Genomic DNA, 72089 nt, shown 5'->3' on the forward strand with positions numbered 1-72089 from the left:
CTCAACTCTGCCATTGTAGCAGGAAAACAGTTATAAACAATACATAAATGAGCATGGCTGTGTTCCAATAAAACTTCATTTACAAAAACAGGGAGGGGGCCAAATATGGCCCTTGGGCTATAGTTTGCCAACTCCTAATTAAAACAACTTATATCAGTGATAAATGATTCAGACTTGCAGCACTTTCTTTTTTTTTTTCCCACAATTTAACAATACTTTTCATTTTCTTAATAGCGCTATTTAAATTTTTTCTGTTCCCTTTTTTTGAGAACTTTGTGACATTCCTTTAGACAGTTGGAGGCATGGCAAAATGCTGCAAAACCAGGGTTATAAATCAGTGGCCTAAGTTTAATAAGCATCTTCCAGAGAGTCATATTGCCCCTAATATTAACCCACTGGATAATTCCAGTGACTTAGATTCAGGATAACAGTTAGTAGTTGACTCATTTTTATTTCACTCTTCAACTGACTTGAAAGATCACAATGGCATCAGGAATCAGAATGATTCTGTCAGTCAACTTAACCCTTCCTTATTTTCTATTCTCCTACGTCCCTCCCTTAAGATACCTACATTCCAGCTCCCTGGACTCCATAGAACTCCAGGTCCCATCCGTATGTGAGGCTGTCAGCATAGTGGTGGAGAAAACGAAGAGCTTGGACCCCAAACAGATAGTCTTGGGAACTGACATCTGTGTCTCGAAACCCATTTCTGGTCCATCACAGACTCACGGAATGTAAGAACAGCAAGGGGTTTAAAAGCGTCCGGTCCAGACTTTTTCTTTAAGTTTAAACACAAAGGAGATTAAATCATTTTAGCTGAGTTTGGTGGCAGAATCTGGGAGCCCATTCTCCTGATGGTCAGTGATCCTACCACCATTTGAAGACACTCAGACACCTCATTGTGCAATTTTGCAGAAGGGGAAACAGAGACCCAAAGAAGTTAAAATAATGAAAGTAATGATGTTACAATACATTACATTTATATACTTATATAAATAAAATAATAAAAAAATGAAAGAAAAAGTTAAGGAGAAAGGATGTCATCCAGTTTTTTCCCAGATGACTCTTTCGATCTGCTCATGGTATAACTTTGTCACCCTACCCTGCATTTTACAGCTTTTTGAAAAATCTTGCTCTGTATCTAATTTGCTCTTAGCCTTTGTGATATAATAATGGCTTCAAAGACGAAATACTAATTCTAAGTTTTAATGCCATCATTTTAAATCTGGAATTCTAGATCAGAACTGTTTCACTTCATCTTCTATTAGAATCAAATATCTTTATAGGGTCTCTTTAGAGAGGCTAAAAAAATATCAGCCAGACTGAGGCAGGCACACGTGCATACTGAGGCATCTCTGCCTCTTTTATACCTATAAAAATTGGTATGTCTTCAAAACCCTCTAGCTCTCTACCTCTGTTTCACTGGTACGACCTGGATTGGATACTATACAGCTTGAAGATACACTAAGAAACCACCAAATGTCACTAGAGGGTGTTACAAAATTAACAAAAATTAATTAATACAATAATTTTAATTCAATTAATTTGCTTTAAAAATACATATAGTATATGAATTATACATATATCTGTGTATCAATATATACACATACATACATGTACACATAAGTGATGTTAAAGAAAGGTATCACTATTTATTATTTCATATAGAACTGAATGAGACTATGGGGCATGATAAATCTCCCAAAGGTGAAAATTTGTCTCAGATTACTCCAAAACTCAGTTAGCCCTTCTGATCCTCTTTCTCCAAGTATGATTAGGCACTTCATTAGGCCAGAGACAGGACAGCTACCATACCATACCATATCAAGTCCTAGTCATGGCTTTATTAGGTCTCTCAAGTATTACATTTATTTGAAACATCAGAAAAAAGAAATTGGACTACTCCTCCTGGTTGACATAAGCAAGGGAAAGAAAAGTGGAACTTTTTCTAAAATAAGTTAGAGAGAGGATGCTACCCAATTCTTTCCCAGATTACCCATCAGCAATATCATCATGGCATTTAAACAAATTTGGTTAAGAGAATAATATTTACAGATAGTTTAGCAATCTAATATTTTTTCTCAAGTAAGATTCATTTATTCATTCAAAAAATATTTGTTGAACACCAACTGTGTGCCATGCATTGTGCCAAGTACCTGAAAACAAAATACAGTAAATCCGTGCCTTCAAAGAGGGATACAAATAAGTAAGCCATTATTGTACGATATATGAAATACTCTAGTAAAAGTTTATATACGTCTGCGACAGCAAACAAGAAGGAACAGGGAAGTCCTCTAGGAGACAGAGAACCCTAAGGGCTGAGACAGAAAAGAGAGCCTTTGAGGGCTGCGCATTTCTGAGTATCTTGGTCTAAAAAATTGAAGGTTTTAACATCTGCCTTATTCGTGTGTCCTCATCATTTTCACAGGCAAACAACAACAAACAGTGGTTACAAATTGATCTGCTCAAAATCAAGAAAATAACTGCGATTGTAACACAGGGTTGCAAGTCTCTGTCCTCTGAAATGTACGTGAAGAGCTATACCATCCACTACAGTGACCAGGGAATGGAATGGAAGCCTTACAGGCAGAAATCCTCCATGGTGGACAAGGTACAGGGTGCTGTCATGGCAACAACAAAGCAACTCACCAACTGTTATGATGAGAGAAATACCTTACATTTGCAAACAGCTCTTTGCATTTGACAAATATGCACTGACATGCACCTCCTCCCTGAGAAGTCTGAACCCTCGCTCAGCAGGTAGCTGCTCTGGGAACAGAGACCATGCAGGTCATCTTTCTGCGGTGGCTGAGCCACCTGTGAAATAGTGAGAACCAAACACCAGGGGGCGGTGTGAGGCTTAATTAGCTCTGATTGAGAAAGATGGTAGCATTGTCTCAGTCGGCTTGCACTGCTCTAACAAATGATCATAGATGGAAGCAACAAACACTTCTTTCTCACAGTTCTGAAGGCTGGAATCCAAGAGCAGGGTGCCAGGATGGTTGGGTTCCTGGTGAGGGCTCTCTTCTTGGTTGTGTCCCCACATGACTTTCCTTGGTGCAGGAAGAGAGAGATTCCATGTCTCCTCTTATTTTTGTAAATGTATTAATCCCATCATGAGGGCCCCACCCTCACAACCTACTCTAATCCTCATTACCTCCCAAAGGCCCCACCTCCTAATACTATCCCACTGGGGGTTAGTGTTTCCATGTATGAATTTGAGGGGGACGCAAACATGTAGTCCATAACAGGGGTCTAGAGAACCTTCCACTGTGAAATAACATCATATTAACATTATCTTGGGTAAACTCGTTATCTTGACTGATCAAATACCCACGGCCATAAAGCTTTTTGTATCATATTATTAAGCAGGAGACAATTGTTATCCTAACTGATGAGGAAATTAATTTCCTGCAAGACGAACTACCCCATTATAGTCCTTAATTCCCAGTCACATGTTTTTAAAATGCTACTAGGGCAAAACTAAGGAGATGAGCCTAATATTCCAGGAAGGGAAATCAGGCTGGAGCCAGTAAGAGGGGCCACACAGGAGAAGGGGATGACCTTTACCGAATGCTCATCATGGGCTCAGCTCTTATCTCGGTGAATGAATTTGAACCTCTCTCTCTTTGTAGTGAACTCCTGGGTTGTTTGTCTGGTTGGTTGGTTGGTTTGGCTGGTTATATCTGTCACTGTACCAGGATGTCTTTATAGTTGGGTATCATTGTCATAAACAGTGACTCAGCTGCTGCTGTGTTTAAATCTTGGGGAAACTGCTGGGGATGCAAAAAGGAAAACAACCAAGTCATAAAACACAGTTCAATTGAGAATAGAAGGCATCTGCCAAAAAGAATAAGTAAAAACACATGGTTGCATTTTATTTCAAATGTTAGTGACAACTAACCATTATCTGTCACTTACAGTGCACTTGTCATATGTTTACATACTTAAAAAAATCTTTATAACGACTTCTGTCAGGTAAACTTTTATTACCCCCATTTTGCCAGTGAGCATATAAGTCAGCTGCCCAGTCACACAGCTACCAAGGGGCTAAGGGCAGAGATGGTTCTGAAGCTGCTTCAGAACACCCTGTCAGCGGTCAGATCCCGGGCGAGCTGGAATCCCTAAAGAGGTCTGCTAGGCATGTGATTTCATAATTGACTGAAGATCATCTCTGATAACATTGTATGTGTTCCTTGATGCCCTCAGCTTGAGCTAAAATTGCAAAAGAAAAAAAAAATCACCTGTAAGATTTTTATACCCATCCTATCTCTATTAAAGATCTTACCATATTTTGCTTTCAGATTTTCAAAGGAAATAATAATATCAAAGGACACGTGAAGAACTTTTTCAACCCACCAATTATCTCCAGGTTTATCCGCATCATTCCTAAAACATGGAACCAAAGTATTGCACTTCGCTTGGAACTCTTTGGCTGTGATATTTACTAGAATTGAATATTCAAAGACATAGGAAGGACTCTTAAATAAGATATCAAGCCATTTGGAGCGGGCAATGTATTTTATAGCTATTTTAAATGTTAATTTTCAGTATTTCCTTTTTTTCTATTAGAGAATAAAATTTTATATATGAAACTTTCATAATGTAAACTCCTTGCCACAATTCAGTGAGATGATAACAATTAATTCTTCATTAATCTGAATATAGATGGGAATGTATCAAGAACCAACAAGCAAATGGCTTCTTTCACAATGATTAAAAATGCTACGTAAAGTAATATTTATGTAGTTAGCATGCTTCATTATAGTTCTTTTAAAACCCTCACACACTAATAAAAGAGATATTACTTTTTAAAAAGCCATTTATAGACCTGGATAGCTTTCACGCCTACCTTTAAAAAAAAACAAACAAACTGTGATTTAAGAGTAAAGGAAACAAGGTTTTAAATGGTTCATTTTTCTTGACATGGAAAAAAAATAATCATACCATATGAAATAATGAGTGCTTAAAATACCCTGTCTTACCTATATGACAATGATTTTTCTGGCCCTCTATGAGTAAAGATACAGTCGTCCCAACTTGTGAATCTGGCCTGGTCTCCCTTGGAACTGATTTACTTATTGATGTTCTGAGTGAAGGGTCTTTAGACATGGAACACAACCAAAATAACCACGGAAGAAATGAACGTGTAACCTTGGCTTCATTCTAGTTGGCACTACAATGGCATACTGTTTCAAAACATAGGTTCACCTAAGAGAAAGCTAAAACCTGCAAAACAGCATTGGAACCATTGGCCCAAAGGCAACTGTTCCTGCTGGGACTGGCAAGCCTCTGAAGCTCACCTTCAGTGCCTTTCTCTGCATGGCTCCAACCTCCTCTTCTCCCTTCCTCAACAACTTCTCCTTTCCGCACTCCCTTCCCTGGGAACTTGGCATTCAATGATCCCATAGACATTGTGAGACTGGGGAGCTTTCTGGCCTCCTTGAAGTCTCGTGGAACAATCACTGGTGAGGCTGTCTTTCTATGGAACAAACCACTCCAAATCTTTAATGCTTAAAACAAGTTAATTCTCTCTCATGATTCTGTGGGTTAACTGGGCTCAGCTGGGTGGTTTTATGGCTGACTTCATTTGGGGTCCCCAGTGAGGTTATAGTCAGACATGGCTCTAACCAGAGTCATCAGAAGGCTCAACGAGATGTTGAAACAGCTGATTCTCTGTCACACTCCATGTGGTTTCAGGTCCTCTCCTCTTTACATGGCTTCCAAGTGGTCTATCCATTGGATGTCTCCAACAGGGGAGCTGGGCTTCTTGTAAGGTGATTCAGGCTCTTCAAAGCAAGTGTTCACAATTTAGGAAGCAGAAAGCTAGGCCCAGAACTGGCACAGCCTCACTTTGGTTAACCCAAGTCACAAGTGCATCCCAAGGAGTATAATTCACTGGGAGCATCTTTAGATACTGTCAGAGTTACCTATTGCATCTGTGGGTGGGCTGAGTCCTGTGAATGTATATAGGAGCTTCAAACATCCACAAAACATTGGCTTTCATTATTCCCACCTTTATTGAAATACATGTGACAAGTAAAATCATAATATATTTAAGTGTACAACTTGTTGATTTGGCATATGTATATGTTGTAAAATGTTTCCCATTATCAAGTTAATTAATATGTCATCACCTCACAGTTACTTTTTTGTTTTGTTTTCATCAGAATGCTTAAGACCTACTATCTTAACAAATTTCAAATACACAATACAGTATTAACAACTATAGTCCCTGTGCTATATATTAAATCCTCAGAACTTATTCATCCTATAACTGAAAGTTTGTACACTTTTACTAGCTTCTCCCCATTTCTTCCCCTGGCAACCACCCTTCTATTCTCTGCTTCTATGACTTTGATTTTTTTTTACTTCCACATACAGTGATACTACACAATATTTGTCTTTCTTTGTCTAGCTTATTTCACTTGGCATATGACCTCCAGGTTCATTCATATTGTCATAAATGGCAAGATTTCCTTCTTTTTTTAAGGCATAATAATATTCCATTGTGTATATACCATATTTTCTTCTCTTTTCAGGATTTATTTATTTATTCCAAAGAGAGAGAGAGAGAGAAGCAGGGGGGGTGGGGCAGAAGGAGAGGGGGAGAGGATCTCCAGCAGACTCCCCGCTGAGTGCAGAGCCCAACTGGGGCTTGATCCCATGACCTTGAGATCATGACCTGAGCCTCTATCAAGAGTCAGATGCTTAACCAACTGAGCCACCCAGACACCCCTGTATACCACATTTTTTTAAAAGATTTTCATTTATTTATTTAACAGAGATAGAGAGCACAAGTAGGCAGAGCAGCAGACAGAGGTAAAGGGAGAAGCAGGCTCTCCGCCAAGCAGGGAGCACGATGCGGGGCTCAATCCCAGGACCCTGGGATCATGACCTGAGCTGAAGGCAGTCACTTAACCAACTGAGCCACCCAGGCGCCCCCCACATTTTCTTCATTCATCGATTGGTGTACACTTAGGTTGCTTCCATAGCTTAACTATCGAGAATAATGCTGCAATGAACATGGTAATAGAGATACCTCTTCAAGCTGGTGATTTGGTTTCCTTTGGATGTATGTCTACAAATGGGATTGCTCAATAATATGATAGTTTTATTTTTAATTTCTTGAGGAAGTACCATACTGTTTTCCATGGAGGCTAGTGCCACTCACAGTGTGTATCCTTGTCATTATTTGTTTTCTCTTGTCATTTTGATAAGTCATTCTAACCAGGTGTGAGGTGATATTTCATGGTTTTGATTTGCTTTTCCTTGATGATTAGTGATGTTGAGTATCTTTTCAAAAATCTGTTGGCCATTTATATGTCTTCTTCAAAAAATGTATATTCAGGGGCGCCTGGGTGGCTCAGTCAGTTAAGTGACTGCTTTGGGCTCAGGTCATGATCTTGGAGTCCCAGGATCGAGTCGTGCATCGGGATCCCTGTTCAGTGGGGAGTCTGCTTCTCCTTCTGACCCTACCCCCTCTCGTGCTCTCTCTCTCTCTCACTCTCTTTCTCAAATAAATAAAATCTTTAAAAAAAGAAAAATGTATATTCAGGTCCTTTGCCCATTTTTTATTTGGGTTATTTTGCTATTGAGTCATATGAGTTCCTTATATATTTTGGATATTAATCCCTTATTGGATATGTGCTTTGCAAATATCTTCTCCCATTCAGTAAGTTGTGTTTTCATTTTGTTGATGGTTTCTTTTTTTGTGGAAACTTTTTAATTTGATGTAGTCCCAATTGTTTATGCTTTTGGTGTCATATCCAGAAAAGTCATTGCCAAGACCAATGTCAAAGAGTTCATTGTTAATGTTCTGGGAGATTTAGAATTTCAGGTCTTATGTTTGGGTCTTTAATCCATTTTGACTTGATTTTTTTTTTATAAAAAAGTATCAAATTTATTTCAATATCTAGATTTATTTTTAAATTAAAGCTGATGGACAATTTTTTGTAATTTAAAATTCATACCGGGGTGAGGAAAACATTAATAAGCTATTATATACTGACAGCGAATAAAATTATTAGACTACTCATTTATAAAAGCCATGTTTAATAGTAAAAAGTTCCAGTTATACTACTTAGCAGAAGGAAATATCTTTTAACTCTTTATTTCTAATTTTAAAATTAAATTAAATTAAATTAAATTTAATTTAATTTAAATTTAAATGTCTCATTTTGACATAATTTACCTTTTCCCCCCAATTACTAGTATGATGAACAAAATTTTTCCAAACGTTAAACTTTTACCACTTATGAAATAGGACTTAACTATTACTTTTTAAGAGTAATAGTTTTATTTTATTTCTTATCTTAAGGATAAGAGAAGTCTGAAATTTTAATTTTCACCATGAACCTGTTTGATCAGAAAGTATAAAACATCACTACTAGATAAATTAAAATGAAGAATGGAATAAAAACACAAAAGAGGCATCTATATAATGAGCAAATTATGTAATAAGATATTTTAACTACTTCACATTTCTACCTAGCACAATAAAGAATAAACTGGTTCCAAGGTACCACAAGGTTTGGCATTTTTACTGCAAGCTTTAAATCATAGTGTTATTCTACTCAACAAGACATCTCTAAGAAAATGGCAGGTTCATAAGTACAAAAATTATTCTATCTGGTAGGTAATATTCTACATAGCCAATAAGAGAATTCTTTATAAAATGAGATTTTAAAAAGTGCAGAATGTCTGATAATTATCTCAAAGGCTAAAATGAGAAAAATGCAGAACACAGCCATTGGTTAATATGTGGCTTTGAGAAAGCCAGAAATGATTCTATTCCAAGAAATAAGCAGTAATGATAAAAGATGTAAATAATATACTATATGCCTTTTTAAGCCAAAGCATACTTTTCACCTCAGGACAGTTTTGTTTTTTACATTCTCAATTCCCTTTATCCAGAACAGGATCCCATTCTAAGCCATTATATGTAATGTAGCTTGAAATCAGTAAGTGTGATGCCTCTGCTTTCTTCTTCTTTCCCAAGATTGCTTGTATATTTGGGTCCTTTTGTGGTTCCATATGAATTTTAGGATTTTTTCCCTATTTCTATGAAAAATATCGTTGGAACTTTGATACAGATTGCACCGAATCTGTAGATCACTTTGGATACTGTGAACATTTTAACAATACAAATTCTTGTAATCCATGAGTAGGGAATGTTTATCCATTTATCTATGTCTTCAGTTTCTTTCATCAGTGTTTTATAGTTTTCAGTGTACAGATATTTAATCTTCTTGGTTAAATTTATTCCTAAGTATTTTATTTTGATACTATTGTAAATGGGATTATTTTCTTAATTTCTCTTTCCAATAGTTCATTGTTAGTATATAGAAATGCAACCGATTTTTGTATATTGATCTTGTACACTACAACTTTACTGAATTTATTAGTTCTAACTATTATATATATATATATATATATATATATATATAACGTTATAAGAATAGTGTTTTGGTGTAGTCTTTAAGGTTTTCTAATATAACATCATGTCATCTGCAAATAGAAACAATTTTACTTCCTCCTTTCTGATTTGGGTTCCTTATTTCTTTTTCTTGCCTAGTTGCCCTGACCAGGACTACCAGTGCTATTTCGAATAAAAGAGGGAAGAATGGGCATGCTTGTCTTGTTCCTGATCTTGTTCCACTGAATATGATGTTTAGCTGTGGGTTTGCCATATATGGTCTTTTTATATTGAGGTATTTTTCTTCTATACCTAACTTGTTGAGAGTTTTTATCATGAAAAGATGATGAATTTTATTAAATGTTTTGACTACATCTATTGAAGTGATATTACAATATAGATTCTTCATTTTGTTAATGTGGCATATCACATTTACTGAATGCATATTGAAATATCTTCGCATCCCAAGGATAAACCCCACTTGATCATGGTGTTTGAGCCTTAATACCGTATTGTCAAATTCAGTTTGCTAATATTTTGTTGAGGATTCTTGCATCTATATTCATCAGGGATATTGGGTTGTAATTTTCTTTTTTGGCATGTCTTTGGCTTTCATATGAAGGCTCATACTCTGGCATTGGTATGGGCTCATAAAATGAGTATGGGAGAGTATCATCCTGTTTAATTTTTTGTAGGAGTTTCAAAAGGATTGGTATTAATTCTTCCTTAACTGTTTGGTAGAATTCACCCATGAAGCCATGTGGTCCTGGGCTTCCTTTTGTTGGGAGGCTTTTGATTACTGCTTCAATTTCCTTACTCATTATTGTTCTGTTCAGATTTTCTATTTCTTCATGATTCATTGGCAGGTTATATGTTCCCAGGAATGTGTTAATTTCTTCTGGGTTATCCTAGAAGGAATTTGCTGGTGTACAATTATTCATAATAGTTTCTTACAATTCTTAGTATATCTGTGATATCAGTTGTAATGTGTATTCTTTCACTTCTTATATTTCAGTCTTTTATTTCTCCTAATTTAGCTAATGTTTTGTCAATTTTGTTTACCTTTTCAAAAAATCAGCTCTTAGTTTCATTGACCTTTTCTATTGTCCTTCTAGCCTATATTTTATTTATTTCCGCTTTTATTCCCTTCCTTACACTAACTTTGGGCTTAGTTCTTCTTTTTCTAGTTCTTTAGATGTAGTGTTAGCTTTATTTGAGATTTTTTTTTTTTAATGTAGGCATTTATCACTATTTTACTGCTGGACAAGTTGCGGGGAGATGGTAGGGGACATGCCCACCAGCTCTTTCAGGCTCCTGAGAGGATCTCAGTCTGCTCCCACATGCAGTCTAACTAGAAGCCAGAACCTCAAACAGCAGGTAGGAAAGTACACAGTCAAATGCCTTCTAGGGAGAAACTGGGAGATGCATGTTCTTGCCTCTCCTTTCTGTGCTGAGCTGGAGAAGGGAGAGCTGCAAAAAGTGCTTGTGTGCCCATTTAGAAACTGTTTTTGTTGTTATTGTTGTTTAATATGGTCCTATAGGACTTGTAGATGTCAAGCCCTGGTGGCTATTGGAGTTAGGTGACTTGGGTACCTGTTCCTTGAGTGGCAACTGCAAAACTTGAAGCACTATGTGTGGACAATTTCCTTCCAGGAAAAAGCTGGCAACTTGGATTTTTGTTGTTGTTGAAGTGAGCCAGGGAGAGAATATGAGACAAGTGCCCTCCAGCTTTTTAGGGCTCCTAAGAGGATCCCAATCAGCACACACATGCAAACTGATTAGAAGCCAGACCCTCAGGCAGCAGCTGGGAAATTCTGAACTCAAACCCCTTCCAGGGAAAGACTGGGAGATGGGCACATTTGCCTGCTCCATCTGCACTGAGCCCTGGGGAATAGGTGGGGGAGTGTTCATGTGCCTGTTTAACAGCTGCTTCTTTGTTTGGTATGTCCTGTGGAACTTATGAATGCCAAACCCTGTTGACTCTCTGAGCTAGGAGATTTGGGGACCCACCCCTCGCACAGTAGCCTTAAAAGTTGAGCACTAGATGTGTGGTCCAAACCCTTCACTCACAGGAGAAGCTGGGAGTTGGGAGTTCCCTCCCAATTGTAAGGCACTGTGCCAGGAGTGGGGTTTATGGTGTGTGTCTCAGCATTTCCTACCCATTTTGATGTGAGCGTTTTCTCAGTAGGCTGATGTGGAGGAGCTACTCAGTTGGTTTTTAGATATCTTTCAGAGGGAAATGATTCATGTGTAGCTGTACATTTGGCAAATCCGTGGGAGGAGGGAAAGTCAGGAGCCTCCTGTTTTGTCATTTTGGTCGATCTAAAACACTGGCTTTCTAATACTGTATTCTCATTATTTCTTTCCTTTAGTGATTCATGTCACTGTTCCACCAAGATTTCTCTGATTTTCGTTCTGTTAAGAGCAAAGGGAGTGTCTGAATGTAAAGAAAAAATTCCTTTGGTCTCTCCAGGGCCAGCCTCATGGATGTGTGATCTGTTCAGTCACAGAGTCCCCACACTCTTAGGGGCCCCATGCTTAGTTTAATGCTCTGTTGTCACCCTCTTGAAATTCTTAGTAATTTTTTAACTAGGAGGCTGATATTTTTATTTTGCAATGGGCCCCACAAATTATGTAGCTAGTCATGGGTCCCTCTACTGAAGAAGTGAGCAGGATCTCTCCTGATCTAGAATCTACCAAGATATAATAGGGACAAGAAAATAATGTGGAGTAATAGGTAAGGGATGAGATGAGGATGGAACATGAGCTCCAACTTTGTTATCCTATGTGAAAAGAATAAGTCCCCAAAGGTTAAACAACTTGCCTGAAATTATTGCTTGTTTGTGTCAGAGCTGAAGCTAGAAGCCAGATGATCAGACTCCCAGCCTCTTTTTTAGTCTGGTTTGTCTTCCACAGAATGGATATCGTAACATTTATAAATCATCCCCCCCCCAAACAGGTAGACATGAATTGTTATTTATTAATATATAAATATTAATTAAGAATGCCTGTCAATTGATCTGAAAACTACTTGTTTGGGGATCAGTGAGATGTTTAGTTACATTTGATGCTATGTGGAAATATTAAAACCCCTCTTTTTTAAATAAAAAAGCATTTCCATATTTTTTATTCCTCTCTTTGAAAACCTTTAGATGAAATTACAACTTTTGTTGCATAATATATCCTCCACTGACATATCATTGTGCACTGTTTGTTCTATCATAAGTAGTTGCTATGCAAAGGAGCTAAATGACTCACAGTAGAATCATGACTTGAAGAAACTAACAGATAAAATCCTAAACATTACTAATAATTCTAGTTGAGAATTAGAAAACAGTCTGTGAGTGTATTGCAAATATGAAAAGTTCAGAGGAAACATAGAATTACTGCTCCAGGATTTTTTCAAGTTGTTAAAAGAAATTACAGACTTCATTATTTTTAGGAATAACTTTGAATAATCACAATTATTTGAGTTCAGAACCACTTTGGCAAATGCAGGAAAGAAGTATTAACCAAATAGCTTAAATCCTCTATAGAGCCATAAATGCTTTACCATTTACTTCTCCAGATAGGCCAAGAAAGAGCAATTCATGGGTCAGTGGATTTGGGTTCTACAACCGGCACATATGCCCTAAGATAGTGAGCCTGACACACACTTAAGAATATCTGAGATTTCCACACTACCATTTTCTTGGCATTTTTTCCTAACAAAAAGTGATTTTATAGAAAACTCTGAATGCCTAATTTTCCTGAGTTTTTATGTTTTCAGAGACTAGAGATGGGGCAAGCAGTAAGACACTGGCAGATAAAATGACTTTGTGTGGAGTGACATTTACATTATCAATGCCCAGGTAATAAGTTTTTCATATCTGGGTAATGTGCTGTAAGCTTTAAGATTTGCTATCTCTTCATTGTATGAAATGTCCCCACCAAAGATATTTATGTATTTTGTATTTGGTATATGAAGAGAAAAAATAATATGAACATCCCAAGTTGTACCGCCATGTTAATTTGTTTTTAAAAAATATTTATTTACCTCATCCTATCTATACAACAAAGCACAATGATAGGCATTGTAAGAGAGTATATATTAAAAATGAAAGACACTGCTCTGGCTCTTTTAACATTTATTATTTAGTTGGATAGAGAAGACAAACATAAGAAGCAAATAAAACACTAAAAGGAAAAGCTTTTGCACAGCAAAGAAAGCTGTCAACAAAACAAAAAGGCAACCTACTGAATGGGAGAAGATATTTGAAAATGATATAGCCAATAAGGAGTTAACATCCAAAATATATAAATAACTTATACAACTCAACAACAAAAAAATCTGATAAAAAAAAAAATGGGCGGAGGACCTGAATAGACATTTTTCTAAAGAAGACATACAGATGGCCAAAAAAACACATGAAAAAATGCTGAACATCATGAATCATCAGGGAAATGCAAATCAAAACCACAATGAGATATCACTTCACACCTGTTAGAATGGCTAGAACAAAAAAGACAACAAATAACAAGTGTTGGCAAGGATATGGAGAAAAGGGAACCCTTGTGCAACTGTTAGTGGGCATATAAATTGGTGCCACCACTGTGGAAAAGTATGGAGGTTCCTTAAAAAATTAAAAATAGAATTACCATATGATCCACTAATTCCATTACTGGATATTTGCACAAAGAAAATGAAAACACTAATTTGAAAAGATATGTGCACCCATGTGTTTGTTGCAGTATCATTTACAATTGCCAAGATACGGAAGCAAACCAAGTGTCCATTCATTCATGAATGGATAAAGATGTGGGATATATATACAATGGAATATTACTCATCCTTAAAAAGGAATGAGATCTTGCCATTTATGACAACACGGATGGACCTAAAGAGTATCATGCTAAGTAAAGCAAGTCACACAGAGGAAAACAAATACCATATGATTTTACTTACATTTGAAATCTAAAAAACAAAACAAAAAGCAAAGCAGAATTAGACCCATAAATACAGAGAACAAACTGGTGGTTGCCAGAGAGGAGAGGGGTAGGGGAGATGAGCAAAATGGGTGAAGAAAAGTGGGAGGTACAGGGTTCCAGTTATGGAATGAATAAGTCACAGGAATGAAAGGTACAGCATGGGGAACAGAGTGAATAGTGTGACACATAGCAGCTATGCTTGTGGTGTGTGCAGTTGTTGAATCACTATGTTGTACGCCTGAAACTAATGTAACATTGTGCGTCAACTGTACTTCAATTAAAAAAAAGAGGCAAACAGAGACTATGGGCAGATTACACTCTGAGTAGTAAAAAGTCAGTCAAAGCAGTACCCATGTAAGATGGAGTTGCACTGTGAAAGCTTTTGAAGAAGGTCATTTGACTCAGATCTTGAAGGCACTAGATGCAAATCAAGGAAATCTATGCAAAATGCCAAAGCAGGGGATTGGGATAAGGTCAATGAAAACCAGGGTAGTATAAGAGCTTTATGTTTAAGTTCAGGGTCCTGTAAGCTTTCCTCAGCCTGCCCACCCATTCCCTACTCCTGATAATGCCTTATGCATCTGTCTCCATCCCCTGCTCCGTGTGCATGAATCCAGTGTGTTTGCAAGGTCAAAAAAAATAAAAACAGCAGCTACCCAGGAGGACCCAACTATCTGAGGGTAGGGTAAGAAACACATACAGATACAAAATATATCCCTAAACTGCAAACTGTGAATGATGGATGGCGGTAACCAGATTAAAAGTAGGTTACCTTTAGAGATGGGACAGAGGATGCCAACCTTGGACAGGATTCTGGCTTGCTGAGTGGATGGGGCACGCTGGTCAGAAGGAATGGTGCTGGAGTAGGGCACCAGGTGGGCATAAGGGTGTCATATGTGGGACACTGACCCACTGAGAGATGAGACAATCACATGGGTCTATTTGGATAATGACAAGAGTTCTGTTTCGTTGTGTTTCAGTACTAGCCCCCAGCAGAGCCTCCCTTGGTTCGTCCGCACATCCATGCTTTACATTCAGGGGCAACTTCTCAATGTTTCAGATAATTTCATATACCCACCTGCCTTTGGGGGCATGAAATTTGGTAATGGGTTTACCATTCTGTTTGTCCCAACTGCCTTCTATCAAAGTTCTTCTTGGGGACTGTAGAGGCTTCCGGAAAGTCGGGAATGTGGCAAGCCTGTTTCCAGATGTGACAGATAAGAATGCAAAACTTTTCTCAGTAGTCTTAGGGAAACAGTGACAAAGACTGTATTTCTATGTAAAGTGCTTAGAATAGTACTTGGCACATATTAAGCCCTATACATGCAATGATTATGTAAATATGATAAACTATATCAATATAGTGGTATTATTATGAACAATTGTTACTGATTACTCTTGTGTCGAACACCTTGTTTTATACCACTCATTACTTTTTTTAAAAATCGTGGTAAAATACACATAACAAAAAATGGTTGGCACGTACATTATAGGAGTACAGCTCAGTGGCATTAAGTACGATCGCCCGGCTAAGCTGCATTGAGGCTCTTTCTCTGTAAGCCCGCATTTTCCCAGTAGGCGGCGTCTGGTTCGACTGCCAGAGTTCAGCAAGTCTCACCCAGAGGTGGAGCATTAATTATCGGGGCTAAAAGACTTGAACAGCTTGCATTGACTTTCTTCAGTGGGTTTAACTGGCTTAATTATGTTTTCTTCAAGGGTAGGGACTATTTAACATTCGTTTATGTCTGGAGTCCACAGGGCTAGTATGGGATTCAGAAATTATTATAAATTATTCAGAGACAAATTGGATAATTTTAAACAGAAGTAAGTAAAAATTTTATGAGTATACAGTTCATTGGTTGCCAACGAAGGAGGCATGAAGCAGGGAGATGTAAATCAGCTGTGCCAGAGACTAAATGAGGAAGAATGCTCACCATGCTACATGGCAGTATGTATTGTGAAGACTATAATTTTCTGCAGTGCGTCATAAGGGTCTTTACAAACCATTGGCTGGTGATGATAGTGTGGTTTGATATTGGTCAGGTATGATAAAGAATCTTCTCTGCCCTCCTAGCAGCTACCCTCCTAAATCAAAAAGTCTCACACTTCTTCCGAGGCAAAGTAATTGAGAGCACCATGCTCTCAGCAAAAAAAAATAAAATGCTCTCGACTTGTTCCCCTAAAAGATGTAAAGTTGCTTATAAGAAAAGAAAAACGACTACTAGATAACTTATGTTAGAAATAGAAGAGAAAGCAAAAATAGAGGTGGGAACATAAACGGGACCCAAGAAAGAGAGGAATATGGAAATGCGGACCAGAAACCCCCACAGCTTGCTTTGAGAGGGCTTGGGTTTAGCAGGAAGTTTTAAAATAGCAGATGTAAAAAGTAAAACCTTATCCGTTGTACAGTAGAGTTTCCCCCAAAAAAATATTCAAAGGAAGCACTTTTCTTGATACTGAAATTAAAAATAAATTTCTCCCAAAGGACCACAGAAAGAGGTCATCATGTAGTGTGTCGAGCATCTACAAGAGCAGATTTTATAAGGCTGTTTCCTGTGCATCCCTCAGGAATGGCTGATGCATCCCCACCAAAGCACAGCTCAGTAAAAGGTCAGTGCTATGTGATCCAAGTGCATGGCTCTCTGATGGTTCAGCTTAAGCCAAAGGTAGATTTCACAGTCTCTAAAGGAAAATAGTTTTCCTTTAGACACAGCTCGTATCATAAATATTGTTTTTTCTAAGTCATGATTCTGATAGTCATTTGTAGCAATGAGCTCAAGATTGTACATGAAAGTTTTGCAGAGTTCTTGCACCAAATTCTATTTTAAGCAAATGGTAGTAGAAGCCGAAAGTTTCCGAACAATTTTTGGGAAAGAAAATGTAAATTGAGGGACGCCTGGGTGGCTCAGTCATTAAGCATCTGTCTTCAGCTCAGGTCATGATCCCAGGGTCCTGGAATCGAGCCCCGCATTCAGGCTCCCTGCTCCATGGGAAGCCTGCTTCTCCCTGTCCCACTCCCCCTGCTTGTGTTCCCTCTCTCGCTATGTTCAAATAAATAAAATCTTTAAAAAAAAGAAAAAAGAAAATGTAAATTGAGAAAAGTATTTCCATTAATCTAATTTTTGCCTGTAATCTTGGAATAGAGCACCATTCTGTTTTGGTAGTAAAACCCCTTAACCCAGCTCACAGAAGGATACCTATGGTAAACACATCAACAATCAAACATTATATGTACAGACATAATCTGATTCTTATTTATAATTTATTTCATTTAATACAGATTAATCATTTCTAATAATCACTTTTCCTGAAAATGAATATAACGTTTTTGGCATCATTCAATTCCATTAAACAAATATTTATTGTTCATCATTTACAGAAAACAAAGTTTTAGTTACTGCAGAGAAATGCCTAGCAGATGAACAGCCCTAAGAAACTAACAGACTTATTTATAAATTTCTAGCTATTAAAGCCTGGTTTGAGTAATCACATATTAATATTTTCTTACTAGCTAACTTCTTAATATTTTATGGTGTGTTGTCATATTAACACTCAGTCCAATGGACTCTAAACAAATTGTTTCCCCCAGAAATGGGAATCTAGGGCCTAGATTTTGACATAGCAATGTTAACGAGCTCCCTAGATAAGGTATTTGCTTTAAGAATGTGCCATTTATCAAGATTAAAGCTTTGCAAATAAAACCAGGTTTATATTTAACTACCTTCCCCCATTCTTTCCCCCCTCCCCAAAGTGCTATTTCCCTAACACTTTACTCACTGTACTTTCAGTACTCAAAAGATGCCAGTTTTTCCTGTTAAGAGAATGTCTTTCAAAGGAACCATTTTTAAGCCTATTTTACCAAGACATTTCTTGTCCTTTTGTGTTTAACTCCTGTAAAGTACTGGCCTACCTAAACCCAAGGCCACACTTCAAAAAAACACCCTTTCTCAGGGCGCCTGGGTGGCTCAGTTGGTTAAGCAACTGCCTTCAGCTCAGGTCATGATCCTGGAGTCCCAGGACCGAGTCTGCCTCGGAGTCTATTTCTCCCTCTGACCCTTCCCCCTCTCATGTGCTCTCTCTCATTCTCTTTCTCCGATAAATAAAATCTTAAAAAAAAAAAAACAAGAAAACACCATTTCTCATACTGGGCTGTAGTTTTTTGCAACCTAAATCTATATGGATGTGGAGGGATGTTAAATTCAATTGCAGGCTTCTCCTAGGATATGTACTTGGAATGCCAGGCTTCTGGCTGATTTCCTAATCCTTATTCCAACCCTTTGTTTTCCGTCTGTGACCTTTGATCTGTCCCAGTCCTTGGACTATTAAGGATCTGTTAGAAAACATTAGTCACTTGTTAATTTTTTCTTTCTTCTGTCTTTTTTCATTTTCTCTTTCCTCTTTCCAGAGAAAATGACCTTTTTTATCATGTCTTTTTCTCCTTTTGTCTGTACTGAAGCTTCTATTCCATTAAAACTTCACCTTAGTCATGAGCAAGTTTCTCTTCAGTCATTTCACTGATTATTTTGTAAGTGCCAGCCACTTTTATAAGTACTGAAGAGAACAAAGCAGACAAAATCCGCCATCTAATGGCATTTACCCTCAAGTCAGAAAAGAAAGACAATACACAATAAGGAAAGCATATAGGATGTCAGACATTATTAGGTCCTAAGACGAAAATAAACCAGAGGGAACAAGGTGTTTGTGAAAGGGAGAAGGTCAATATTAAATAGTATAGGCAGGGGGTAACATTTAAGCAAAGACCAAAGGAGGTGGGGTGAGGAAGTAAACAACACAGATACATGGGAGAAAAAACTGGCCCACAGAAAAACAGTGAGTGCAAACATCCTGCAATAAACTCATGTTCCCAGGGAGCGGGGGTTGATCCGGGAACAACGAGACCAAGAAGGCTGAAGCTGACTGAGCCGGAGCGGGTGCAGGAGAGCAGGTGAGATCAGTCAACGGTAAGATGGGACCGTTAAGTGGGACAGAATTGGGAAGAGGTGGCTTGGGGGGAAGTGGGGGGGGGGGGGGGGGGTTGGCAGTGTAGCTCTAGAAAGCCCTGGGGTTTTTTGCTGAATGAGAATGGGAAGTATACTCAGGAGTTTTGAACAGAAAATTTATGACCTGAGTTATGCTTTAAATGAATCTTTCTGGCTGCTGTGTACTATAGAGGAGCAAGGATATTCGCAGGATGACCAATTTAGAAGCAGTAGCTGATATCCCTGTAAATGGAGAGGAGCAATAAAGGTGGTAAAAGTGGTGGGTCTCTGGACAGATTTTAAGCTGACAGGATTTGCTGATGCACTAGGCAGTGTACAGTGTAACAGCTGTCCTCCCACAGATTATGGGTAAACATCCACCCCAGTGAAACATTAGCAGTGCTTTTCTAAAAGCCTAGCGTTTGTCTAAATGATCCTCTTTGTGTTTTCTATCAATTGTTCACAGATCACTTCGCCTTCCACTCTGCTTCACCAGCCGATTCCTGTGAGCATGGCCTGAACCTCCTCATCTCTCATAACGAGTCCGGGTGGGCAATGGGAAACCCAACCAGCCTGAAACTCCTTGTGGATCTCCTAAACTTTGAGCCCACCCACTCATAGATTTCCCTCCCATTCTCTCAGCCCATATCCTCTCCTGTGGGCTCCCTCCTGGCTTCACTTTCTTCTCCAACATTCCTTACAAACCCTCCCAATGCTCCTGTGGGTGTCCTTCCGTCCTTCATCCCTGTGCCCTAGAAGTCCCCAGCCTTGGATTGGTCCAGCCCCCACATTCTGCCAGCCCACAGCAAGTCTGTATCGTAGGGTCCAGCATGCTTGGCTGGGCAACCACTCCGCACCTCCACTGTAGTCTCTTCCCATGTAAAGCTACTGTCAACGTTCTGTACAGCCTGGCAGAGCCTGTCCCATTCCTGTTTATATATATATATATATATATATATATATATATATATATATATATAGTCCCCAATTTATGATGGTTGGACTTAGGATTTTTTGACTTCATGGTGGTACAAAAGGGACACACATTCAGTGAAACTGTACTTTGAAATTTGAATTAGGATCTTCTCCCCAGCTAGCCATATGTGGGACGATCCTCTCTCATGATGCTGAGCAGAGGAAGCGAGGCACAGCTCCCAGTCAGCCCTGTGATCATGACAGCAAACAATCAACACACAACTGTTCTGTACACAGATGACCATTCTGTTCCTCACTTTCAGTATTCAACAAATTACATGAGATACTCAACACTTTATTATCAAACAGGCTTTGTGTTAGATGATTTTGCCCAACTGTAGGCTAATGTAAGTGTTCTGAGCATGCTTAACATAGGCTAGGCTAAGCGATGATGTCTGATAGCTAAGGTGTATTAAGTATTTTCAACTTACAGTGGGTTTATTGGGACAGAAACCTGTCTTATGTAAAGGAAGATCTGTGTATTAGAAAATAAATTATCTCACCACTTGGCGTGGCTGAATAATCTCGTCTGTTCTGGCCTCAGATGGAATTCATTCTGTGTGACTTGAGGAAGCTCAAGAGCTGAGTCACAGACAGGACTTCGATGGCTACAACCTCCCAAGTGACTGTCTGCTCCCAGTGTACCTCTCCAGAACTTCCCAGGCCCTTCCCAAGGGCACACCCTGAACCCTGGGCCATGTGCATTCTCGTTCCAGTGTGGTAGCTCAGACAATTGACGAAGGTGTTTGTGGTGGGGGAGATAAGACTTCTGAACAGCATCTTGAGGAATTGGTGAGCAGCTTGTAACTAAACATCGTGGGTATACAGGTGAGTAGTGGAGGATGAGACTGGCGGGGGAGGGGGGCTAGCCAAAGTCAGGAATAACAAGTCCCAGCTTTATTCAGGAAGCACCCAAAATTCTTGAACAACCAAAAGGAAGGATAAGGGTAATATTGGACATTAGAAAGATTATTCAGACTGTGGTATAGAGGAAGAGACTAGAGGCAAACAAAACAACAACCCTACAATCAAATAAATGCAAGTCAGAGGATGAAGGTAATGGTTCATTGATACCTGAAATAAGGTTAACAACAATAGGTTTGTTCTCGTAGGGTGTGCTACCTTTTCACACTGGATGGGATATTTTAAGACTGGTGAGTGATGGTGGCATTCTAATTTAGATGTCAAGGATGGCAGCAGGCTGGCAGAGGCAGGAGGGAGGAATGCTTCCACAAAGTGAATGCTGAGCAATCTCCAGGGCACTTTCCCAAAGGGCCCTGTTGGTGTGGCAATCCCTCGCCTGTCTGGAACCACATTCCCAGCCCACACAGGCTGAGCAGGCCCTTTAGATGGGTTGCTCCATGACTTGGCTTAGCTGTGGGGTGATGCTTTGATGACTACATACAAAATTCTGGACCCAGTATTTAAGAAACAGGGAGAAGAATTACTTGTGAACTGAGTTGGCCTTTTACTGGAGACCACAGCACAGTCATTTACTTGCTTGTGACAGAGGTTACCAGTTTTGGGGCCATTCAGGAGCACAGGGTTGTGTAGGATTTGGATGACTGATTCACCACCAATTCACCAGATGAGCAGCCCAAAGTTGGGGACTGTCTTGTCATTGTTTCTTGGTGGCACCAAGTACAATGCCTTGGAAAACAGGCTCTCAATAAACTCTTGTTGAGGGAACAAATGTGACGTTGATGTACTGAGATTTCCTGTCCCACAGTCCCCATCCATAAACTGAGAAAAAAGTCTCTTTGTACCCATCTATTTGTATCTACCATACTTCTGAGAATGAAGTAAAAATATAAGTTCTAGTAAATATATTTGAAAGGCATTTCCATACTCTGCTTTCCAGGATAACTGCTTTGTGGTACATCATATTGAAAAGTAAAAAAAAATATATATGTAATAACTAGAAGAAAACATAAAAGGCTGCATGATATGGAGGATTAGTACTGGACTTCGAGTCTGTACATCCGAATACTATTTTGAGTCTGCTTCTAACTCTCTTGGTGATCTTGGTACGTTGATTTACATTTCTTGGCCTCAGCTTCAATATTATTTTCAAAATTAATAGTGTACGATTATAATTATGTTTTACTAAATTCCATCATTATTTCTACTGTAGAACAAAGCTCAAGCTGGGCCAACAGGCATGTTTCCCATTTCATCATATCATATCACATGTCCGTTAAATTGTCTGTAACTTAGAGTCTTCTTCTGGAAAGTGATGCAATAGACAGGCTGATCTTAATTCTTACCTTTGCTCTAAAATTCTATGTCACACAACAGGTAAGAATCAGTGCTTCTTTCCTAACTGCACTATACCATATGTAAAAAAACCTGTTGGACTCCTTCATACTGTGTAGGTCACTGCTTGCTGGGGCAGCTGTCCTTGAGATTTTGTAATGGGTCATTTAAGGGATTAGAATCAGTGATCTATAGAGGACCATTCATTCACCAAGATTCATTAAGTTCCTTCAACTTGCCAGAAAAACAAGAGCTTAAGACAAGACCTCTGCTCTCAGTCTCCTCAATAAGATAGATCAGGTAAATAAATATGATCATTTTATCATTCACTTTATGTTACTTCTATTTTACTTTATATTAGTATGTTTCCACTCTTAAAGGGTTTCCTTGTCTCCTAGAGTATACATGTAGTCCCCGAGATTGTTTTTGGAATATTAGTATTACATAAATTTAAATCATTTCTAAATCTAGAATTGTTTTTATTTATGGCATAAGACTTTTCCAAATTTAATTTCCTTCATGTGGATCAACAGTTTTGCCAGTAACATTTATTAAATTATCCATCCTTTTTTCACTTAATTGAACAAAACAGTTGTCATTTATTAAATGTTCATAGATAGTGAGCCCTATTTCTGGATTCTCTGGTCTGTTTCACTTACATAGTTGGCTATTCCAATAACATTACCAATTTTTTTTTAATCCAGCACCTTTAAAGTATGTTCTGACATCTGGGATGTAAGTATACCTTGCTAGTCTTTCTTTGCAAAATTTTATTGGCCATTCTTATACATTTAGTATTCTATATAAACTTTAAGATAATTTTGGAACCATAATTGGATACTGTTTGGATTCCAACTGGAACTACATTAAGATTATAAATTGGTGAAAGGAACATTTTTATGATGTTTTCCTATCTAAGGGCATAGTGTGACCATTTTTTTCAAACTTTGCTTTATGTTCTTCAATAAGATTTGACTATTTGGCAAACAAGTCAATAAAAAGTGTATTTTAAAAAATAATATTTTCAATGAAGAGGACAAAGGGTTTATAAAATATAAAAGGCTCTCATTAGTTGATAAGATAGGGATAAACAACCATAAGAAAAATGAGCAAAGGACAAAGATAGGTAAAATATGGAAAAGTAAATCCAAACAGCTTACAAACATATGGAAAGATGTTCAAACTCACCCATAAAGACTTTCAAACTGAAGATAAAAGGGGGTAGCTCTTTATACCAGGGTTTCTCAACCTTGGCACTGTTGGCCTTGTAGGCTGGATAACTCTTTGTTGTGGGGCTGTCTTGGGGATGGTAGATGTTTGGCAGAGTCCCTGGCTCAGTCCACTATAAGCTAGTAGCACCTATCACCCACCATGACTAACAATTATGACAGTCAAAAATATCTCCAGACTTTGCCAAATGTCTCCTGGAAGGGACAAAATCACTACAAGTTGAGAACCACTGATTTTCCACCTATCCGACTAGCAAAAATTAAAACAAAAAATTGATTACACCTATTGTTGGCAAGGATGCAGTGCAAAACAAATACTCTCATGTTGCTGGTTTATGGAAAACAACTGAACAATGCCTATTAAAATAAAAAAACGCATATACTCTTTGACCCAGCTATCCCACTCCTGGAAATAAATTTCATAAAAATGAAGCAAACAATACATAGACATATATTGTACAAGGATGTTAATTGCAGCATTGTGGGCAGTGAACAAAAACCTAGAAACAGAGTCAATGGCCATAAATAAATTATAGTGCACCCACACAATGGGGCATCAGAAAGAATTAGAGCTTACCCTTATCACAATGGAGCGTTTTCTACAAATTATTCCTGAGGAAAGCAAGATTTGAAATTACATAATATAATTCTTTTTGAAAAACACAAATCCCCACATGCTTTTATATATTAATAGAGAAAAAAAACCTGTCCCTCAATAGCTTATTTACACCTACAGAATAGGCAAAAATATTTGCATGTCATCTCTCTGACAAGGCTCTAATATCCAGATTATATAAAGAATTCTTACAACTCAACAACAAAAAGAGAAACAATCCAATCAAAAGTGGGCAAAAGACATGAATGGATATTTCTCCACAAAAGATATATACATGGCTAACAAATACATGAAAAGGTGCTCAACAGCATTAGTCATCAGGGAAATGCAGATGAAAATCACAATGGGATACCACTTCACACCCCTTAGGATACATATTTAAAAAAAAAAAAAAAAGGAAAACTACAAGTGTTGGCAAGGATGTGGAGAAACTGGAACCCTTGTACATTGCCGGTGGAAACACTAACTGGTACAGGCTCCGCAGAAAACAGTTCAGCAGTTCCTCAAATAGTTAAACAGAATTATGAAAAGAACTGGCAATTCCACTCCTCTGCACCCAAAATAACTGAAAACCAGTATTCAAACAAACACTTGCCCACTCATGTTCATAGCAGCACTATTCACAATAGCCAAAAAGAAGAAACAACCCAAAATGTCCATCGATTGAAGCATGGAGAAACAAAATGTGTTATACACATAAGATGGGATATGTTTCAGCCATAAAAAGAGATGAAGTACTGATTCTTTGCTACAATGTTGATGAGCCTTAAAATTATTATGCTAAATGAAAGAAACTAGATACAAAAAGGTCACATACTGTATGATTCCCTTTGTATGAAACATCCAGAATAGGTAAATCCATAGAAACAGAAAGCACATTTAGTGTTCCCCAGGGGCTGGGGGAAGGGAAGAAGAGAAAGCAATTGCTTAATGGCTACAAGTTTCCTTTTGGAGTGGCGAAATGTCTTAGAACTATGTAGCAATGCTGGTTACACAACAATGCGAATGGACTAATGCCACTGAGTTGTACATACAGAGAGTTAATGGATAATCTTATATTATGTGACTACTACCCTGATTTAAAAAATATATTCTATTTGCCTCTGTATTCCTTTCCTATTGCTGCATAACAAATTACCGCAAATTTAGTAGCTTAAAAAATTACAACTTTTAAAATTTTTATTATTTTTTTAAAAATTACAACAACAATTTAGTTCATGGTTCTATACATCAGAAGTCCAGGTGGGCTTGGGTGTGTTCCCTACCTAGAGTTTCACAGGCAGAAATTAAGGTGTTGGACAGGCTGGAGGCTCTGAAGAAGAATCTACTTCTCAGCTCTTTTAGGTTGTTAGCAGAATTCAGTTACTTGTGACCGAAAGACTGAAATCCCCAATTCTCGCTGGCTGTCAACCAAGAGTCAATCTCAACTACTATGGGGAGCCCACATCCTTGGCACATAGCCCCCTCCAGCAGCAGCACATCAATCTTTCTCTTCAAATATCTCTTTCTCTTCTGCTACCATCTGGAGAAAATTCTCTGCTTTTAAAGGGCTCTTGTGATTAGATTGGGTCCACCTGGATAATCTCATGTTGCCGTATAATGTGTCGCAGGTGCATTATCTCATCAAATTCACGGGTTCCACCCCACACTCAAAGGGGTAGGGATTATACAAGGGCAAGGGTCACTGGGGGTCATTCTTAGAGTATGCCTAGCATACTCTCTTAGAGAAAAATAATGAAAACATTTTCTGCCCAATTGAGAACAATTATTATTTGTTAATGCCCAACATTTCAAAGAGGATTTGAGGTGCCTAAGGATTTATACCAGGGAAATTTTCAGAACCAGTGACTTACAGATTAACACAGTTCAGGTCTCTCAGCCTCAGGGAAGGGACAGAAAGCTGTTCTTAACAGGTAGACTTCTCTTTCTGAGGCCTCTGCTCTTTCTTTCTCTTTCCTTCTTCTCTTCTGCTAAAGCACTGAATGTACAAAGTAATTGCCAAGAGGACCACTGGTGTTCTCTCTGGCGTCATGATGAGAGGTAAATACTACGGCTACAGTTTAGGAACTAGATAATTGTATTATGTAGATTAGATGTTCTCGCTTTTTGGTCTCAAGATTCCTGTTATTTAGGATCCTAAAGACTTCTTGTTTTTGTGGCTTATTCCTATTGATCGTTACCATATCAGAAATTAAATCCGGAAAGTTTATTAAACACATAAACATGCAAGCCCACATTCTCTTAGCCTTTAGAGTGATGATGTCATCACATATCAGGTAGCCTCTAGAGTGGAAAAGTAAGGCTTATTATTAAATAAAGGAAATAAAGTCTTAGTATTATTATGAAAGTAGTTTGACCTCCTGGAGCTCTAAAAAGGTCCCAGGGACCCCTAGGATTTTCTGGATCACACTTCGAGGCCCACTGGTAGACGTAAATAACGTCAACCGCATTTCTTTAGATTAATCAACCCATATTTTGGTGCATTCACTTGTGCAGCCTTAAAAACAAATCTTTTCCTTTACTGGCAGGTTGCTGCATCCGGTAGATTCATTTTTGTGGCTGATGTATCTGCTTGCAAAAAAAAAAAAAAAGTTACTTGCTATCACAGGAGGAAAATTGAGCTAGATGTGTGGTAACATATTAAAGCAAAACAGAGAGTCCAAATACTTGGTTCTGTGAACTTCTGAAAGAATCTGCTACTTTGCAAATACTACAGAGGGAAAAAATTGCTTTAAATGGTGCAGCTCGGTCTGCAGTGGAATGATTGGGACAGAGTCAGGCTGAGTCAGGCAGAAAGAGGCTTAGAGAGAGATGAGAGAAAGCACAGGGTATTCTTGTCATGCTTTGCCCTTGAAAACTATGCCAAGACCTCTTTTTTGTTTTGTTTTGTTTTGTTTTTAATAAAGAGATCGATATTTCTTGATTGCTTTAGTGACTCAGGATTTGCCACTTTCCTTTTAAACACAGGCCATAGCTACAGTTATGTTTGCCTTCTTGGTGTCCTGCTTGAAAAAAGTAATGAGATAAAGCTAAAGCCCTTTCATTAGGACTCCACTGCACTCGTTCATTCTCTAAATGTTTTATCCACTTTCTTCTGTTGGTAAACGCCCCGGGTGCTTAGATCCTGGGCTTCTAGTGTCTTTTTACTGGCAGATGAATGCAACTTAAGACACGAGAGCTGAGGGAGGAAAAGTCTGGCATTCCCCCACCCCAAGGTTAAATCTTGCCCGAGCCTTGGCAGCTCAGCCAGTCTCTCGTGAGCAGTCTGAATAAACTCCGGAGGGATGGTGACTAAGAGCGGGAGAGAGTGAGTATGTGGAACAGCGCATTCCTTTCGGCGGGGACTAGGCCCTCGGGGAGGAACACCGAGCTGACCGGAGCGAGCGCGCAAGGCGCTCCGCCTGACTGGCGCGCACCGCCGCAACAAACGCGGCTCCGCAACCGGAGTCCTCCATGTCTTCAGCCCAAGCCCTGCAGGTCGGCGGACGTCAGCGGACTCGCGCTCAGCCCGCGCCCATTCGCATCCTCTGAGTCAGCGACCAATGGGAGAGAAGCCAAATTCTAGGCGTCCGCTGCGATTGGCTGCGCGCGCGGGGGCGGTGGCTGGGGGGCGGTCCTGGGGGGGTGGGTCTCGCATTCGGGCGGTAACACGCGAGGCGTCCGCAGCGGGGAAAACTGGAGGGCTGCCCGCGGAGGCGGCAGTTAGCCCTGCGCGACCTGGCTCCGCTGCGAAGGGCGCCGCTCGCGATTCCACGTTTCCGCGCCGCGGCAGCGCTAGAGCCTCACTGAGGCGGGCGGAGGAGGAGAGGGAGAGGAGAGGGGTCGGGCCGGGTCCCCGCCCTCCGCATCCCGAATGGATGTGCCCGGCCCGGGGTCCCGGCGGGCGGCGGCGGCGGCTGCCACCGTGCTCCGGCGCACGGCCCGCGTGCCCCGCGAATGCTGGTTCTTACCCACTGCGCTGCTGTGCGCCTACGGCTTCTTCGCCAGCCTCAGGCCGTCCGAGCCCTTCCTGACCCCCTACTTGCTGGGGCCCGACAAGAACCTGACGGAGAGGGAGGTAGGCGCGGAGGCGGCCCGGCGGCGGGCACGGCGGAGAGCGGGCGCTGGGGAGGCGGTTCAGGAGAGGAGCGAGTGAAAAGGGCGCTCGAGCCTCCGGACGCTTTCTGGGCAGGGAGCTCTGCCTTTTCGCAGTCGGAAGGCGGCTCGGTGCTGACGCTGCACTACTCTGTGCAGGTTTCCGGGCGTCTGTTGGCTGTATGGGGCAAGTCTTCTGTGAAGGGCTCGGAACACGCGTCAGGAGCCCCAGCACGCGTGCGCTTCAGGCGGAGTGCCGATGCTGCTGCCCTGCACTGTGCTCGGATTGGCCCAGCAGTTCCGGCTGGGCGGCGGGAGGGGGCGCAGCGGGGTATTTGGAGAAAAAAGTGAAAACGGCAAGTTGTACTTTGGGCGTGGGAAAGGGTTAGTAAATGTTTGTTGACTGAAAGTAGGGAACCAGGTGCTAAGTAACCCCTGCTTTTTGAAAGAATCTTCCCTCTCCCCGCTGCTCCCTCTTTCTTCCCATACCTTACTTTGTTTACCTTCGACAGGTTGGATGTACTCAAATAAGGACAGAACAGAACAACAAACAAAAATCCATCATCTTAATTTGTTTTGATTATTAATTAGGTGAGGCTTTGTTCAAGGACTTGCTGTACCCCCTCATGCCCTACCTCCTGGGATAAAAGCAGATACTGAGATGGTATCACATAATTGGCACTTAATTATAGTTTTTCTTGCATGGTGAATTGTTGGTTCACAGATGTTAGTTTTGCTTCTCAGCTACAGGCGTGAAATCGGAGGTCTGGTATTCCTTTCTAGAACACTACAAAGGGTGAAAGCTGAGTGGGCGCTGAATAGCTGTTTTTTCATATGCCTACCTTCCCTCCCTTCCCTTCCCTCCCATTTAAACTTTACTCTTCTTCCTGTGGTTAGTAATCACCTCTTTGAGTAGCAACTCACTATCCCTGCGTAACAGGTCAGAGCAGGATATAATTACTCACAGTCCAGTTTGTTGGTGCTTTGCTGCTCCGTTTTCAAGGACACAGCAGGGAATTGAAAGTCAGTGTTGAATCCTAGATGGAGGGCTTCATTTGAATTTCTTATATTGTCTTACTCCAGCAAATATCATTGGCGTTTACCCAACTTTAGATCTTCTATTTCTCGGTCTTAAGGACCACCCCGCAAAGCACAGTCACGTTACTCGTTACCTATTTGAATTTTAACACTGGTTACATTTTTTAACATTGTGAACAGAATGATTTTGCAAGAAGAAAATTATTGCAGTAAATATGAGAGAGTGATTCTGGAGACAGCCACTGACTCTGAGGTGCAGTCACTGAAGCAGAAATGATACTTCCTGAGCTGCTTACAATGAAAGTTTCATGTGAACTGCCATGTGATCTGCACAGTGTGTGCACCTTGCTTGAGAGAGGGGCACACGGGGAGAAACATGCTCCCAACATTGGTATTTGAAAGTTGATCTGTTTTGTCATATGCCCTGGGCAGAGGAGTTGTTATGTCATGTGTCATCATGTGCCCTGTCTAATCAGAGAGCTTTCTAGGGTGAGTGCAATACGTTCAGTGGCACTGGAGTAGAACAAGGGTGCTAGACCTGGTAAATATAAATATTTGCTGATTATGTAACAAACACATAGCACAATTTCTGTTATTGCAAATTGGAGGCAGGTGAGGGCAGAGTTTGAAAAGAAATCTGGTGGTCTAGAAAGGAGGTCATTTGTCTATGAGGACCTTGGACCTTGACTGATACTGGTGGTTCGTGCACAGTATGGCTCTCTTCACCCTCTCCGGAACCCTGGGTTTTTAAAATATCTAATAACTGAAATAAATAGAACAACTTGTTCTCCTTTCTGACCTAATGCTTGCTTTCACCAGTGGACAGTTAATAAAAAATATTAACATGATTTTTAGGCAAAGTGAATGTCAGGTCATGGTCAGTGATGTTTGTGTTGAGATTTGTATTTACTTGTAAAACTTTAGAAGGACCAACTTAGATCGTCTTAAATGGAGCTATTGTTAACCAAGTCCAAAGGCAGAAGAAGGAAAAGAAGGACAGAATTTCCTCTATCTTTGCGTGCTCAAAGGATTTTGAGATTTCAGGAAGAATGTTTACCTGTTTCAGGTACCAGTTTCTAAGGTTTTGTTTTGTTTTGTTTAAGATTTTATTTACTTATTTGAGAGAGGGAGAGCACAAGCGGGTGGGGGGGTGGGAAGGGGCAGAGGTAGAGGGAGAAGCAGACTTCCTGCTGAGCAGTGAGCCCAATGTGGGGCTCGGTCCCAGGACCCTATCATGACCTGAGCCGAAGGCAGACGCTTAGCCAACTGAGCCACCTAGGCATCCCCGGCACACACACTTTCTAAGTTTTAAAGAGGTTAAAAATGGGCTGTGTTCTAATAGATGAAGCCAAACTTTTAATAAAGTAGAGCTCTGTATCTCCAACAGTTTTTTATTCATCTTTTTAAGCATGTGATTTGACAGACATTCACTACCTTTCTTTGATGATTAAAAAAAAAAAAACTTTCTACCTATTCTGTCTGATATTCAGAGTCCTACAGAATTTGGTTCTTACCTTCCTTAACAGCCTTATCTCCTGCTACATCTTTCCTCTCCTTGCATCTTCCACATGCCCACATGCCTTCCACATCAATCTTCTAGTCATAAATCCAGCATATCCAGTCTCTCTTCTATCAGCCTGTACTCAAAGTGTGATCTCTGCTTGGAATAAGCTTCCTGTACCCATCTGTGCATATGTTTGTTAGCCTCTAACTTTCTTCTCCTTCAAGGTCCACCTCAAAGAAGTAACCCCATATTTCCTGTCTCTCTTACCAATAACGTACGAATATATATTGCTCATTAGGTTCAGAACTCCTGAAGAACTGAGGATTTGTTTTATTTTATTTTATTTTTTGTAATCCACACAGCTTAAAATATTGTGCAAATAAGAGTTTATTAACTAGTTGTTTAATTGAAACTGGATTCTAAAATAAAGTCTAAATCCGAATTAGAGCTTAAAATGAACATGTTTTCTCCTGACTTTCTGTATCTCAGAAGAAAGCACAAACAAGTTCTGATCTAAAGAATGGTGAAAGGCACCTTACGATAAAATCAATTCCCTTTGCTCACATGGCAGATTTTACCTCAGATAAGCAGGTATTGTCCAGGGTATGGACAATAAGAGTCTGTAATTTGTACATTTTTGCATGTGGGAAGTTTCCCTTCAGGATTAAAAGTATTTATTGAAGAAACATTTTTTTGGTGTAACAGTTTGTCCGTGGTAGCATTGAAAAAGAAAGGATCTTTTGGAGACCCAATGGCTGAGCTCTGGAGAATGTGTGGTCTTAATCTTCGTGAATGCCCTATAAAAGTACCTTAATACAGGTTGAAAAAGCTGCTGCCGGCATTAGAAGTAGCCCCGGAACATAGTAGATGATCAGCAACAGTTTTCTGATTGAAGAAATGAGGCATTTTAGTGTGGTGGATTCAGAATATCAAGGTTCTGATCCTCCCTCTGCCAATGCTGGCTGTGATAACTTGGGGTAGCTTACTTAACCTTTCTGTAAGGTCAAGTTTCCTCAGTTTGTAAAACAGAGGTAATAAAAGCATCTACCTCTTAGGGTTATTGTTTGGATTAAATGAAGTAAGATAGGTGAGGCAATTAGCATAGTGTGTGGCGCTTCAGTAGACCTTTGCTATTATAATGCTGATAACACTGTGAGAGGGACATTCATCTTGGGTTGATCTCTCTCATAGGAGAAAAGTCCGGTTTCTCATTTAGAATGAGTTAAGGAGAACCCATCTCTTCCCCCTCCACCTGCCTTTAATTTTATTCCTACTTGGCATTGCAGGTTTGCCCAGGTTCCTTTTCCTCATCTTTGTTACCTTAATTGTGGTTTTGTGTTAGGAGTAGAATAAGACGCATAAGCACGTTAAGTTGATAATTAAAAGGAAGAGATTTCCATAACGAAAACCTAGCAGTTAATCATTTTGGGACAGCCGTTATTGAAGGGTATGGAACATGCGTAGGTACAGACAATATTGCTGGAGTGAAGAAGTCGAAGTCCTGAAGGGTGTGGTGGGAACAGGAGAACGTGGGGTGTGGAAGGAAGTGATGGAGAGTGTTTGTAAAGCAAAGGCATGGCGGCTAATGGTTTGTGTTGTTGTGTTGGGAAAACGTGAAGGTGAATAAACGTGTGGAGTTAGAGGAGGCAGTTTCACACTTAACTAGAGGAGACTGTCTATAAAACCAGAGGCAAAAAAAGAGTGGGGTGTCGTGAATGGAACACCACTGTGAAAAGTCACAGCTTTTATCTCAAAGTTAATCTCTCCCCTTTGGTTTTCTGCTGAGGTGTCATAGGCCGTGGTGGTGCCAGCCAAGTGCACTTTGTTCATCAGTCGCTAAAATTTACACACTTTTGAAATAACAGTCATTTCTACAGGTCACGATTATTCTTTTCATACCCATATTCAGGTGCAAGAAATTTCCTGATCGAGTGGAGATTGCTAAATGATTTATGCGAATACAAATTAGGCTAAAATTATGAAGGTGAGACTATTAGACCAATTACTTTTGATATCTGGCCAATCAAAAAAGGAATCAAGTCTGGAATATATTTCAGATTATGTTTTGCTTTTGTAGTTGTGCTCTGCACTAGCAAAAGATTTTACAATAACTGTTTACTTTATTGTTCCTCTAAACCCTGAACACAGTTAGCCCATTTTACATTTGGGTGAACTGAAGCATACATGAGAGTTAAAAAGAAAGTTGCCCTTGGCCTTAGATTGTCAGAGTCTAGGATTAGATGCTCCATGGCCAATTATTTAGCCTGTTACCAAGACTGCCTTTCAGAAAGCACTTAAAAATCAGGGCCACTGATCTAGACTTTGAAATGATCATTTTAAAAACCAATTTATATACATCCCCAGGACCTTGCCAGACATGGTAGGTATAAAAGAGGAGAGGGTCTCCTATAGTGATTGATACTGGAACAATGGAGATGGCAGGTCAGTTGAATTACTTCATTCATACTGTCCCAGAGGGTCTGTTTCAGCTTCAGTCCTCAAGTCTTGACCTCTAAATACATACAATGAGGGAGTGATTTGCCTGTATCCTCTCATTTAATCCTTGCAACAAGCAACGCTGTGGTGTAGGGTTTATGTTTCTTTTACTGATAATGGAGACGAAACCTAAAGGGAACTTGTCGATAATAACACATCGAATGTTGGGGGTGAAATCCCAGTGGGGTCTGTATGGCGGAGAGCTTATTTTAGAGATTATTTCTACTTTCTTCCAATTTTAAAAATCCATTAAAAACAAAAACTTCTATCCTTTTCATATTATAGACAAGCAAAAAGAAGGACATCAAAGTTGCCTATAATCCTATCATCCACAGATAATTATTCTGTCAAGACTAGGACAGAACTATCCTCTTTATCTGTTCCCCCCAAGCAATAAAACTTAAAATCAGAGAAACCTAATCAGACGGTAGGATCAAGGCTCCCTATTCTGTGGCTAGAAGGGAGAATCGATGATGATTCCCAAACACTTAAACCTGTTTCCAAAACAGTTATTGAGCCAAGTACCCTGCACACAGCTTGCTGGTTGCTAGGCTGTGCAGGTCAGCGTTGGACGGCGAGTCAGCCCTCAGGAGTCTGCCCTCTAAGGCAGTGGTCCTCAGCTCTGGCTCGGACAAAAGTCTCCTGGGAGGTTGTTGGCTAGGCATCGCATTTTTTAAAGCTCCGTGGGAGATGTGCAACCTCGGTTAGGAAGCAGTGCTGCGTGGGACCTGGGGGGATGGGCACACACAAAGGTCAGGGGAGCTCCGAGGGTTGCTCCCCGAACACTGTCAGCTCAGCAAAGTCTGCCGGGACGAGGACGGCTTCCAGCTAGGCCTTGATGAAGGGGGAGGATTTTCAGAAAAAGATGATGGGGTGAAAATGGGAAAGTATATGCCAAACAATTATCAGAATTGTTGTTGAGATCTCTTTGGTTGATAAGGATGATTTATTAGAGGTATTGGTAGGTTGTTTTATAAGAATAAATTGTTATGAATATTCCAGGTCTGTTGATACCACTAATGGGTTTTAAATTTTCTTTTTCTTTTAGGTCTTAAATGAAATTTATCCAGTATGGACTTACTCTTACCTGGTGCTGCTGTTCCCTGTGTTCCTTGCCACAGACTACCTCCGTTATAAGCCTGTCGTTCTGCTGCAGGGACTCAGCCTTATTGTTACATGGTTCATGCTGCTCTACGCCCAAGGACTGCTGGCCATTCAGTTCTTAGAATTCTTCTATGGCATCGCCACAGCCACTGAAATTGCCTATTACTCCTATATCTACAGCGTGGTAGACCTCAACATGTACCAGAAAGTCACAAGTTACTGTCGGAGTGCCACCTTGGTGGGCTTTACTGTGGGCTCTGTCCTGGGGCAAATCCTCGTCTCCGTGGCAGGCTGGTCCCTGTTCAGTCTGAATGTCATCTCTCTTACCTGTGTTTCTGTGGCTTTTGCTGTGGCCTGGTTTCTGCCTATGCCACAGAAGAGCCTTTTCTTTCACCATGTTCCTTCCACTTGCCAGAGAATGAATGGCATCAAGGCACAAAATGGCGGCATTGTAACCAACACCTCAGCTTCTAACCACCTTCCTGGGTGGGAGGACATTGAGTCAAAAATCCCTCTGAATAAGGAGGAGCTGGTAAGTTTAGCCTTAAATGTCTTGTGGTTGCTAGAGCAGTGGTGACAAAACAGACAGGACACACCCCCTCTTTCTAGACCTTGTACTCATCTGTTCAGGTTTTTATCTGGAGTTGGTCCATTGGTTCATTCATTGATTAAAGGTAAGGCTGATTTATATAAGGGATGACAAATATATTTGGAGTGAATGATCTCCAGAGTCAGACTACACAACATTGTATTTCTTGTGACAGAGATGCTCAGTACTTGGTATATAAAGAAAGCACTCAGAAAATATTGCTAAATGAATAGATGAAATGATTCCAATAAATGATGAATATCTACTTCTAGTTTTCTGAATTGAAACCCGAAGTATTTAAGGTTAGAAACTTAACTTCCTCTTCTGTGCTGGCAGTGATATCTATATTTTCTTTTTTTTTTTTTTTTTTTTTTAAAGATTTTATTTATTTATTTGAGAGAGAGAGAATGAGAGACAGAAAGCATGAGAGGGAGGAGGGTCAGAGGGAGAAGCAGACTCCCTGCCGAGCAGGGAGCCCGATGCGGGACTCGATCCCGGGACTCCAGGATCATGACCTGAGCCGAAGGCAGTCGCCCAACCAACTGAGCCACCCAGGCGCCCCGATATCTATATTTTCAATTGACACTTCCCCACAGTGGGATAGTAATGAATAATACAGAGGAAGATAATCACAAGAGGAAAATTTAAGATGATGATGGAATACATATTGAAAGTGTGACTATGAAATTGTCTCTTAGGTATGGCATTAGAATAATCCATCCAGGGCGCCTGGGTGGCTCAGTTGGTTGGGCGACTGCCTTCGGCTCAGGTCATGATCCTGGAGTCCCTGGATTGAGTCCCGCATTGGGCTCCCTGCTCGGCAGGGAGTCTGCTTCTCCCTCTCCCACTCCCCGTTTGTGTTCCCTCTCTCGCTGTGTCTTTCTCTGTCAAATAAATAAATAAAATCTTTAAAAAAAAAAAAGAAGAATCCATCCATACGTTCTGGCTAGCCAGGAAGATTAATTGCTTCCCCCAGTCATTCACCTTTCTCTATAAAAGCTTTTTATCTTTCCAACAGGTTATAAGCTGTGAGGGGCAAGGTTCATTCCAACCATACTGAATTAATCTTCGCTTTCATGGGGCATGTTTGGAAATAACCTGTTAACATTCTCACTCTGCTGGTGGGCTCTGTCAGTCATAAAACTGAGCTCTATATCGGGACGCCTGGGTGGCTCAGTCGGTTAAGCGTCTGCCTTCAGCTCAGGTCATGATCCCAGGGTCCTGGGATCGAGTCCCGCATCGGGCTCCCTGCTCCGCGGGGAGCCTGCTTCTCCCTCTGCCTCTGCCTCTCTCTCTCTATCTCTCGTGAATAAATAAAATCTTAAAAAAAAAAACAAAACTGAGCTCTATAAGCCTTGTAGTCTGAATGAGAGTAGAGGACCCACATGAGTGGTTTTCGGCTCCCCACCTGGAGTTAACTCAAATTGTTTCCATGTGGCATCTAATTACTCTCTGACACCTACCCCCGCTCTTCACTTGTGGTTACTAGTTGAAACTTAGATTATCATCCCAAAGAGCTTGAGCCTAGGTGACTCTGGTCATGAAACTCACTTTGATTACTAGGGCACCTGTAGCAGCATCAATCAAATTCCCAGGATTAAGTAGGAATGCAATGCTGATTCCTTCATAGTTTGTTAAGTGATGTTGGCAAGTCAACAAAGGGTTGATGGAGGAGGGAAAGAGTTATAATCATTTGATCTTATATAGTAGAGAAAAAGAATAAGGACCCTTTTAAAATTCTGTTTCAAATGTGTTAAAATGACTACTAAAATTAATATGTATATACATATGCATAATACCTATCTATATATATATTTTAAATATTAACATTGGCCATACTTCTAAAGATTTGTATAGACCAGTAAATTTTAAACCATTTTGAACATGAGTAAGAAACACATCTTACATAGGAACAAGTTCCACTTGTAGGTGTGTATATATTTTCTATATAACTGAAGCAGAGGTTTTACAGCACAATACTTTATCAATAGTTTGATGAATTCATTTGTTTGGTAAAAACTTTGCAGTTTTATTTTAGTTTTAATTTTTTAACTTAAATTTAACATATCGTATATTATTTGTTTTATTCATTTCATTTTTTACAATGCAGATCACTGCCCACTACATTGATTTTATTACCTGTTAATGAGTTGTAACTGACCATTTTAAAAACTCTGTCTTAGACCAGCTTGACATTTGCTGTTTATACATATGCAAAATGTCAGTACTTGACATGCTGAAGAATTATGAAATTTTAGAGTTTGAAGTGATTCTAACCACAGGCCGTAGGACTGTCAGAATATCTTAAAGTTACAAGGGACATCAGATGCCATCAACCTCATTTTAGAGATAAGGATTGGGAACAGGGATTAGTGGCTTGTGCCGAATTGCGCTGATAGACTCTGTAACATCATTAAAGAGCATATATGAGGTCCACTTTGATCTGTACTTTGGCTGCATAAAGCCTTTCACTGGGGCGACAACATGGTCAGAACCATCATGTTGGCTACAGTGTGGTAAAAGTTAGAAGCAAGTCAGTTCCATCATATCCTTGGCAGCTGTATAGGGCTAAAATAGTGCTGTTTCTCTTGACAAGCTTGAAGGAAGTCAGAATATGGATATTGGGGATCGCCACGCCATATTAAGTTGACAAAGCCCATAACCGAACTGTAAATCATAATTGTGGTAAATATAGTAAAGAAGAGTAGGTAGGTGGGTGGGTAGTTTGATCTTGACTTTATGGAAAGGGAAAATGAAGTAGGAGTCAAAGTGACAGCCCCTTCCACAAGTTACCTTACAGTATTTGTGAGTTCTTTTCAGAATGAGCCTATTGCTGTGGGGCAGAGTATGTCAACATCCCAGCAAGGCCAGGTGTTCTCTTTCCTAAATAGGAAACGGGATTCCTTCTGTGCTTGGCCTATAATTGGACCTGGTTTATTTTCAATTGCTCATCCATTAGAAATGATAGAAATTAAGCCACTTCTTTAGCACAGGGCCTGACACACAATTAATACTTAATAAACAATACCTGTTAGCTATACTTTTATTTGTAGACTGATACCCTTTACGATGAGTAAGCATTCTTTGTGTATGTGTGTGTTTGAGTGTAGCAACATTAATGTTTCCACTTTGTACTTACTATAATTTCTAGCAGCACACCATAGTGGATTTTGAAGATCAAACCAGCATTCTAGTACTTACCAACAGGGTGATCTTGGGCAAGTTACTTAATTCTTTGAGACTTTAGTTTCTTTCTCATTCTTCTGTTTACCTCACAGGGTTATTTCGAGTGTTAAATTTAGAGGCAATGTAAGGGTCTCAAGTGAGTATTTGTAGTAGGTAATCAATATATATTCATTTCTGTTATCATCTTTATCATTAGACATGAGTAATCAAGAACAGCTTTGTGCCTTCACTGCAGATAGTTATTGTGAGGCTGCAAATAATCTTTCACTTTGAATTGGTTCCCCTTGGTCTTCTGAACTTTATGAAAGGTGTCACTAGAATCCAGTACTAATTCTGCCACTAAGTCTTTAACTGAGGCTACTCTTAAACGTAGAATGTTAAACCAGATGATCACTAAACTTTCCTTAGCTCTAGAATACTGAGTTTTACAAGCTGATTGATCTGAAGGTACATTTTTCTTCAGATTGCCAGGCATGACACAAACACCTTGTCCTTTCCTGTCCAGTCACCCGTATAGTTAGGAACACATAATATCATAGAAGTGGTTTAATTGCAGTCACCTGCCCTTGACTTAAATCTTCACAGTTTAGGCATTAAACCCTACTTATCTTATCCCTCACCCCCACATAGTTTCCTATGGTATGTAGAAGAAAATCCAAAACTCGCATTGTGGCCTTGAGACCCCCTACAATCTGGCCTTATTTCGCGGCTCTGCTCCACATGGACCTGGCTGAAACACATCAAACTTATTCCCACTTCGGAACTTCAGCCCGCAGATTCTCAGTCAGGACTGCCCTTCATTCAGATTTTCATGGCTGGTTCCATATTTCACTTAGATATCAACTCAGACATGAGCTTTTCAGAAAGCCTTTCGACACTCTCATTGTCCTTCCTTTTCTCTACCACGGTCCCTTGCCAGCCCATTACCTGCTTTCTTTTCTTCATAGTATCATTCCTACTGTAAACTCTCATGTGTGTGTGTTTATCGTCTATCTCCCTTACCAAAATGTCAGTTTAATGAGGGCAGGGACTTTTCTGCTGTATCCCCAGAATCTATCGCCAACCACGCAGTATGGGCACTCGTAAATATTCGTTGATTGTATCAATGGGTCATGATAGAGTACAAAGGAAATCAGCATTTAGTGAGCACTTGCTACATACTGAGTAACACCCATTTAGTTCTTCCAAAAGCCTGTTGAAATAAACATTAATTTCCATTTTATAGTAAAAAGCCTAAGATTTAGAAATTTTTTCCATCTGCGTGTAGGCAGGTATACTCCTGCTGTTCTTTATCATCATTATCACCTCAGCTCCCATTTATTTTGACCTGGGTACTTGGATACTGTGCTAAGAATCTTAGATTGATTAGCTCGTTTAATCCTTATAAAAACTCTGTGATGTAGGTATCACTGTCCCCCTCGTACAGTTGAGGGAACGGAAGCTTACATCAGATAACTCACCCAAAGGCACATAGAAAGTAGCACGGTCAAAATTCAAACCCAGATCCAGTTGACTTCAGAAACCACTGTATTAGAGACTCCTGTTCCTTGGTGAAGAGAAATAATTTTTACAAGGTTTTTTGTTGTTGTTTTTGTTGTTTTGTTTTGTTTATAGAGTCAGAACCCATTCTTGAAGTGAAATCTGAAGCTAGATGCCCATTGTGATAAATGAGTAGGAGTTGAGTTTAGGGATGGTGTGAGTAGGCATCTACGGAGCATTGCTTGGTTCTCATTCCACTGAGATTATCCTCGCATTTTAGGGAGAAAATGGCCTTTATTTACTTAATTTCAAGAGTCACTATAGATAAAATATATAGGTAATAAATATATCATCTTAATAGGAAAAAATCTGATTTTATAAAAAGATTTATACTTCATTTTTTAATTAAACAGTAAAAGAAAACTACATAAAAAGAAGTCAGAATCATCTGATCTGCTAGCACCACAATAGTAGATTGTATTAATAAACTATTAATAGTTTAGTGACCTTCCTAAACATCTCTTTTCATATATACATAAGTATGTATTCATAAGTATACATTTTATAGTACATGAAATTATAGTCTACATGGAGTTTCATAACTGCATGGGGTTTTTTGCTCCATGGTATGTGATACTTATCTTCCTATGTCTTTTCATGTTAAAATAGCTTTCAGAATCTAAAGAAATGGTAATGGTGACAGTAACTGGTGGGAGGTCTGTGTTGGGACAGTGGGCCCCCTTTCCCTCCAGGCTGGCCCCAAGCACAAAGCCAGAATTGTATAGAGACTCACATGAAGGACATAGTCTGCCTTTTCCTTGTCACAAACCATTCCCTCTGGATATCTCCAGTCACACCCCGGCCAATGGATGTGTCTGAGTTGGGATGAGGCGAGAGAGTGTGTAGCCATACATGGTTGTGCCCTTCCCTGTTATAGCTTAGTGCCCTTGAACTTCAGATAAGTGTACTCTCCCCAAAACAGTAGCCAAAGACAGGTCAACTCTTTTTTTTTTTTTTTTTGCAAGATTTTTATTTATTTATTTGACAGAGACAACAAGAGAGGGAACACAAGCAGGGGGAGTGGGACAGGGAGAAGCAGGCTTCCCGCGGAGCAGGGAGCCCGATGCGGGGCTCAATCCCAGGACCCCGGGATCATGACCTGAGCCGAAGGCTGATGCTTGACTGAGCCACCCAGGTGCCCCAGACAGGTCAACTCTTAACCGGTGGTTAATGCCCTACTTTCTGGTTTAGGAATGAGGGCTCGGTGAGATACCAGGCCAAGGCAAGAATGACTGATCTGGGAGCAGAGTAAGTGTACAACAGGCCGGAGCAGGAGAGAGAGTGTCCTAGAAGCATTTTATGTTTGGCGAGAACTTCACTGTTGCTAAATTGCAAACCTGTCTCAGTAGTACCAATTCTTCCCTGATCCATATTTTGTTTTTGTCTTTTTTTCTTGAAACCAAATGTACATTACTTGTTCCCATCACTTAAGTCTCACTCTGTATGTTTTTACTGTGTTTCGGATAATGGAATATCAACAGCTGAGGAGATAATGATAGTCTCCTTTTCGTCATGAAAATGTTTGTTGTTTGTAGCAAGAGTTAGTATTGGGATTGTGTCCTTCAGAAGCACTTAATAAAAGAAGCAAACTTACGCTCGGAAATTTTTCTATCCTAGCTGTTGTTTTGGCTACAAACTAGTCCCCCTCTGTGCACAGCAGGGCTGAGAAATGCATGGTATTGTAACTTGGCCTTGCAAACACCCAACTATACCAACTATACCTATCTGTGTTCACATCTGGAGGTTCTCATGCCCTGCAAGACCTGGTGTTTGAGATAGACTTTGGGAGTCAGATAAGATTTGAATAGAAGAATAGTGAAGAACATTCTAGGCAAAGGAAATAGAACAAAAGCATAGCAGAAGGTACTGTTAGAGGCCATTTTAGGGTTATTAATTGGCCTAATCTCAATGTTGCTGTGCCTCAGGGAATAGGGAGGCCTGAAAAGAGGGAAATAGAGGGAGAATGGCCAGTTGGTAGGGTAGACAGAACACACACATTTACTGATTAAGTTGGCCGTCTTATGTGGGTACTATTCATGGCACCCCAAAACAATTACAGTAGTAACATCAGAGACCACTGATCACAGATCACTACAAAAAATACAATAATGAAAAAGTTTGAAATATTGTGAGAATTATCAAAATGGGACAGAAAGACACGATGTGAAACACCGTGGGAAACCTGGCTCTTGATAGACTTGCTCGACACAGAGTTGCCATAAACCTTCCATTAGTTAAAAACACATATTTGCAAAGTGCAGTAAAGGGAAGCACAATAAAATGGAGTATGCCTCCATGCCGTTTGTATGCATAAAAATAAATAAGCAGTTGGTTTTCACAAGGACAAAGAAAAATGTGTGTCAAATAGAACATGAAGTCTCTAACAGTTGTTTTCTGTGGTTGCCTTCCTAGTATTTGAGCTTTCTTCCCCTTTTCCTCTGTAGGAACCCAAGCCAGACCGTCTCCTTGTGCTGAAGGTCCTGTGGAATGACTTCTTGATGTGCTACTCCTCTCGCCCTCTGCTCTGCTGGTCTGTGTGGTGGGCCCTCTCCACCTGTGGCTATTTCCAGGTGGTGAACTACACACAGGGCCTGTGGGAGAAGGTGATGCCCTCTCGCAATGATGCTGTCTACAATGGTGGTGTGGAGGCCGTGTCGACCCTCCTGGGTAAGCAGGGCGGGGCGGTGGTTCTCCCTCTGGTGGTTTGGTCAACATTAATCAGATTTCCCCTCCCCTCCTAAATTTGAAGTGACCCCAAGGAATGGTTTCTTTATTTTGAGTTCTGATTTTGTAATTTAGGAAGAAATGTAGCAGCGCTCAAGTCGTGGATGAGCATGATTAACAAACTTGAATTCTTTATGTCCTTTAGGGAAGCCTTAATGTAAATGATTTTCAAAATTGTCTTCTTATTCAGGTTTCCATTATCTCTGTATTTATAAGGTGCTTTTGCCACTTGATGTGAAACTTTGAATGGCAATATACAGTAGTTTATAGCAATGGCTACTATATGTTGAGTGTTAATATGCAGTAAGTGCTATTCTAAGGACTTACGTGTATTAACTCAGTCCCCACAAAATGCCTGAGACACGTACAGTTGCTATCCGTATTTTACAGTTAAGGAAACACGGACGGATAGGTTGATAACCTGCCCAAGATCAGATAGATGGTAAGTAGTAAAGTCAGGATTTGAACTCAGAGCCTGTGTCCTTGACCATTGTATTCTATCGCCCCTTTCTAATTTGTTGACCTACTTCTTAAGATTTTTAGAAGAGATCCCATGATCTCTATAAACACTTACAACTGTGTCTGGCACTTAGAAAGCACTCTGCACATTTTAGCTATCATTATCAGCCTCGTCATGTTACCAAAGAGCAGAGATGCCCTTTTGCCATGTTCTAAACAGTTCCTCAGTTAGGAGAGGGGGTGATCCCTCCAGCCACATTGTTGAGCTGGAAGCAGTGGCTGTTTTTGACTCCTGCCTTGCGCCAGCCTCAGTGGCTTTTCCTCAGCAGCATCCCTGGGTCTGTGTCCTCCTTTTCCATCTCATTATCAGTTGCTCTCATTCAGTCTCTCCTTGTCTCTCAGTGTGGCTCCATGTTATTTATTCCATCAAGTCCAAAATTCTCTGCCTGACTTTCAAGGCACTCCCTAATCTTGAGCTACCCTATTTATAAGTTGCAAGGTTTTAAAAATTTAATAATCTAAGTTGAATTTTTAATTCATTAAAAGAGCACTTATTTAGCAAAGTAACTGGATCGGTTTTCTCTGTCTTGTTTTGTAGGTGCTGTTGCCGTGTTTGCAGTGGGTTACATAAAAATATCCTGGTCAACGTGGGGGGAGATGACGCTGTCTCTGTTTTCCCTGCTGATTGCTGCCTCCGTGTATATCATGGATACTGTGTGCAACATCTGGGTGTGCTACACATCCTATGTGGTCTTCAGAATCATCTACATGTTACTCATCACTATAGCAACGTATGTATTTTGAGTCAAAGAAGCATTCGGAAAAGTTGTGACAGGATAAACTTTTTTGGTTTCTTTACAAACCAATTGAAATTTCTAGTTAAAAGAGGCAAACAGGAGGAAGCATTGTATTATATGTTTTTCTCCTGAGGAAGCGCTTAGGTAAGGCTCATTTATTTCCTTGTTCGTATATTCCTACTCTGTTCGGAAGTTTGCATGAGCTTTACACCGCTTAGCAACAACATGCTTTTCACCTGGTTGGCAAGGGAAGTGACAATAGAAAGAAGGGGCTACTCTTCACAACTGAAGTAGAAATCTTAACCACCTCGGAAGTGATTCTTATCTATTCATTCTTCTTTTGTGGATTGTTTTAAGTTTTCAGATTGCTGCTAACCTCAGCATGGAGCGCTATGCCCTGGTGTTTGGTGTGAACACCTTCAGTGCTCTGGCCCTGCAGACACTGCTCACCCTCATTGTGGTGGATTCCAGTGGCCTTGGCTTAGACATCACCACTCAGGTAAGATTTCTGTTTCGACACTCAAGATGTTATCACTCGATCAGGGTGACCGAGTGGATCTTCATGAAAGCAAATTCAAACAGTGTAGACAGATATAAAATAAAAAGTAGAAGTGTTCCCTCCTTCCTTTAGTCAACCCCCATCCTTAGTTCTTTTCTCCCTGGAGGATGTTGGGACCATCATCTTTTTGATGGGGACCTAGAACACTTCTGAGCTGAACATTACTAAACAGCCCAGTAGAGCCAAGAAGTAATGTTGGTTCCTTCCAGGCTGAGCTTTTCTGCTTCCTCGTCCAGTATTTCCTTCCATTTTTAATTCTGTGCGTGGAACACTGTATCCCGTGTTTGAGATGCTCTGCTCCATCTCACAGTACTGTATGTCTCCTCCCTTCTTTATCGAAAATACCACCCACCCAAATACCAGGGTAGTGACTTGCTGCTGCTGAATAGCATGGAGATTCTTAACAAGTGACCCCTCGAGGAGACAGCTGCACACTGTGACATTGTGGATACTTGTGTTCATTCAGGAAGCGTACAGTCGTATATGCTTCGTGCGTTGTGAGTTTGTAGGTGGGGCTTGCTCTGTACTCTGGCAAAATGGGCAATTGAATCAAAAAGTGCCTACCCCACCCCCATCCCAGCCTAGATGACTCCCTCCATACTTAGATATTAGTTTTCTTACTATACAAAGGCCCAACATGGTAGCAGTAATTAACTTTGTTTTTACTAAAGAGATCTAACAGAAATGATAATCATAGTAGCTGATGGGCACCGAGTGCTTTCTGTGTGCCAGGTACTCTGTATAGCGTTTTGCAAGGTTGTTGTCAGGCTTGGACATCGAGAGAATGAGTCCGAGAGATGTTACGTAATGTAAAGTGTTGTTTAAGGTTGCACGGTCAGTAATGATGTGGCAAAGCTGGGATTTAAACCAGCTTCTAATTCTAAAGCCTAATCATCCCTCACTGGATCATACTGCCTCAAAAAGGTGGGCGGGGGGAGCAGAGGAGTGGGAGCTTATTACTTTCTGTATGTTCCCCAATTACTACCAGCAGTGAACACCTTGAGAAGACCTCTCAAGGGTTAGGTGCTTAGATTTGGAATGGAGGGTAGGAGAGAAACTAAGTGCTTATCATCCTGCTATAGAAATAGTGGGTTTAAAAATTAATAATTCTCGAATTGTGTAGGCTCTGCTGAAACTCTTAACTGCCATAATTAATCAACAGGTTTCCTATAGGAAAATGTATCCAAATTTTAAAGAACCTGGCTTGAAGACTTACAGTGGCACCCATATGGCACTCATGAGCCAGCTGATAGTTATTTCATAAGTTCTTTTAAGAAGATGATGATCATGATGAAGATGCTGATAAACTATATAGTCACATTCAAATATTAGCCTAGAGAAGATCCGTATGAAAAGTAAAAGGAAATCCCGTAATGGAATATAGTTGACTTTCTACTGCCCTTGTCTGGGGAAGAACAGAAGTTCTTTATCTTCAGAATTTGGCCTGCTAGTCACACTTAACCTACCAATTTGGGGGCAAGAGACCATGATTCATTTGTAACAATAACAGCAACAAAAATAAGAAAAAAAAAAAACAAAACCAGTAGTATTAGCAGCCTTAGCATTGTGTGCTAATAAACACTTATATACATGATCTCATCACTTCCAAGCAACCCTGTAAAGTAGGGAGTGTTGTGAGTTCCATTTTGTAAATGAAGTCGAGGCTCAGAGATGAAGTATCTCAGTGAGGGTCACACAGCTAGTAAGGGATGGAGTCAGAAGCCGCACTGAGGCGGTCAGGCTTTCGTCCCACCAGGCTGTGCTACCTCGTTTTATTGTCAGCACCTGGCAGGTTGTATAAGCATACAGTGTTTTGTGAAGGCTTGCTGAGAAACTGAATATACCTTTAATTATAGGATATGTTCACATATATAAAATAAAACATCTCATCTTCTAATTGGTAATTCTCTACATTACTTCTTTCCCCATCCCCTTTAGTTCCTGATCTACGCTGGGTATTTTGCACTCATCGCTGTGGTTTTCCTGGCTAATGGTACAGTTAGTGTTATGAAGACATGTAGAAAGCAAGAAGATGCAGAATTGAGTTCTCAAGTATCTACGTCATAATACACGGCTGATAAGCTGCTGCTTATAGCAAAAACTGCACAGCAACTGTGCCTGGATGTATTTAATGTTTTAATATGTAGACGTATATTTATGAATGTGCTTTTTAAGGCTTCAAAGCAGCCAACTGACTATACTCTGTGTTCCTAGAGTAACAATACTGTTTAGAGGAGCCAGAGGTGAAGTTTATCTCGTGGATTATTTGTGAAAGCTGTTTTAAGGATTACTTTGTTCTGCTTGAACTTGATTTTGAAAACCAAGTAATAAGAGCACTCAAGCACCACATGGCGTTTATACTTTTTTTTTTTTTCAAGATTTTATTTATTTATCAGAGAGAGACAGAGGTAGGCAGAGGGAGAAGCAGGCTTCTTGCTCAGCAAGGAGCCGGATGTGGGACTTGATCCCAGGACGCTGGGATCATGACCTGAGCCGAAGGCAGACGCTTAACCGACTGAGCCACCCAGGTGTCCCACATGGCGTTTATACTTGATAGCAAGTGACTATGGTGTTTCATAGGTCAAGTTACTTCCCTGTATCTGATCAGCCAGGGGCTTGGCCTGGTGGGACCAGGGCTTCCCAGGGGCCATGGGATATTACAGGTCAGAAGAGAAATAGGTTCTAACAGCACCTGCCTCTGTTCAACTTAATTCTTATTTCTGTGTTCCTCATGTGCATTTGTGTTTCTACAGAAGAAAGTTGTTCTTATCACTGGCAATATTTGCTCTGGTTTGGTGTTCTGTTGTATTAGGAATGTGTGTCATTTCTAATTTTCAGTTATTTTTAAAAATTCATTGTATGAATGTTCTGTTTCCACCTTGACAATTTTGTATTTATGTAGATTATCTTTAGAAATATACTTTTGCTTTATTCATATGCTTCCCAGAGAAGCTCATTTAGTTAGAAAATAAGGCAAGTTTTGAGGCTTGCTAATAATCTAAATGAAGAGACCTAATCAGAACACTTAAGGTATGTTTTGCCTGTCTTTTAGTCTTCAGTATGAAGGACTTTTAATTCTATGATGAAAAGTTAATATATGAGCTAAAGATGCAACTAGCCCATATTGTATTCGTGTTTCCTTTTATTTCCAAAATAAAATGGAAGTCTTTTTTTTAATATCTTCATCCCTATTTATAGCTTATATATTATTTGTCCTTCTTATCCAAGATATAGATGTCATTAGGAGTTAGATTTGTTGGATTATTAGAAGGCCTTTTCACAAACTGAGCCTCTTTTTAATTATTTCAGTGGGACAGGAACTAGGATAGACTTGATTCCTGCGTTTTGTATGTTAAATCTGCCTTTGTCTGTAAGGGTGGATCATCTTGGAATATCTGCTTAAAATAATAATTGCTAGTGATTTCATTTCTAAGGTACTGGAAAAATGTTATTATGTAAGCATTGAATTCTGTAATTAGTCAACCAAGTGGCTGCTAGTGTATGTGAGACATGAAAACCATTTTAAAGCCGACTTTGTTACCTTATCTTGAAAAAAAAAATCTAGGTTAACTTATTTAGAATAACACAGGTAACACAGTGTGAATAATAGTATCAAGATTCCAAAGTTGACATATTCATTTAGTATAAGTGGGAACACTAGAAGTAAATGAAAGAGGATAAGTATAGGCCATTTTCCACTCACTTTCCTTTCTGATCAAGGCAAGAGCAGAACACTAAGGGAAGAAGTGATGTCATAAAAGGACGGCCTCTAATTTTATATTGTATCTTTTGTTTTGCTACGTAGGGGATTGTTTATTCAGAAACAGGTAGAAAAGTGGTGTTCGAGGGATTTTATTTTAATGTTTTTTAATAAAATGGACTGTGGTACAATCAAAATCTTCCTGTTACCAAAGCAATATTTCCCTGGAATTTAATTCAAAGTTCGTGATACACAACTGGAGCCTTTACTTATTTAAGACAATAATAAGTTCATATCCTGGTGTGTGGCCATATTTACAGAATGCTGAGCCCAGTTTGTAAGTTGTACTGTATGCAGTTTTGCAAAGAAGTGAAAGTAATTTGTTGTACTTTTTATTCAATTCTGTATAGATTATAAAATTATTTTTATTAAATAAATATTTTACATTATATTCTTCCTTTTAATCACAATTATTTTAAATTTTTTTGCTTCAGTAGGAGCTTTGGGTTACATATTTAAACCTTTTAATAATTTCTCCTAGGACAAATTTCATATTAAGTCTTCCTTCACCTGACCTTCCTGTTTAACCTTGTCATCCTGTGAATTCTTCTCATTGCTTTGTGATCCTTACCTTTGACTTTTCCCCTTTATTTCTGTCGTTTTCCCTGTTATTTTTAGCACCACACGGCACTGTTTATTTTTCTTGGTCTTCATCTTGGTACCTCTCATCTCTCTTTTTAAAGCATTCTTCCTTTTAGAAACCAAAAAAGACCCACATTCCCTTTAATGTTAACTGAATTTTACAAATAAAGGAAACTCCATCAAATCAAGGGCTCAAGGTACCATCCTGATTTGAAACTTCATAGCATCTTTGTTCTAGCCCAAAATATTCTGATATCCAAGGAGGCATCTTCTTGCCATCAGCTGAGAATCACTTGTTCATTATGTCCCAGAAACCAAATCACTCGTTTCTCACAGTATGCAAATGAGTACCTTCCCTTTAATATCCCATTCTAAAACCTGTTTCATTATCACCAAAGACTCATTTTTCATGCCAAAAATTTTTTTAAAGTTTTCTGTCCCTATAGTTATATCCCCTGTATCTTAATGCCTTTCAGATTGTAAGCCTTCTGAGCAGGGACCATGTCTTATTTTTGTCTTTTGTTGTAAAACACATCCTAGTGCTGTATGAATATTAATAAATTCCATAAAGGATATGTAACAGATTCAGTACCTTCCAGTATAAATAGCTAAATGTCATTACTTTTTTAAAAAATTATTTATTTATTTGACAGAGAGAGAGTGCCAACACAAGCAAGGTGAGCTGTAGGCAGAGGGAGAGGGAGAAGCAGGCTCCCTGCCTACCAGGGACCCAGTGCGGGCCCAAACCCAGGGTCCCTGGGATCATGACCTGAACTGAAGGCAGACCCCCAACTGACTGAGCCGTGCAGGCACCCTGTCATTACTTTTTTTTTTTTTTAAGATTTTATTTATTTATTTGACAGAGCAAGAGAGCACAAGCAAGGAGAGCAGCAGAGGGAAAGGAAGAAGCAGGCTCCCTGCTGAGCAGGGAGCCCGATGTGGTGCTCGATCCCAAGACCCTAGCATCATGACCTGAGCCAAAGGCAGATGCTTAACCATCTGAGCCACCCAGGTGCCCCCTGTCATTACTTTTTTAAAGATTTATTTATTTATTTTAGAGAGATCGAGTAGGGGGTGGGGCAGAGAGAGAGGGAGACAAGCAGACTCCCCGCTGAGCAGGGAGCATGATTCAGGGCTTGATCCCGGGACCCTGAGATCACGACCTGAGCCAAAACCAAGAGTCTGGCCCTCAGCCAACTGCACCACCCAGGCACCGCTGCTGTTACTTTTTTTTAAAAGTACATCCACATGAAATGTTAAGATTAAAATGCCTATCGATGACCTCCATGCCATGGGACAGTTTATTCAAGGCTTTGTGCTCTAAATGATAGAGATTGGATACCTATTTGTTCTACTTATTATGACGTCCTCCTTGTAATTAATACCTTACCCTTGAGTAGTAACATGTTCTAGTTTGGAAAAGGCATTTGTGAACATCATCTCCTTTGATTCTGGAAAAGGATCTTGTAGTAGTACTAATTACTTTTTCAATAACTAACGCTGATAGGATGGAAGAGAGTTCAAAATGCGAGGTTTGCCATTCGAAGCTCTGCTACATGGGGAAGTCACTCTTGCGCTTCAGCTTCCTCATCACTTAGTGGAGGTAACACCGACCTGACAGGATTGTTGTGAAGAAATGAAAGAACGTAGGGGCGCCTGGGTGGCCCAGTCGGTTAAGCGTCTGCCTTCAGCTCAGGTCATGACCTCAGGGGCCTGGGATCGAGTCCTGTGTTGGATTCTCTGCTCCGTGGGGAGCCTGCTTCTCCCTCTGCCTGCCACTCCCCCCCCCCCTTGTGCTTTCTTTCTCTCTCTCATAAATAAAATCTTAAAAAAAAAAGAAAAAGTCATAATTCCTGCTCTCAAGGAATTTAAAAATGGGTGATAAGTAGAAAGGATAACATAGATGCCCAACTGTATTACAAGATAGTGTCAGGTACCATTAACCATTTTCCAGTAGAATTAAAAAGTCTTGTCTCGAAGAGAACAAGGACATTGGGAAAATCCTAAGTGGCTCCCTGAAGGAGATGGCATTTGAGTTGGCTATGCAGGATCGTAGGATTTTAACAGAAATTTAGAAAGGGAAACTAGTGGAGAAAGAGGCATAAATAACATTATGAAGACCCAAATGTGTACCATTAGAGGAGAAGGGTAGTGACAAAGTTTGGAAAGACAGTTTGGAGTCATTTTTTCCTAATGTTTATTAATTGGAAGTGGGGGTAACAAGCTTATATTCAAGATATGTAATCTGGCAGCAGAGTATAGGATGAATTTTATGGGAACTTAACCACCTAAAATTTTAAGTCCAATGGCCATTTCAATTGGCTAGGTGTAGGTGAGGAAGGCCTTTTTGACTTGTGGCCCTAGAAGAAAATTAACATTTTAAAATGTGTGTCCATATTTCAAAGGTGGTTTAAAAAGTGTAAATAACCACCCAAAGTCACGCATCTGTAAAGTGGAGAAGTCGCTTTGGGATTCTCAATCCCACCCTACATGGCAAATTGATGGTCACTTCGCCCATGTACCCCCATTAAGTCCGCAGGAGTGAGACCTCAGTGACAAGAGGAGCAGGAATCGGGGCTGAGGAGAGGAAGAATGCCCGGCAGGGCACCAGCAGCTGCCGGATGGATACAGTGAGGGGCCGTCCTAGACCGGCTGAGTGTAGGAGAGTGAGGAGCCCTGGGGACAAGTTGTGGGTGCAGGGAGAGGCAAAGCTGCCGAAAACCAGAAGCCCGATCTCCTGGCCTCCCTTAGGGCGCGGAGTCTCTGGATCAGAAGCTGACCCGGGGACCTTTAGTAGGAAGAGCGTACAGCTACTAGGCTCCGGCCCCGCCCCCAACCCGGCACCGCGCCTGCACACTGCAGCAGGCCCGTGCCGGTGGCCGGCGGTTGTGCCTGCCCCACCCCCACCCCCGCCATTCCCGCCGCTCCAGCGCCTGGGGAGGGGAGTGGGGCTTTGGGAGACTGGGCAGTGTGCTGCAGGTGACCGTTTTTTTGAAACTGCTGTTCCAAAACCACACGCAACCCCAGTGTGAGGGGAAACCCTTGGTGAAGGTTATATGCTGTGAAGGGCGTCCACTGCTGTCTAGGACGTTTAAAAAACGTCTTAAAGCGCCTTTTTAAAAAATAAGGGGGCAATAGCTTTTTCCAAAGGAAAGTCTTACACTCCAGAAGAATGGCAGTTAAGAAAATGCAAACTCCTGCCCCAAATGCTGAAATGTTAACCAAAACTAATGCTTAAAATTTTAAAACCCCTGAACATACTCATGTTTGATAAAGTTCCATTTTCTCCTACTCAGAATCCCTCCCCTCCTTTTTTAAATATCAAACTGCATGATTTGATCATTATTCCCTGCAGGATGCCAAAAATCCTGGAGGACCTACCTGCAGTGTTCCTGGAAGTGTTGACAAGAGTGGAGCTTGAACTCTAGATCAGTACTTACAGACAGCCCTTGGACAGAAACAGCTACCTAGAAATTCTTGCCCCTGTCTTGTGCTTGACTGATAAAGAGGCCATGGGCCAGAGACTGTGTCCGTAGTGGGAAATTATCCAAGTCTGCTTAAAGATCTGTTCTTATCCCCAACTCTTGAAATTAAATCCCAGTTACAGTTTTTGGTCCTATCTTCCCCACCCTGAATTTTTCTCTTCATGTTGGTCTCCTTTCCTTAGGTATAAGCCATTTCATACCCAAAGTCATTCCTCCATATCCACTTCAAAAGATCTGGATATGCCTAATGGCAGAAAAGACTCCAGCCTAAACCAGGGATTCTAAGTGGGAGCTAAAGCAGTCCCAGATGAGTAGAAACCACTGGCTTATGGTAGAAGCAGTTTTTAAAAAATTATCTCTAGGGGGGCCTGGGTGGTTCAGTGGGTTAAGTGTCTGCCTTCCACTCAGGTCAGAGTCCCAGGGTCCTGAGATCCAGCCCCACATCCAGCTCTCTGCTTAGCAGGGAGTCTGCTTCTACCTCTCCCTCTGCCTCTCCCCCTACTTGCGCTCTCTCTCGCTCTGTCAAATAAATAAAATCTTTAAAAATAATAATAAAAAATTATCTCTAGAGAAAAGCATTCCCTGAGTCCAGGGGAGTGAGGCTGCACTATACACAGTGTGGAATGGAAAATCACAGACAAAAGGATACCTTAATCTTCAATAAGTAGTCTTCTAAGAAGTGACCTGAAATCCCAACTCACAAGGCACAATAAAATTTTACTAATTGAGTTTTCTTGTGGTTGGCAAATATTTTGGTTCCATGGTTATTTTAACATTATTTCATGGCTTTAAAAGCATTATGTGTTTGTGGTAGGAAATTTGAGAAATATAAATATGGTAATTCGCAGGCTCCTCAGGAGCTTCCCAGGTGTAATGTGAAACTGGCCTCCTTACTCCGAAAGCAGGCAGAGACTGAAGAAAGAGGCCACACCAGATTGGTAGGTGGCAGGTTTAATAAGCAAAGGGAACTTACATACAAGGCTTATCTTGGGCTGCTGTAAGATGAGCAGATCCCCGCACCCACCCATGATATCTTGTACATTTACACAGAGGCCTTAGCTGGGTTCAGTCACGTTTACTATCCAGATCATCTCAATACCACATCACTGTTTCAAGGCTGTGTCCTTGGGCAGCTGCTGGGAGCGGGCAAGGCAAGCAGAATGCACATTCCAAGGATGGGGGAGGGGGTGTGGAGCCTCCAGTTGCCAGGGTCCAGCTCACTGTTCAACCAGTAGTCATGTCCTCTCAATGACCTCCCTCAACAAAAAAAGCATAATAATTATTACTCTTAATATTTGTCAACTCCAATGCCATATGCATAATTTTTATCCTCTAGCAGAGCCAAAAAGCCACACTAGAGCATAAGCAGTTAATAGAACACTTGGTGACAGATCACTCGCAGATCAAATATATAAATATTACAGTTGGAAATTAATAAAGTCTTGCAAATTAAATACATTACTTAAAAAAATCACCAAAGACATAAAGCAACCACGAGTGAGAGTCAGCAGAAACAACAAACAACAGATTAAGAGTCCTAATGATTTCAGATATTGGAATTATCAGATACAGAGTCTAAAATTAATATGCATAAAATTTTAAATATAAAAGATGAAATCACAAAAAGAGCAAGTAACAAGAGTAACAAAAATGAAAAGACTGACTTGGGGCGCCTGGGTGGCTCAGATGTTAAGCGTCTGCCTTCAGCTCAGGTCATGATCCCGGGGTCCTGGGATCGAGGCTTGCATCGGGCTCCCTGCTCCTTGGGGAGGCTGCTTCTCCCTCTGCCTCTTTCTCATGAATAAATAAATAAAATCTTTTTAAAAAATTTTTAAAAAATGAAAAGACTGACTTGAAAAAGGACATAAAGATATATCTTAGAAATTAAAAATAGAAATGTTTAAGTTAAAATTCAATAAATAATGCCTCATTAATTGCTGGTGGGAGTGTAAATTGGTACAACCCCCCTTGAATAGCATGTTTTGGCATTGTCCTTTAAAGTCAAAGATATGCACGCACTATGACCCAGCAGTTCCACTCCTGGGTATATACTGTAGAGCTACATTTTCCAATTTGGCAACTGCTAGACATGTGACTATTGAGCATTAGACATGTAACTATACAGGAATGAAAATGAATAAACCAGAGCCACAAGCAACAATTTCAATGAATCTTATGAACATAATTTTGAGTAAAGGAACTAAGACACACAAGAATATATCAATACAATCCTATTTGTTCAAAAGCAGACAAACAAATTATTTAAATCTATATACATAAGTAATAAAAATATAAAAGAAAAATGATAACTATAAAAGTCAAGTATTTACTTCTAAGGAATGGAAGAGAGGTATGATTTCTTCAAAACTATTACAATCAAAGGACCTTCACATTACTTAAAGAGGGTAAATGAGTGACATTCTTTGGAGTAATGGAGACAAAAAAAAAAATCCATTCCTCCTGTGTTACCTATATTGTACTCCAATAGTGTTGAAATATAGATTTCATTTTTTCCTGATGAAAAACATTATAAAGTGAAAAAAACACGTCTAAGAGGTTATGCTTTTGTCTGACTACTGCAAAAATGGCTACTTTATAATGAGAGTAATGAAAAGACATTGTGAAAATGGAAAAAGTCAGCTGTGGGTTTGAAACTGTTTCAAGAATGCATCTATTGGATCCTGAAGAAGAAAGAGATGCCAAAAGCAACAACTTGGGTAAGGCTATGGAGAATCCACGTGTGTCATACAGATGGAGAAATCTGGTGTCACTTCGGAAAAGCAGCACACCACTGCCAGGTTAATTTCAAAATTAACTGGAGGTTAATTTCAAAATTCATTTAACCGGGATTCATCAGCTATGCAGGTATTTTAGTCTCTTGCTCCTATTGTGGCAATCATGATTCTAGGAAGGCATTTTCTCAGTGATGCCCACTTGGAGAAAGGGGCATTCACTTTATGCTTCTAGATTACTGCCAAAAAAGGCAAGGGGCGGGGATTGCCTGCAGAGAACAAAAGGTGAGAACCAGGGGAATGAGGGAGAGTAAAAATAGAGTGAGTTTGGGAACAGTGTCTGTAAGGTTCAAGGCTCTGCTCCATGCTTGCAGTCATAGAGCTCTTTGCTTATAATGTTGATGCAGAGTAAGCAACAAAAATATGGGCTTCCTGTGAACGTGGCAGATTCTATGTCCCCCATGTTCTTCTAGGAGAGGCCGAATGATCACGTATCTGTATGTTATACTAGGAAAGAGTTGTATAAAAATCCAGCAGTTTATAAAAAGTCATTTAGAGATCTCTGGAAATAAACAGAAGTTTCATGTGCATCAAGTCACAGTTAAATTGTAGCATTCATACAACACCATATTTTACAGGTTCAAATCAATATTAACAAGATTATGGCTGTCTAGTTATTTCAGAAAAGTCTTAAGAATTCTAATGGAAATAATTGCTAATTCTATTTTACTATGTTTACTAAAGAGGATTGGTTGTGGGATAGAGTAGTCATCTACTGTAAAGGATGCGTGTTTTGCTAAGTCATGTTCCTTAGTATCTCATAGCATTTCATTTCTTAAACTCCTCCATTCTTTCTCAAGTTTATTTTGCTTCACATGATTACATAGTCTTCAAAAAATGAAAATTATAAACCCATCTAGACTACAGCCAAGAATAACTTCTTTGGTTTATAACTTAGTGACCAGAAATTTGCCACAATTCTTGACACTTCTGTTTTTATAGTACTTTAGACTTGGACAGGTAATTTTATTTTCTCTCCCTCAAGGTCTTTCAGATTTAAGTGGTAGAGAAAAAGGAAAATAATTCTCAATTCAATGTGATTATAGCTTTTATTATACTTGAAAATATTTTTTGTTGCTCAGAATTAAAATATTAACCCAAATTAAATGTATTCTTAACTCTCCTTTAGTCAAATTCCAGCAGTGTCTGCAGCCAACCAAAGGCAGAGAACACTTGATGGAGGAAGTTGGAATGGAAGGAGACACTGGGTTATTGTCATTAAAATATTCTATTTTTGGAAATTTTATGAAACCATATTTTCACATAAACACATTATTGGGGCCCCTCTGTGGGCCCTAGAAGGAGCCTGTGCAGGTGAGAAGCCCTGAAATGTGAGCTTCATTTAGCTTCATGATAAATCTTTTTTTGCTTGAACCTCTCTGTCCCATTTCTCCCCTTCCTGTAGAGCAAAACTCTTTGAAATCATGCCTGTTGTCTCTTCTTTCTCTCATTTTGTTTAGGATCCACCATTCCATCAAACTGCTGTTAAAACAGTGGTTCTCAGTCCTCATTGTATTTGACCTGTCAACAGCACGTGACACAGTGGACATGACCTTCCCCTGGTTTCTGGGATGCAACTCCCTCTGGATTCTCTCTCTATATCTCACTAGTCACTCCTGGGTCTTGTTTGCTGGTTCTTCCTCTTCTTCCTGACAGCTAAATGTTGGACCACCCTCAGGCTTACTTCTCTGATCTTCTTTTTCCCTCCTCATCTACATTCCCTTCCTGTGTGTCTTCATCCAGTCCCACGGCTTTATTTTTTTTTTTAAGATTTTATTTATTTATTTAATTTATTTATTTATTTGAGAGAGAGAGAGAATACGAGCAGGGAGAGGGAGAAGCAGACTCCCTGCTGAGCAGGGAGCCTGACACACGGGGCTCAACCCCAAGACACCGGGATCATGACCTGAGCCGAAGGCAGACACTTAACCGACTGAGCCACCCAGGTGCCCTAAGTCCCATGGCTTTATAAACCATGTATACACTGATCACTCTCAAATTTATATTCTTCAACATACGATGGGGTCACATCCCAATAAACTGATCATTAAGTTGAAAGTATAACTCGAAAATGCATTTAATACACTTAACCCACTGAACATCATCGCTTAACCTAGCCTACCGTAAGCATGCTCAGAACACTTACATTAGCCTGCAGTTGGGCACAGTCATCTAACACAAAGCCTGTTTTATAATAAAGTGTCCTTTTTTTTAATATATATTTATTTTGAGAGAGAATGAGAGAGAGCATGAGAGGGGGGAGGGTCAGAGGGGGAAGCAGACTCCCCGCCAAGCAGGGAGCCCGATGTGGGACTCGATCCCGGGACTCCAGGACCATGACCCGAGCCGAAGGCAGTCGCTTAACCAACTGAGCCACCCAGACTCCCCAATACATGCCCTCTTTAATACCCATCACCAGGCTAACCCATCCCCCCACCCCCCTCCCCTCTAGAACCCTCAGTTTGTTTCTCAGAGTCCATAGTTTCTCATGGTTCGTCTCCCCCTCCGATTTACCCCCCTTCATTCTTCCCTTCCTGCTATCTTCTTCTTCTTTTTTTTTTTTAACATACAATGTATTATTTGTTTCAGAGGTATAGGTCTGTGATTCATCAGTCTTACACAAGTCACGGCGCTCACCATTGCACATACCCTCCCCAATGTCTATCACCCAGCCACCCCATCCCCCCCACCCCCCACCACTTCAGCAACCCTCAGTTTGTTTCCTGAGATTAAGAATTCCTCATATCAGTGAGATCATATGATACATGTCTCTCTTAAAATTTGATTACTATTGGGCGCCTGGGTGGCTCAGTTGGTTAAGCGACTGCCTTTGGCGCAGGTCATCATCCTGGAGTCCCGGGATCGAGTCCCACATCAGGCTCCCTGCTCAGCAGGGAGTCTCCTTCTCCCTCTGACCCTCTTCCCTCTCATGCTCTCTGTCTCTCATTCTCTCTTGCAAATAAATAAAATCTTTAAAAAAAATTAAAAAAATTGATTACTGTTAAGAGGAGGATTTAAGTCTCTTGATAAAGTAGTGATTGTTGGATGATAACAAAAATTTGAGAACCATTCCCTCAGGTGACCTAGCAATGTTGGGAACAGTGAGATGGTCAACAGACCACTAAAGGGTGGTATTGACGGTTCTTTACAGCCTTGCCCTACCCGATTTTCCAGCTTTGCTTCCCTGTACCATCCCACACTATTCCAGAACACATCTGCACTGTTGACATTCTCTAACAGCCTCCGCTTCTATATATTTGCACAGTCCCTGTGCCTAGAATACTCTCACCCCCATTTCTACCTCTGATATTCAACTTACTCATCAAGATTAGTTCAAGTGCCACTTTTTATAGGCAGCCTTCCCTACTGTTTTTACACAACCGCATATACACTCAGGTATGTATGGTGGTCATTTGTATGTATATATACACTTTAATCTCTTTGAGGCAGGAACATGTTTTGTCCATTGTTTGTCTCTTAGTACCTAACACAATACCCTATAGAAGTTTACTGAATTGATTGTTTAAAATGGAGGTTTCTAAGTTTTTTCTAAGGTTTATATCTTTAGTGATAGGAACTCATGGAACAAATTTCTTTGGGAGATATGGTTTAGATTGCATGTATTCAAAGCTACTGACTAAAGAAAACTCTGGCTTTATTACTGATAAACCTGTGATGTATAGGAATAAAATATATACTGGTGAAGCTCTTAATATATGTCAACCCATCACTGCTGGTTTGATTTCATAGCCTGCCAAATTGTCTGCTTTGTACAAATATCAACACTTTAAAAAAGAACCCTGTGTCAGGTTGTAACAGGTATCCCTGTAAGAAGGGCAATGGAGACTGCCTCTAGAGGTAGGAGTTGCTGGAGTTCAATTCTCCCTTGGAAATTTCCTCCTTAGGTCAGAGGTAATGATGATTTACAAACCATCTGAAGGCTGAGCTTGTGGGTGGATTAATGAAGAAAAACAAAGGAAAAGCCTAGAACCAAAAGTGAGATTACATAGCCCCAGACTGGGAAAAAATATTTACAAATCATATATTTGATAAAAGACTTATACCTAGAATACATAAAGAATCCTTACAATTCAATAATAAAACAAGTAACCCAATTTAAAAATGGGCCAAATACTTGAATAGACATGTCACCAAAGACATACTAATGGTGAATAGATATATGAAAAGTGCCTAATATCATTAGTCATTAGGGAAATGAAAATTAATGCCAAATGAGATACCACTATGCACCCTTGAGGAAGTTATAATTTTAAAAAGCAGAAAATACCAAGTACTGTCAAGGATGTAGATGGACTGGAATTCTCATATGTTACTGAAACCTGCCTGGGATTCTCTCTCTCTTTTTCCCTTTTCCCTTCCTGCTCAGGCTTGCAAGGCTTACATGCTCTCTCTCCCTCTAAAAAAAAAAAGGGAACAAAATACTGATGCATCCTACACAATGGGTGAACTTCAATAACATATACTGAGAGAAATGTAACATAGAACAGCCACTTTTGAAAACACATTGGTAGTTTCTTAAAAATTACATACAATCCAACAATTCCACTTAGAAATCTAACCGAGAAAAATGAAAAGTGTCCACACAAAGACTTGAACAAAAATTTTCATAGCAACATTATGACAGTTAAAAGTAGAACCAACACAAATGTTCATCAACTGGGAAGTGGATAAAAAAAATCTGGTATTATCTATACAATGAATACTATTCTGTGATAAAAAGGAACAAAATAGGGGCACCTGGGTGGCTCAGTCCATTAAGCATCCAACTCTTGATTTCGGCTCAGGTCATGATCTCAGGGTGGTGAGATCAAGCCCCACTTTGAGCTCTGTGCTAGGCGTGGAACCTGCCTAGGATTCTCTCTCTCCCTTCCCTTTTCCCTTCCTCCTCAGGCTCACAAGGCTCACATGCTCTCTCTCCCTCTAAAAAAAAAAAAAAAAGGAACAAAATACTGATGCATCCTACACAATGGATGAACTTCAATAACATTATGTTAAGTGATAGGGGCCAGATACAGAAGACTACATATTGTCAGAAAGTAGAATGTTCGTTGTCAGGGGCTGGAGAGGAGGGAAAATAAGGAGTTAATGTTTAATGAATACGAAGTTTCAGTGTGGGAAGATGGAAAATTTCTGTAGATAGAGGGGGAAAGTACCCACTGTGAAATATGACTACAGCCTTTTCCAAAACAAAGGCCTACTCTTCAGGAAAAAAGACAGTAACAGAGCCTTATCTTATGTGGGAGATGTGCATTTCCTCAATTCCAGCTCCCTCTAGGCTTTCTTTCTCACCTAAATGCAATGAAGGAGGAGGCTAACAAACACGTGTCAGGTCACAGATCAGGGACAGAGGCCTACTAAAAGATTGAGATTTAATCATAAGATTATACAATGACGCTCTTCTTCCATACCTTACCACCATACCAATAGGTCTCTAGTATAATAACACTGAATTACAACTGAAGGAGTGGCAAGACACAGAGTCTCTCTGAAATGGAGTTCTTATGGAAGCCCAAAGTCTAGAGACAGAAAAAGAAGAACACTAGAGGAATTTGAACCAATGCACCTGCAGCTACAGAAAACATTCAACATGGCCCATCATCTGGCCAGATTAATATAAGTCTCACACTAAAGTCCTATTTACTTCATGATACATCATATCCAGCTTTCAACAACAACAAGAAAGTTTATAAGTCATGCTAAAAGGCAAGAAAAAAGACACTCTAAAGAGACAAAGCATCACAACCAGAGTCAGGTCAACACAAATATTAGATGATCAGAATGGGAATTTAACTATGGTCAATATGTTTAAGGGCTCTTGTGGAAAGTTTAAGAAAACATGCATGAACAGAGATATGGAAACTCTAAGAAATAATCAAAAGGAAATGCTAGAGGTCAAAGGTACTGTAACAGAAATGAAGACTGCCTTTGGCAGGATCATCAGTACACTTGACATGGCAGAAGAAAAAACAAGTAATCTTGAATATCAGTCAATGGAAACTTCCAAAAATGAAGTGCAAAAAGAAAAAAGAATTTAAAAAAGAACAGGGCATCCAAGAACTGTGAGACAAAAGGTGTAACGTACATATAATTGAGATACCAAAAGGAAAAGAAGGAGATAATGGAGCAGAAGAAATATTTAAAGTAATAATGTCCCAAGAACTTTCCAAAATTAATGACTGACAGTAAACCACAAATCCAGAATGCCCAGAAAATATCAAGCAGGATAAATATATAAAAAAAAACTCTACTTAGCATGTCATGTTGAAACTCCAGAAAACCAAAAACAACCTTGAAAATCTTGAAAGAAGCCAGAGATGGGAAAAACTTACCTGTAGAGGAACAAGGAGAAGAATTACAGCAGACTCTTACCAGAAACCATGCAAAGAAAAGGAGAATGGAGTGAAATGTTTAAAGTGTTGAAAAAAAAAAACCCCACCAACCTAGAATTCTATATTCAGCAAAATTACCCTTCACTCGTGACTTTCTCAGAAAAAGAAAACCTGAGAGAATTCACTGCAAGCAAGAAATGTTATATTGTTCTGCCCTGCAAGAAATGTTAAAAGAAGTTTTTCAGGGAGAAGGGAAATGATACAGTTCAGAAACTTGGATCTACATAAGGGAAGAATGTCAGAGAAGGAATAAATGAATTAAAATAAAATCTTTTGTTCTCATTCTTAATTTATTAAAAACTAAACTTTAGACTGCATAAAGTAATAATAGAAACAATATATTGGGTGATTATAGCATATGTTTAAGTGAAATTAATGAAAGTGATGTCGGAAGGGTCAGGAGGAAAGAACCAGGAATACTCTATTACAAGGTACTTGCACTACATGAAATTAGCTTTAGATTTAGTTAAAAATATACATTGTAAACTCTAGGGCAACCACTAATATTTTTTATTAAAGAAATATGATGATTGCTATCCTAAGAGAAGAGATAAAATAGGTAATATAAAATTATCAGTTAAAATCAGAGAAGGCAGAAAAAGAGGGAGAAGAAAGTAATGAAGAATAAATGCAATGGATTGAAAACAGTTAAAAACATGGTAGATACTAATATAGTTATATCAATAATCACTTTAAATATAAGTGGTCTAGGGGCGCCTGGGTGGCTCAGTTGGTTAAGTGACTGCCTTCGGCTCAGGTCATGATCCTGGAGTCCCGGGATCGAGTCCCGCATCGGGCTCCCTGCTCGGCAGGGAGTCTGCTTCTCCCTCTGACCCTCCTCCCTCTCATGCTCTCTGTCTCTCATTCTCTCTGTCTCAAATAAATAAATAAAATCTTTAAAAAAAATAAAAATAAATAAATAAATATAAGTGGTCTAAATACAACAATTGAAGTACAGAGATTGTCAGAGTGACTAAAAACAAGACCCAACTATATATCATTTATAAGAAACCACTTTAACTATAAAAACACATATAGAGGGTACCTGGGTGGCTCATTTTCTTAAGTGTCTACCTTAGGCTCAGGTCAGGTTCTCAGGGACCTCGGATCAAACTCCATGTTGGGTTCCCTGCTCAGTGGAGAGTCTGCTTCTCCCTCTCCCTTTGCCCATCCCCCCAACTTGTGCTCTCTCTTTCATATAAATAAATAAAAATTTTTTAAAAAACACATATAGATTAGGGGCACCTGGGTGGCTCAAACAGTTGAGCACTGGACTCTTGATTTTGGTTTAGGTCATGATCTCAGGGTCATAAGATGGGGCCCATGTCGGGCTTCATGCTCAAAGGGGAGTCTGCTTTTCACTCTCTCTCTCTCTCCCTCTGCCCCCTCATGCTGTCTCTCTAAAATAAATAAATAAATCTTTAAAAAAACCACATATAGATTAAAAGCAAAGGTTAGAGAAAGATATGTTAATACTCATTAAAAGAAAGCTGAAATAGCAATATGATTTTAAAGAAGAATCAGAATAAGGACAATTATCAGAGATGAAGAGGGCATTACAATGATAAGGGGGGTCCATTTTCCAAGAAGACATAACAGTTCTTAGTATGTATGCACTTAACACAGAGCATCAAAATATGTAAGATGAAAACTGAGGACTAAAAGGAGAAACAGAAAAATCCACTACTATAGTTAAAGACCTCAGTATACTCTTTTAGTAGTTAATAGATCAAAACGGCAGAAAATCAGTAAGGATACAATCAACCTGAAAAACATTATTAATTTAATCTAATTGACATTTATAGACTGCTCCATCCAGTAACAGCAGAATACACATTCTTTTCAAACTTGAATAATCACCAAAATAGGCCACATTCTGGATTATAAAACACACCTTTACAAATTTGAAAGTATAGAAATCATACAAATTATATTTTCAGACTACAGTACAATTAAACTAGAAATAAATAACTGAAAGATAACTATAAAACCTCCAAATATTTGGAGATTGAACACCACACTTCTCAATAACATGTGTCAAAAAAGAAATCTCAAGAGAAATATGAAAATATTTTGAAATAAATGAAAATACAGCTTATCAAAATTCACAGGATGAGCAAAAGCTGTTTAGAGGGAAGTTTATAACATTAAATACATGTATTAGAAAAGATCTAAAATCAATAATCTAAGCTTCCACTTTAGGAACTAAAGAAGGGTAATTTAAACCTCAAGCAAGCAGAAGAAAAGAAATAATAAACATTAGAACAGAAATAAATGAAATGAAAACAAGAAATAAGTAGAGAAAATCAATGAAATCTAAACGTATTTCTTTAAAGACATCAATAAAATCAATAAACCCCTAGCCAGGTTAACTATGAAAAAAAGAGAAAAGATATAAATGACCAGTATCAACAATGAAAGAGGGATCATTACTACTGATCCCATGGACACTTAACAATAATAAAAAAGTAATATGAAAAGTTCTGGGCCTACAAATTTGATAACTTAGATGGAATGGACCAATAACTGAAAAACACAATCTGAATAGTCCATAACTATTAAAGAAATTGAACCACTAATCAACTGTCCAAAAAAGAAAGCACTAGGACTGGATGGTTTCAGTGGTAAATTCTACCAAATATTTAAGTTGGAAGTGATACCAATTCTCTACAATCTCTTCTGGAAAACAGAAGCAGAGGAAACACTTCCTAACTCGTTTTATGAGTTCAACATTACCATAATGCCCCAAACAAATGAAGACAAAAAAAAGAAAGAAAACTACATAGCAAGATCTCTCACGAACGTGGATGCAAAAATCCTCAACAAAATATTAGTGAACTGAATTTAACAATGTATAAAAAGAATTATACACCACAACTAAGTGAGATTTATTCAGATGTTTGCAAAGTGGCTCAATATTTAAAAATCAATCAATAGAATATATGCAAATACCAAATAATGTTATACAAGTGAAATTAATATCATTTATGTCAACTTAATAAAAAAATAAAATGAAATCTCTGACTTGGTAAAAAAATCAATGTAATCCATCCCATCAGTAGTCTAAAGAAAAATAATGTGATCATATCAATTGATGCCAAAGAAGCATACAACACAATTCAGTAGCTATTTATGATAAAAACTCTCGTAAACTTAGAGGAGAATGTTCCCAACTTGATAAAGAACATTTACAAAAAACCTATCCCTAATATCATACTTAATGGTGACAAATTAGGCATTTTCCTCCTAAGATCAAGACCAAGGAAGGCATGAATGATGGGGAGGAGTCAGCAATGCAAATATCTGGGGAGGAACATTCCAGATAGAGGCACTAGCAAAGATGGGAAAGAGCTTGACATGCTTGAGGAATTAGAGTACTTTGAGCATCATGCGTTAGCAAGATAGTGGCAGGAGGTGAGATTACAGGAATAAGAAGAGGCCCAATAATGCAGAATCTTGAAATTAAGGTAGGGGGTTTGGATTTTATTATAATAGCATTGGAAAGTTAGAGAGGGGTATGGTGTGACTTAAATTTTTAAGCGTGTTTTTGGTTGCTGACAGGAACTGTGGCAATCTGTGTTCTTGGGAGGCAGCTAATGCTAAATGTCCTCTCGCATATCCAGCTTTTGTAATGAGCTTTAACAAAATTGCCAACCCCAGAGAAGAAAGGTATGTAGCCACCACTGCTTTTGGATTGGCATTATAAGGCAGGAGGCATTCACCAGGCATAGGTGAAGAGAACAAAGTTGGAAAAGTTCAAAGCCCATTTTTTAAAGTCTGTGGTTTTGAATGTAGTTTTTCTACATTCGTATTCTCAAGAAAATATGAACAGACCCAAGGAATCTATGTCTTTGCTGTAAAAATGCTATTGAAAGCCAGGTCTCTCTCATCACTTACTTCCTACTTAAAACCCTACCTGAGAAATTATTTTAAAAATTAATGCCAGGGCAACGTGTTTTTCCTGAGGAACACGTGTGATTTTTTTTCTTTCTGATAAGAGCTAGATAAAATATACTTTATTTCCTTTTTTACACTGGCTGCTTAAAATTTAAACTCAGCTACAGAAACTGACTCTTAGCATTAGCACATTGGCATTCTTATCTCTATCCACCACCCATTATGTTTAGGATGTTACCAAAAGCAGCTTCAAATCTGGTGGGGTGACAACGTTCACAGTGAAGAATATAAGTGAATACAGAGGACTATGGAGACTTAACTCAAAAGCATTTTTATGACAACCAAGTGAATGGAAGTGCATTTCCTTACATATATGAGTCAGTGGTTCTTTGCTCTCACACAGCACAGAAGCAGAAAACAGGCTCATTGTTATCGCTACTCATCAACACTATGTGTATACCTTAATTAGACCCTTTGCAGTTTAGCTTCCTTATTTTTATTATTTTTTTGCTTTTCATGTTAAATATGTATGTCTGGAAGTCAAGGAAGTGAAACTTCTATAATACTGCGCTGAAAAGAGCAAGACTTATAACCGACTTAGAGAATGGCACTTATGTTCAAACATAGGTGGGTACACAGTTTCAAAGAGTAATCACTTATTAGGCAATGAAACACCACTTATAAACAGAGGGTTTTCCTGTTAGTGATTTAAAAAAGTAAATTCTATTTGTTGCTTTTATCAAAAGCCAACCTCTGATTCATTTTCTTTTCCATGATGATTTATTGCTGTCAAATCCTTTCTCCAGTTCAGGGTTGATGGCAGGATTCCAAGTCACATACTGAGTAAGCTGGAGCCTCACAGCAGGAGATCCCTTGAAACTTTTGCCTTATGGGGGTTGGGCATACATCAAAAGTGCTGAACACATGAAAGTGCTGAACAAATCTGCTGAACAAATAACAATGATAGTGTAAATACTGTTTTTTAAAATTAGAGTGTTTTAAGGAATGTATTGCTGGCATACAAGCGAAAAGTGGGTTTGTCCTGCTGCTAAAGGTCACAAGCAAACTCAGGCCCTCCAGTTTTGAATGTGACACACTCATAATAGTAAGTTACAGAAAGTCTTGATTTTGGGGGAAAGTTGTTATATTTTCATTATAATTATATTTAGATAAGAGATATATCTGATATGTAATTATATGTATGTAATGTATATGGTATGATATATATGTCAAATCTGTATATAATTCTAATAAAAGTCTCAAATGTCACCTCAGGAAGGCTTAATTACTTTATGTAAAATTTCAACCCCGCTTTCAGAACCCACCCCTACATTTCTGATCCCCTCTTGCTTGTTCTATGTTTGTGTATCATTTATCACCTTCTAATACACAATAGGAATTACTTATTTAGTATGTTTCTTATTGTCTTCTCTCTACTGGAAGGTGAGCTCCATGAAGACAGTGAATCTCTAAAAAAAATATTCCCTACATTATCAAATAGTTTTTAACTTAAAAAAGATCTAGATGTTAATGTATCGATTTCAAATACATGTATGTTAAACATTATAATTATAAGCTGTTCTGCAAATGAGTAACATTAGGATGGAATGTAAAGGTAAAGAATTCAGAAAAATATCCCACTTACATATCTCTCCTCTTTCCCTTCCTTTCAACTGACCACATTCTAATTTCTGGGCTGGGAACTCAGAGATCTGAGCTTAGAATGAAGTAAGCCAAAGAACTGGGAGAGATTCTCCTACAAACCACTCACAATGAGCTCACAAACTTTGTAGTAGCTTTATATTTTTGCTTTCAAGCTTTTTGCACTTCCTTTTCTCTTTTTTTTGGAACTGGGTTCTAGATGGTTGAGGTAATTGAAACTCTGATTTCCAGGGAATGTAATAGTTCATTGATATATTCCAAGTATCTAGAACAGTGTCTGGCACATAGGTGCTCAATAATTTTTGTTGAATTATATTATGACTACACAGAATCTGAATATTGTCTGTGAAGTATATTACCTGGAACAGTTTTATAGGTGACATGTATGGTCATGTCTTCTTAATTCTTGACCCTTATTTAATCTCTTCTCTTTGGCTAATTAAGTTAAATATCGGCTTGTCAAAGCCTTCCTTCAAAATGTTCATTTATTTAAAGAGAGTTGCTCAATTTAATGCTACTCTCTTGCCCATGGTGTGTGCTTACTTACTTCTATGCATTGCATAATGACGAATCACAGAAAACTGGAGGAGTGCTATCCATTTCTGGGATCTTTTTTTCAGAATGCACATTTAAAATGTAAAGTTATAACTGTAGCAAATTAAAAATGTAAAGGGAAAACACATGGCACCAGTCACATATACAGTGATCTTTTATTTGTAGAATCCCAGTCTTTAATGAGTCATAAATTCCTAACACATTTCTACTGCCTATAACTAAAATACAGTTTTCATTGATATTTAACATTTTCAGACTTTAAGAAGCATAAAGCACATTTAAATGAAAGGCCCTGGATAGCAGTCAACTTCTTTTCTTTACCTGGCTCTTCCTAAATCATCCTGTTCCTACATTTCCTTAATTCTTCTCTCTTGTTCGGTCATCAAAAGCCTGAGGGCACTTATATCAGAGGGGAGAGGGAAGAGGATTTTATGTATTTATCCAGCTGTATTGAGATATAATTGACAAAAATTGTACATATTTAGGTTGCATGACATGATTTTTAATGTGTATAATGTGATGATTTTATATATATATATATATATATAGAGAGAGAGAGAGAGAGAGAGAGAGAGAGAAATGATTACCTCAATCAAGTTAAACATATCCATCACCTCATATAGTTAGTTACCTTTTTTTGGTGACAATACCTAAAATCTACTCTCTTAGCAAATTTCAAGTATACAATACAGTATTATTAAGCTACAGTTATCATGTCATACAGATCCCAAGAACTTATTCATCTTATAACTGAAAGTTTGTGCCCTTTGACCAATATCCCGCATTTCCCGCTCACCCTCCAGCCACTGGCAACCACTGTTCTCCTTTCTGGTTCCATGAGTTCAACTTTGTTAGATTCCACATATAAGTGAGATCATACAGAATTTTCTTTCTATGTCTGGCTTATTTCATTCAGCATATCTTCTAGGTTCATCCATGTTGTCATAAATGGCAGAATTTCTTTCTTTTTGTGGTTGAATAATATTCCATCATACATATGTGATATATCTATATCTATATATATCAATTTTCCTTATTCATTTACCCATTGATGAACTCTTATATTGTTTCTGTGTCTTGGATATTATGAATAATGCTGTAGTGAACATAGGAGTGCAGATATCTTTTTGAGATACTGATTTCATTTCCTTTGGGTATATTTCTATACATGGTTTTGCTTGGTTATATGGTAGTTCTATTTTTAATTTTTTGAGGAGCCTCCATACTGTTTTCCATAGTGGCTGCACCAGTTTTCATTTCCACCAACAGTGTACAAGGATTTCTTTTTCTCCACATCTTCACCAACACTTATAACATCTTGCCTTTTTGATAATAACCATTCTAAGAGATGTGAGGTTTTGCACTGATCATTAGTGATGTTGAGTACCGTTTCTTATACCTATTGACCACTGTATGTCTTTGGAATAATGTCTATTTACTTTGCCTATTTTTAAATTGGATTATTTATTATTATTTTTGCTATTGAGTTGTATGACTTCCTTTTATATTTTGGGTATTAACCTCTTATCAGATATGTAGTTTGCAGATATTTTCTTCCATTCCACAGGTTGCCTTTTCATTTTGTTGATGGTTTCCTTTGCTGTGCAGAAGTTTTTAGTTTAATTTTTTTTTAGTTTAACTTTTTAATTTCTGCTTGCATTGCCTATGCTTTTGGTGTTATACCCAAAAAATCATTGCCAAGACCAATCTCAAAGAGCTTATCCACTATGTTTTCTTCCAGGAATTTTACAGTTGTAGGTCTTACACTTAAGTTTTCAATCCACTTCAAGTTAATTTTTGTATATGATGTGAGATGAGGGTCCAATTTTATTCTTTTGTATGTAGATATCCAGTTTACCTAAAGCCTTTTATTGAAGAGATAATCCTTTCCCCATTGTGTATTCTTGGCCTCACGGTCAAAGATTGGTTGACCATGTAGCATGGATTTATATCTGGGCTCTCCATTCTGTTCCATCGATGTGTGTGTCTGTTTTTGTGCCAGCACCATACTGTTTCAATTACAATAGCTTTCCTAATTATTAAATTCACTTAGCCAACTTGTAGTACATCATTAGTTTCAGATGTAGTGTTCAATAATTTATCAGTTCCATATAACACCCAGTGCTCATCACATCATGTGCCCTCCTTATTGCCCACCACCCAAATACCCCTTCCCCCCACCTACCTCCCCTCCAGCAACGCTGTTTGTTTCCTATACTGAAGAGTCTCTGATGGTTTGTCTCCCTCTCTGATGACTTGCATTCTGTTTTTCCTCCCTTCCCCTATAGTCCTCTGCCCTGTTTCTTATTTTCCACATATGATAATTGTCTTTCTCTGATTGACTTATTTTGCTCAGCATAATACCTCCAGTTTCATCCAGTTGATGTAAATGGTAAGTATTCATCCTTTCTGATGGCTGAGTAATATTCCATTGTGTATATATATATACATATATATATGCATATATATATACCACATCTTTATCCATTCATCTGTCATTGGACACCTTGGCTCTTTCTACAGTTTGGCTACTGTGGACATTGCTGCTATGAACATTGGGGTGCAGGTGCCCCTTTGGATCACTACATTTGTATCTTTGGGGTAAACACCCAGTAGTGCAATTGCTGGGTCCTAGGGTAGTTCTATTTTTAACTTCTTGAGGAACCTCCGTACTGCATTCCCAAATGACTGCACCAGCTTGTATTTCCACCAACAGTGTAAGACACTTCCCCTTTATCCGCATCCCCACCAACATTTGTTGTTTACTGACTTGTTAATTTTAGCCATTCTGATTGGTGTGAGGTGATATCTCATTGTGGTTTTGATTTGTATTTCCCTGATGCCAAGTGATGTGGAGCATTTTTTCATTTGTCTGTTGGTCATTTGTATGTCTTCTTTGGAGAAATGTCTGTTCACATCTGCCCATTTCTTAGCTGGATTATTTGTTTTTGGGGTATTGAGTTTGATAAGTTCTTTATAGATCTTGGATACTAGCCCTTTATTTGATATGTCATGCAAATATCTTCTCCCATTCCGTAGGTTGCCTTTTAGTTTTGTTGACTGTTTCCTTTGCTGTGCAGAAGCTTTTTATCTTGATGAAGTCCCAATAGTTCATTTTTGCTTTTGTTTCCCTTGCCTTTGGAGACGTATCTTGAAAGAAGTTGCTGCATCCAAGGTCGAAGAGGTTGCTGCCTGTGTTCTCCTCTAGGATTTTGATGCATTCCTGTATTACATTTAGGTCTCTCATCCGTTTTGAGTTTATCTTTGTATGGTGTGAGAAAAAAGTCTAGTTTCATTCTTCTACATGTGGCTGTTCAATGTTCCCAGCACCATTTATTGAAGAAACTGTCCTTTTTCCATTGGGTATTCTTTTCTGTTTTGTCGAAGATTAGTTGACCATAGAATTGAGGGCCCATTTCTGAGTTCTCTATTCTGTGCCATTGATCTATGTGCCTGTTTTTGTGCCAGTACCATACCGTCTTGAAGATTACAGCTTTGAAATAGAGCTTGAAGTCCAGCATTGTGATGCCACCAGCTTTGGTTTTCTTTTTCAACATTCCTCTGGCTCTTTTGGGTCTTTTCTGGTTCCATACAAATTTTAGTCTGTGAAAAATGTTGATGGTATTTTTTTTTAAAGGTTTTATTTATTTATCTGAGAGAGAGAATGGGAGACAGAGAGCATGAGAGGGAGGAAGGTCAGAGGGAGAAGCAGACTCCCTGCCGAGCAGGAAGCCCGATGCGGGACTCGATCCTGGGACTCCAGGATCATGACGTGAGCTGAAGGCAGTCGCTTAACCAACTGAGCCACCCAGGCGCCCCATGTTGATGGTATTTTGATAGGGATTGCATTGAGTGTGTAGATTGCTCTGGGTAGCATAGACATTTTTAACAATACTCATTCTACCAATCCATGAGCATGGAATGTTTTTCCATCTCTTTGTGTCTTCCTCAATTTCTTTCATAAGTGTTCTATAGTTTTTAGAGTACAGAACCATTACTTCTTTGGTTAGGTTTATTTCTAGGTATCTAATGGTTTTTGGTGCATTTGTAAATGGGCTCAACTCCTTAATTTCTCTTTGTTCTGTCTCAGTGTATAGAAATACAACTGATTTCTGTGCATTGATTTTATATCCTGCCATGTTACTGAATTCCTGTATGAGTTCTAGCAATTTTGGGGTGTAGTCTTTTGGGTTTTCCACATAAAGTATCATGTCATCTGCAAAGAGTGAGAGTTTGACTTCTTCTTTGCTGATTTGAATGCCTTTTATTTATTTTTGTTTTCTGATTGCTGAGGCTAGGACTTCTAGTACTATGTTGAACAATAGTGGTGAGAGTGGGTATCCCTGTCATGTTCCTCACCTTAGGGGAAATGCTCTCAGTTTTTCCCCATTGAGAATGATATTCGTGGTGGGCTTTTCGTATGTGGCCTTTATGAT

General features: G+C 39.3%; 2 protein-coding genes across 3 annotated transcripts in view; both read left to right on the plus strand.

Annotated features, from left to right (window-relative positions):
• F5 (coagulation factor V) overlaps positions 1-4947 on the plus strand; it is a 66355-nt gene extending 61408 nt beyond the window's left edge. Inside the window, exons 27-28 of the mRNA XM_044916408.1 lie at positions 2429-2611; positions 4305-4947. Coding sequence (XP_044772343.1) covers positions 2429-2611; positions 4305-4451 — 330 coding nt within the window. The 3' untranslated portion in view covers positions 4452-4947. The remainder of the gene's footprint in view (positions 1-2428; positions 2612-4304) is intronic.
• Positions 4948-28148: 23201 nt separating this feature from the next.
• On the plus strand, positions 28149-46750 carry SLC19A2 (solute carrier family 19 member 2). Of its 2 annotated transcripts, XM_021682651.2 has the most exons (6): positions 28149-28498; positions 34602-35189; positions 42416-42638; positions 43753-43945; positions 44309-44450; positions 46449-46750. In XM_021682651.2, exons 1-6 carry the CDS (start codon positions 28295-28297, stop codon positions 46575-46577), a joined length of 1479 nt encoding a protein of 492 aa, XP_021538326.1. In that variant the 5' UTR covers positions 28149-28294; the 3' UTR covers positions 46578-46750. The 2 variants fall into 2 exon arrangements, with proteins under 2 accessions (XP_021538326.1, XP_044772344.1); XM_044916409.1 differs by lacking the exon at positions 34602-35189.
• Positions 46751-72089: the final 25339 nt, after the last annotated feature.

This window comes from Neomonachus schauinslandi, chromosome 6 (assembly GCF_002201575.2).
Source record: "Neomonachus schauinslandi chromosome 6, ASM220157v2, whole genome shotgun sequence".
Classification (NCBI taxonomy): Eukaryota; Metazoa; Chordata; class Mammalia; order Carnivora; family Phocidae; genus Neomonachus; species Neomonachus schauinslandi.

What these genes read in the sequence shown, in the direction of transcription:
- SLC19A2 (XM_021682651.2), top strand. Translation starts at nt 28,295, where the DNA reads ATGGATGTGCCCGGCCCGGGGTCCCGGCGGGCGGCGGCGGCGGCTGCC. An exon ending in CTCTGAATAAGGAGGAGCTG is followed by an intron (nt 35,190 to 42,415) that starts GTAAGTTTAGCC and finishes TTTCCTCTGTAG; the next exon opens with GAACCCAAGCCAGACCGTCT. An exon ending in GCTTAGACATCACCACTCAG is followed by an intron (nt 44,451 to 46,448) that starts GTAAGATTTCTG and finishes CATCCCCTTTAG; the next exon opens with TTCCTGATCTACGCTGGGTA.